General features: G+C 39.0%; 1 protein-coding gene across 1 annotated transcript; it reads left to right on the top strand.

Moving 5' to 3' along the window:
• The first annotated feature begins 22545 nt into the window (after positions 1–22545).
• On the top strand, positions 22546–50155 carry LOC133641712 (paired box protein Pax-6-like). The gene is made up of 5 exons (XM_062035655.1): positions 22546–22627; positions 26881–26934; positions 43277–43407; positions 43651–43866; positions 49982–50155. The coding sequence occupies exons 1-5, from the start codon at positions 22615–22617 to the stop codon at positions 50153–50155; spliced, it is 588 nt and encodes a 195-aa protein (XP_061891639.1). The 5' UTR covers positions 22546–22614.
• Positions 50156–67500: the final 17345 nt, after the last annotated feature.

Raw genomic sequence — 67500 nt, 5'->3', positions numbered from 1 at the left:
ATATATATATATACATACTTGCCAACCCTCCCGAATTTTCCGGGAGACTCCAGAATTTCAGTGCCTCTCCCGAAAATCTCCCGGGACAACCATTCTCCCGAATGTCTCCCGCTTTCCAGCCGGACAACTATATTGGGGCGTGCCTCGAAAGCACTGCCTTCAGCGTCATCTCTCACCTTTAAAGGAGACTATTATATATGTCTCTGTTATCCATACGTTTATCTATAACCCATAAAGTAGGCAGGCACGAAGCTATTTCTCAGCGTGTGTTTATTCCAGCCGGCCCTCTTTCTGGGGCAAACCAGGCTTGCTGATGAGAGACGGCCTTCACCCTAACCAGGAAGGCGCCATCATCCTGTCAAAGAACATAGACTACTGTTTAAGTCTCACTTGACTGACTACACTAGAGCAAGCCCGGTCACAGGCAATTACAGAGTCTGTTAGTCCGGGTGAGGAGTCAGTTAAACTAGAACTAGCCAGCGCCAGGCTGGATAATCCATGTACGCATAGCAATTCAGAATAATACACAATTCACATAATGTTTTTTCTGTTGTGACTGTGTCAGAGGTAGACATGCATTCTACTGAGGTGGCAAATTATGATATGTCCAGTCTATTGCAGCACCAAGCAAACAATCGGAAAATTCCCGTCATATCAATTCCTAGATATGGTCGAAACTATTTAAAGTGCACTACGCATAATAAACGCAACATTGTTAATATTGCTACTACGGATAATCTCAACAAAAACTCGTCAAAACAGCCCAATACCTATAATATGGGCTTTTTAAAAATAAGATCATTGTCTCCCAAAGCGTTATTAGTTAATGAGGTCATTAGAGACAACAATCTTAACGTCATTGGTCTTAGCAAAACCTGGCTCAAACCAGACGATTTTTTTGCGCTCAATGAGGCATCTCCTCCTAACTATACAAATGCGCATGTTGCCCGTCCTCTTAAAAGGTGAGGGGGTGTCGCACTAATATACAATGAAAACTTTAACCTTACCCCTAACCTAAATAATAAATATAAATCGTTTGAGGTGCTTGCTATGAGGTCTGTCACACCGCTACCTCTCGACCTGGCTGTTATCTACCGCCCCCCTGGGCCCTATTCGGACTTTATCAGTGAATTCTCAGAGTTCGTTGTTGATCTAGTGACGCACGCCGACAATATAATCATAATGGGGGACTTTAATATCTATATGAATACCCCATCGGATCCTCAGTGCGTGGCGCTCCAGACCATAATTGATAGCTTACACAAATAATACATGAACCCACGCATCGCAACGGTAATAGGATAGATCTAGTGCTTGTCAGGGGTGTCACCACCTCCAAAATTATGATACTTCCATATACTAAAGTAATGTCCGATCATTACCTTATAAAATTTGAAGTTTTGACTCATTGTCAACAAGCTAATAATAATAATAACTGCTATAGCGGTCGCATCATTAATGCTGCCACAACGATGACTCTTGCTGACCTACTGCCTTCGGTAATGGCACCATTCCCAAATTATGGCGGCTCTATTGATAACCTCACTAACAACTTTGTGTCATGTCTGTGTTGATCATGTGTTTGTTTGGCCATGTTTTGCTTGGTTTTTGGACACTTTTTAGTTCTTGTTTTCACTCCCTTGCTTTGTCACCATAGTAACCATAGTTGCACCTGGTTCACATCCTCATGTCACGCACCTGTCTCACGTTTTCACATTTTGAGTCACGCACCTGCTGTCACTAATCATGTCACTATTTAAGCTCCCAGTTGCCAGGCTGTCTTCCCGGCAACATCACCTTCTCTTCACTTGATAACTTTTACCCATGCTTCCATAGTCCATGCTGATCTTTCCATGCCAAGTAAGTTTTTGTTTCTTAATACCCCAGTTAGTGTTTTTGTTTTATTGTTCATAGTTTCTGCCTTTGTGCAAGTTTTGTGTTTATAGCCAAGTTTTGTACTTCCGCCTGCGCGCCTTTTGTTTTCATAGTCAAGTTTTTACCTCCGCTGTGAGCGCTTTTTGTTTATACCTTTTTTTGAGCTTTTTTGAGTTTAAATATTAAACATGTCCTCACGTGCACGCCATGTCCGGTCCAATTCATTTGCACCACGGGAGAACAAACCACGCCAGAGACCAAGTCATGACAGATGTTGCCAGCTAAAAAGTTCTCCCGCAAGATTGGACGAAGGAACGTGGGAGGTCCTGCTCGCCATGGAAGCCGAGACGCTTCGCTATTCCCCCATGGAGCGCAAGGATCTCATGTGGGGTCCGACCGGCAAACTGGTGCCGATCAGCTCCGTTTGGCCCGGGGACGTTGGCGCGTCATCCCTGTTCCGGAACAACTGCTCCGTTTCCCGCACATTGTTTTGCTTTTTTGCCTTAAAAATGGAGGATTTGATTTCTAAAATAAGGAATTTTTCAAGACGGGACTTTCTATCTAAGCTAGAAGTCATTAATACTGGGAGACCAACACCAGAGCTGCCAGATTTGATTCAAACGTGTTTGGTCCGAGGACAGAAAATAACGCGTTCATTTCAAAAGGATTGGAATACTGGAAAGAATGGCTTTGTGGCTGTGCTACAAAAAACTTTTTGCTTTGCCTGACTTTTATTCTCAACAAGTGACCGTGTTTGGACCCAAATGGGATATACTGAGGTGGCGACTTGTCCAGGGGATACCATGCCTTCCGCCCGAATGTAGCTGAGATAGGGTCCAGCACCCCCCGCAATCCCGAGAGGGACAAGCGGTAGAAAATGGATGGGATTGGATGGATCTGAAAAACTTGCCAAGAAGCCTCGAAAAACATGAAAGCTCATCTGCCTACATTCATGGTCAGATTTATTTAAAAACATTTGGAATATCACGGAGACTAAATATCAGCATCCACAATGCCAATGTAAAGGAACATTGTGAGATATTAAAAGACCTGATAAATGGCACTTGCTTTTTAGGGAAACAGGAGCTTGCATTTCATGGCAATTATCTCAATTGAGAAAGAGAGACTTTTAAAACTCAGAAAAAGCAGGACTTCTACAACAAAGTCATAGAGAACTTCGTCTAGAAGGAAAGGCGAATGGACTTCATTTACAAGTAAAGGTAAGATATACTGTCTAGTGCAGGGGTCCTCAAACTACGACCTACTGTATGCAGCCCGCCAGCGTCAAAAATCCGGCGTGCGGGAAATTCCAAGTTAAAAAAACAAAAAATTAAAAATTAAAGAATAAAATATATATATATATATATATATATATATATATATATATATATATATATATATATATATATATATATATATATATATATATATATATTGATAACGTGACATCATTGCGCTCGCGCCGCAGTGTCGGGCGAGCACGCAGCAAGTGCGCGTTCTTTCAGTCAATTAGTACGCGAGGAATATATATATATATATATATATATATATATATATATATATATATATATATATATATATATATATATATATATATATAAATATATATATATATATATATATATGACATAGCATCATACTGTATGCTTGTAAATCTGACTAGTGGGTCAGTGCCTCCCCAACCTCAAACCTCACTGCACGTCACTGTTCTTTCTTGTTTGTTGAATGTATTAAGAATATATGTAAGACCAGTGTTAAAGTTCACTTTAGAATTCAACAGTGAGGTGCACTTCCTCCTTTAGACAGCGGGAGGCAGCATTACCTAGTTTACAGCATAGCCCAAGTTAGCAGTGCACAACAAGCAGTTCCTTTTAGTTTAAGCTAGTTCGGTGACGATATCAAACGTTTTCATCTGCTCAATTCTCATGCCAAACAAAGTATCATCGGTGTGTATCGTTGAGTAGCATGGTAATATTTGATTGTGGTGTAATGTGGGACGTTTTATGGCCAAAAGTCAGTCGTGCCATTTTTTTGGTTGAGTCAAGGAGAAATTGTCCTCCAGTCAATGTCTTTGGAGGGTCACTGTGGTCAACTGACCAACAACTGTTTTTATCACCTCAGAAATATTTATAAAGTGAGAAATTTGCTGTCAAAATTGGATCTCGAAATGATCATTCACACGTTAATTTCTTCTTGTATTGACTATTGCAATTCACGTTTCACTCTTTTCAACATGTCCACGTTAAAGAGACTTCAGACTGACTCTTCTGTTTTTTCTTTTTCTGCTACGCAGGTCCCGATGCGCCTAGTACCGACGACGCCGCGCAGGTTGCGCGCGCCACAGACCACGGCAGGCCCGCGGGTTCCGCAATACAACGTCAACCGTTGGCCAACTAAAAAGTAACCAAAGAACACTATACGGTATAGTGTTCTGTGGTTACTTTTTGGTTGGCCAAGCGGGCGTGACGACAGGCTGTCCTCACTCAGGTCCGCACGGACCTGGAGGGGGAGTGCCTCAAGTCCGGCTGGAAATCGGGAGAAATTTGGGAGAATGGTCGTCCCTGGGAGAGGCACTGAAATTCGGGAGGGTTGGCAGGTATGAGATATTCTCTTCTTTTGTCGAGCGCAAAGAAAATAACATTTTAGTTAAATGTAAGTTGTGTCTTGGATCAAAGATCGTATGAAGCCAGGTTTACAGCTATGTTGTTATTATGCTGTTTGTTACTTATGTATGTTTTGTTGCAGCTATTTAAAAATAGTTTTGTCAATTTGTTCTGGCCTGAAATATATTGGCCCTTTAAAACATATATTTGTCTTTGTGTGTTGTATGTAGACCACATTGCTTAGCAGAGTTCAGTGATACAAATCCATGTCATGTTGATCAACACATTGTATTATTCTCAAGTGCAATAACAGTACTGAAATGAAGGCTAAAAGGGCATAAATAGGAGCTTTAAAAAAAAAAGAAAGTAGAAGAAGTAACTAAAGAGTTACTTTTCACAGTAACGCATTACTTTTTGGTGTAAAAAACTGAGTTAGTAACTGAGTTACTTTCGAAATAAAGTAACTAGTAACTGTAACTAGTTACTGGTTTTCAGTAACTAACCCAACACTGTGTATATCTATATGTATGTATATATATATATATATATATATATATATATATATATATATATATATATATATATATATATATATATATATATATATATATATATATATATATATATATATATATATATATATATATATATATATATTTATTTATATACATATTTATGTATATATATATCTGTATATCTATATGTATGTGTATATGTATATATATATATATATATATATATATATATATATATATATATATATATATATATATATATATATATATATATATGTATATATATATGTATATACATATATATGTATATATATATATATATACATATGTGTATATACGTATATATACATATATATAAATACATATATATATATATATATATATATATATATATATATATATATATATATATATATATATATATATATATATATATATATATATATACACATACATATAGATATACACAGTGTTGGGTTAGTTACTGAAAACCAGTAACTAGTTACAGTTACTAGTGACAATGAGAAACCGATGTGACTGACAGGTAGCATCTCTAACTGTTCCCGGGAGGGCATTACAGAGTACTGGAGCCTGAATAGAAAACGCTCTATAGCCCGCAGACTTTTTTTGGGCTCTGGGAATCACTAATAAGCCCGAGTTCTTTGAATGCAGATTTCTTGCCGGGACATATGGTTCAAAACAATCGGCAAGATAGGATGGAGCTATACCGTGTAGTATTTTATACCTAAGTAGTAAAACCTTGAAGTCACATCTTAAATACACAGGAAGGTGTGCAGGTGAGCCAGTATAGGCGTAAAATGATCAAACTTTCTTGTACTTGTCAAAAGTCTAGCAGCCGCATTTTGTACCAACTGTAATCTTTTAATGCTAGACATAGGGAGACCCGAAAATAATACATAACAGTAATCAAGACGAGACGTAACGAACGCATGAATGACAAAATGGAACGAATTTTAGCGATATTACGGAGATGAAAGAAGGCCGTTTTAGTAACACTCTTGATGTGTGACTCAAACGAGAGAGTTGGGTCGAAGATATTACCCAGATTCTTTACCGAGTCGCCTTTTGTAATTGTTTGGTTGTCAAATGTTAAGGTGGTATTAATAAATAGGTGTCGGTGTCTAGCAGGACCGATAATCAGCATTTCCGTTTTCTTAGCGTTGAGTTGCAAAAAGTTAGCGGACATCCATTGTTTAATTTCATTAAGACACGCCTCCAGCTGACTACAATCCGGCGTGATCAGCTTTTGGGGCATGTAGAGTTGGGTGTCATCAGCACAACAGTGAAAGCTAACACCGTATTTGCGTATGATGTCACCTAGCGGCAGCATGTATGAGTGCAGGGCCAAGAACCGAACCCTGGGGAACTCCACACGTTCCCTAAACATAGTCCGAGGTCACGTTGTTATGGGAGACGCACTGCATCCTGTCAGTAAGATAAGAGTTAAACCAAGACAAGGCTAAGTCTGACATACCAATATGTGTTTTGATAAGCTCTAATAAAATATTATGAGCGACGGTATCGAAAGCGGCGCTAAGATCAAGAAGCAGCAACATAGATGACGCATCAGAATCCATCGTTAGCAATAGATCATTAGTCATTTTTGCGAGGGCTGTCTCCGTAGAGTGATTTGCCCTGAAACCGGATTGATTGAAAGGGTTCACAATGATTGTTATATATGTTATATACACATACAGTATATATATATATATATATATATATATATATATATATATATATATATATATACATATATATGAGTATATATATATACATATATATGTGTATATATATATATATATATATATATATAAATATATATATATATATATATATATATATATATTATATATATATATATATATATATATATATATATATATATATATATATATATATATATATATATATATATGCTGAAAAAGTGTGAGCACCCCTGTTTCTGACAATCTCTCAATGATTTAGTCACTTTACACTCTGTTTATGTTCAATATCTCAAATAACTAAAGTATCAAAAGTATCGATATGTCTATTTAAAAATCAATATCTGTTATCGGCGGTATCGATTTCAGTATCACTACTTCTTAGCATTGGTTCCCCATATATAAACACCACATTCCATTTTTGTATAATGTAATACGTACAAGCGGTAGATGGATGGATGGATGGTGTATTACTGTCCTCTTATATTCTGCGCCAGGGTTAGCATTTTAAAAATTCTACCTATTTCAAGAAAGGTCTTCTAAAAGGTCAACACAACAATTTTTTTTAAAATTATTAATATTCAATTCAAAGGTGTGGTGGTGATCGTTCTGGTTTACTACTACACCTTTTTTTGAAAGTTAAAGCAAAAGTTGCCATGTTTGATGCTTATTTTTTTCAGGGACACTGAAACAACTTGTGATTTTATGAATTTGTTATCAATGTTTTAAGTTTTCTTTGTAATTTTAACCAAAAAAAGCAAAGGATTTCATAATATGTATTGAAGTTTTAATAATTGTTTACCACATAGATGTAAATTAGACACTAGGTGGCCTTAAAAGCACATCTGCTCATTGGGTCTGTGGTTTTCAGACAATTATGTGTATGTTTTACCCTTGAAAAGTGTTTGTCCATCTTAAACATTTATTTATGTTCCAACACATTTACCCCCACATGTTAAGAACATTTATGAACTGTTGAGAGCGATTTATAGCATGTCAATTTGACCCTAAAAAAGCACAGGATTTCATATTATGTGTTTTAATCATTTTATACCACACAGACTTATAGACATAAGATGGCCTTAAAAGCACATCTGCTCCTTGGGTCCAAGGTTTTCAGACATTTTCTGTGTACCGTATTTTACGGACTTTAAGGCACACTTAAAATCTTTTTTTTTCCCTCAAAACTCGACAGTGCGCCTTATAACCCGGTGCGCCTAATGTATGGAATAACTCTGGTTTTGCTTACCGACCTGGAAGCTATTTTATTTTGTACATGGTGAAATGATAAGTGTGACCAGTAGATGGCAGTCAAACATAAGAGATACGTCTGGACTGCACTATGATGGCAGTCACACATAAGAGATACATTTAGACTGCAATATAACTCAAGTAAACAACACCAACATTTTATATGTTCCATTGAAAATATAGAACATTACACACGGCGCTCAAAAATCTATCAAAATGTTTTAGTACGACTTTGGTAAGCTATGAAGCCGCACCGCTTGATGGATTGTACTGTGCTTCAACATACAAGTATTATTATGGTGTGTGTATAAGGTAAGACATGAGGCGTTTAGTTTCGCAATATTATGCAAAAGCAACTTTTCTTACCTTCTGGTACCTGCTGATCTGTATTTAAGGATATGCATAAATCCTGAAAAATTGCGCGCATCCGCCTTTGTAGTCTGACACCATAGTGAGCTTCTTTTTTTCTCTCTATCTTCTTGTTCTGGGACATTCATCCTCCGCTGTTGCCATTTCTATTATAAAATAGTGTAAAGTTCTTACTTATGCCACTAATAAACTCATGTACAAATTCCAATCCGGCTTCAGAACTAACCACTCCACTGACACATACCTTCTCTATCTGACCGACCACATCAAACATGAGGTGGACGCGGGCAAATACTGCGGCATGGTCATGCTGGACCTTCACAAGGCCTTTGACACCGCTAACCACGCTATACTGTTGGATAAGCTCAGCGCAATCGGATTTAACAAAACCTCATCGAGCTGGATGCAATCTTACTTGGAGGGGAGGGAACAGGTGGTAGAGGTGAACGGCACCGTGTGTGTCCCCCCCCCCTCTCAGTGAGCTGTGGAGTCCCCCAAGGCAGTATATTGGGGCCTTTACTGTTCCTGGTATACATAAACGACTTGTCATCGGCATGCAACTGTGAATTGTTCTTGTTTGCGGATGACTCGGCCTTGCTGGTATCAGACAAGGACAAGTCACAGGTGGAGAAAATCCTCAGTGCTGAACTCTGTAGAACTTGCACCTGGCTCGCTGACAACAAACTATCCATACACTTGGGTAAAACAGAATCCATCCTGTTTGGGTCCCACATCAACCTTAAGAAAGTCAATAACTTCACTATAAAAGTGGTGACATTGTTATCACCAGGAAAGATGAGGTCACCTACCTAGGTTCCATTCTAGATGCTAATCTTTCCTGTGATAAAATGGCAACCAAGGTAATCAAAAAGGTCAACCAACGAACGATATTTCTCTATAGAATCTCCTCTCTGGTCAACAAAAGCACCATGAGGATTCTGGCGGGAACTCTCGTTCAACCCTTTTTCGATTACGCATGCACCTCCTGGTACCCTAGCACCTCCAAAACCCTGAAATCTAAACTCCCAAACATCCCAGAACAAGCTAGTCAGATTACTTCTAGACCTCCACCCCAGATCCCACCTCACTCCTACCCACTTCTCCAAAGTGGGCTGGCTCAGGGTGGAGGACAGAGTAAAACAACTTGCACTGAGCCTAGTCTATAAAATCCCTGATACTGAAGTACATGTCAAACTACTTCCTTAACGTAAATGACCGCCATAACCACAACACCAGGGGGAGCTCCACTAACCACGTTAAACCCAGATTCCGATCTAACAAAGGTCTTAACTCATTCTCTTTCTATGCCACATCAATGTGGAATGCACTCCCAACAGGTATAAAAGAAAGGGCATCTCTATCCTCCTTCAAAACCGCAATAAAAGTACACCTCCAGGCAGCTACAACCCTAAACTAACACCCTTTCCGGATTGTTAATAATCAAATGTAAACAATCAAATGCATATACTTTTTCTTATGCCTTCTGATCTCTCTCTCTCTCTCTCTCTCTCTCATCTCTCTCTCTCTCTCTCTCCTTCTCTCTCTCTCTCTCTCTCTATGTCCACTACTTGCTGTACATATCCTACCAAGTCAGACATACACTGTTCCAATATCCATGTCTCTGTTCTCATTTGTTGATGACTGATGATAACAACCAAACCTCACCCCCCCCCCCCCCCTCCACACCTGGATTGTAAATAATGTAAATAATTCAATGTGATAATCTTGTATGATGACTGTATTATGATGATAGTATATATGATAGTATATATCTGTATCATGAATTTAAGTGGACCCCGACTTAAACAAGTTGAAAAACTTATTCGGGTGTTACCATTTAGTGGTCAATTGTACGGAATATGTACTTCACTGTGCAACCTACTAATAAAAGTCTCAATCAATCAATCAATCAATCTGTCAGTAAACTCACCATGAAAGTGCTAAAACATACCGATGTAGTGAGTTTACATTATTTAGCCAAGGAACTTTAGTTATTAGAGAATTCCGGTCAGACGGTTTTTCATGGACACATTTCCAGCGTTGTTGTTGCACTAGTGAGCCACGGAAAAATAATATGATTACTTTAATGGGCCGTATAATCCGGTGCGCTTTATATATGAAAAAAGATCTAAAATAGACCATTCATCAGCAGTGTGCCCTATGGTCCGGAAAATGCGGTATGTTTTACCCTTGAAAAGTGTTTGTCCATCTTAAACATTTATTTATGTTCCAAAACATTTACCCACACGTTAAGAACATGTATGAACTGTTGAGAGTGATCTATAGTGGACCCACATCATATTAAACCCTATGGGTTAGGAATGGGATAGCACTTCAAGTTCATATGTGAGTCAAGGCAGGCGGCCAAATGGCAATATAGTGTATATATATATATATATAAGTTGTATACTGTATACATATTTACTAGAGCGCGAGGGCTGTGAAACGATTAAAATATTAATCGCGATTAATCAAAGTTTGTTTATAGTTAACTTAAATTTACTATAAATTATTAAATTAATTAATTAATTGCCGATAGATATAATCTTTCATCATGAAAACGTATACCGGAGACAGATCATTTTCAAGTTTTTATTACCATAACTGGACAATTACTTTGGTTTTAATTAAATGTTTTTTGAACATGACATAAAGATGCTTTTGATGAAAATTGATTTAAAAAAAATACCTGAGCTGTGTTGGTATCTTAAAATGTTTTGTATTTTGTGTATGAATGTGTATCCCTGCTGTAGAAGCACTTGCATTCAGAGGAGGAGCTCAACTATGTTTAGATTCTAGTTTCATTCATTAATAACAGGAAATGTGAATTGTTACAATCATGGTTTGATTGTCAAAGATGTTTGGTAATGTGATTTATAATATTTCTACCTGAATAAATGTTTCTGATAATCTGTACATTACAAGTTGTACAAGTTAATGGTATTCATATTGCTGCATGTTTTAACCTTATCTGGTAGTAAAATTTAATATAACATTTCTTAATTAAGGACTCTAAACCAGGTCATTTCATACACTTGATTTCACTCTGCCAGAAAATGTCCTATTCCTATTACTCAACTAATGTACTAACATTTATTTAGGTATAAATATCACATTCAATCAATCAATCAATCAAGTTTATTTATATAGGCCTTACTCACAAGTGTCTCAAAGGGCTGCACAAGCCACAACGACATCAGATCCCACATCAGGGCAAGAAAAAACTGAACCCAATGGGCACAATGAGATACCGTGGAGGAGACCGCAGATGTGGGGACTCCTCTGGGCGACCGGTGCAATGGATGTCGAGTGGATATATAATAATTAGCCCGGGCTTAAAGATTATAGTGAAACCGTAAGTGTGTGATTGGTTTGAAAAAGTGTTTTGACGACGTGAATGTCTCCGATAAAAAAGTGACTCCGGACTTCCTGCCGAACGTCTTTCATTTCTGTTGAGCTTTTATGCCATCTTACTTAAACAGTTACAGTAACAATCTGCATTTTATGATATTAATATGTTTGACTAATCCAAACACGGAAGTGAAGGTGTCTAGGTGTCTGGGTTCTCTGTGGCTTGGATAGTGGGATGAACCGGCATTTTCAGGGCTCAACAGTCTCTTTATTTTGCTTTTGGCTTTTCTGTTCCAGTGCTCTCTCGCTCGCACGCGCTCGCCTCTCCGCTGTCTGCCTTCCCCTCATGGCCTTGGACGCTGCTAATAAAGGAGACAGGTGATTAGATAACCCTCTTCAGCTGGGAAATCCACTCACCTGTCAGCTGCTTCGTAGCCGGCTCCTGCACATGCCCTTCCCGGAGGAGACGCGCCGACCACGCCCCCTCCACATACCTCCACCGCCAGACTCAGGCCGGGAAGCTGTCCGGCAGCGCCCAATCCCCCCACCCCTCCTTAGAAGAGTGGGAGAGGAAGTCGGCCACGGCCATCTGCGCCCCCGGTCTGTGGACCACTCGGAAGTTGTAGGGTTGTAAAGCGAGATACCAACGGGTGATCCGCATGTTGGCATTCTTCATGCGGTGGAGCCACTGGAGGGGTTTGTGGTCCGAGCAGAGGTCGGAGGGCCCCGACCACCCACCGGATGGCGAGGCACTCCTTCTCCACCGTGCTGTACCTCGCCTCCCAGTCCGAGAGCTTCCGGCTGATGTATAGTACGGGTCGGTCGACGCCCCCCACCTGCTGGGACAGCACCGCTCCCAGCCCCCTGCCCGACGCATCCGCCTGCAGACAGAAGAGAGCTTCCTTTCGGATGAGGTCAGTCAGTGGGCTGGTCAGGTCCGCAAACCGGAGAATGAACCTAAGGTAGTAACCCGCCAGTCCCAAAAACTGCCTCACCTCTTTTTTCGTCTTGGGAGGTGGACAGGCCGCGATCGCCGCTGTTTTGTCTACTTGCGGGCGCACCTGCCCTCCTCCCAAGTGGTACCCCAAATACTGTACTTCCCTTCGGCCAACCGCTCACTTCGCCGGGTTGGCGGTGAGCCCCGCCGGCCTCAGGGACTCGAGTACCGCCCCCACCCGCCGCATGTGTTCTTCCCAGCTGCCACTCTGGATGATGACGTCATCCAGATAAGCAGCCGCATATGCAGCGTGAGGGCGCAGCACCCGGTCCATGAGGCGCTGGAACGTAGCGGGCACACCAAACAAGCCGAACAGAAGCGTCGCAAATTGGTATAATCCTTCCGGAGTGGAAAATACAGTTTTTTCCTTGGACTCTGGCGACAAGGGAATCTGCCAGCAGCCATTGGTCAAATCCAGTGTCGTAAAAAAACGAGCAGTGCCCGGCTGATCCAGGAGCTCGTCGACCCGGGGCATTGGGTAAGCGTCAAAACGTGATACCTCATTTACCTTGCGGTAATCCACACAGAACCGCACAGACCCATCCTTCTTCCCTACCAGAACGATGGGGCTGCACCACTCACTGTGGGATTCTTCTATTATCCCCAACTCCAGCATGGATTTTAATTCCTCCCGAACCACTTTGCGCTTGTGTTCGGGGAGCCTGTAGGGCCGAGACTGCACCGTAACACCCTGGCTGGTCTCAATGTGATGTTGGATGAGGTTTGTGCGGCCGGGCCGAGGGGAGAACACATCAGAAAAGCGGTGCTGCAGCTTGGCAACATCCGCTTTCTGCGCTAACGTGAGTTGATTATCACAGAGGAGGGGGAGGGCAGGGCACAGCGCGGGATCTCTGGCCCGAACACCTCCTCCTCCTCGACCACCGTCACCATGGAAAAAGGCTCCCCCTCCTTTCATGCCTTCAGGAGGTTAATATGGTAAATTTGAGTGTCTCCGCCCCGGTCCGAGCGTCGGACCTCATAATCCACATCACCCACTTGCCGTGTGACCACAAAGGGTCCTTGCCACCTGGCGAGTAATTTCGAGCTGGACGTTGGAAGTAACAGAAACACTTTTTCTCCCGGTGAAAATTTCCTTAGCTAAGACCCCCTGTTATACAAGCGCTGTTGCCCAGAGAAAATTCTCGCGTGACCAGTGCCCCACCGTGTGGAGTTTTGCTCGCAGGTCCATGACGTATTGAATTTCGTTTTGCTGGAGCTTGGACCCTCCTCCCAGCTTTCTTTAATTATGTCCAAAACCTCGCGCGGCTTCCTGCCGTATAATAATTCGAAAGGGGAAAACCCTGTGGAGGCCTGGGGTACCTCCCGCATTGCAAACAGTGGGGGTTCTAACCATTTATCCCAATTTGGTTTGTCCTTGTGCGTAAACTTACGGATCATGGTTTTCAGCGTCTTATTTAGCCGCTCCACAAGCCCGTCAGTTAGCGGGGTGGTATACGCTGGTTCAGATCGCTTTAATTCCCAATAATCCGTATAGTTCCTGTATCGTGCGTGACATAAAGGACATGCCCTGGTCAATCAGAATCTCTTTCGGGATTCCGACTCGGGAGATGACCTGAAAGAGTGCTTGCGCTACACTCTTTGCGGAGATGGAGCGCAGCGGCACTGCTTCGGGATAACGAGTTGCGTAATCCACCAGGACTAGCACAAAACAATATCCCGTGTGCTCGGGTGGAATGGTCCGATGAGGTCCATACCAATTCTTTCAAAGGGGATCTCCATGAGTGGTAATGGGCGCAAGGGCGCCTTGGGGGTGTCCGCCGGATTGACCAGCTGGCAGTCCGAGCAGGCAGCACGCCAGCGGCGCACGTCTGCCTGGATGCCCGGCCAATAGAATCGGACCATTACCCGATTGAGTGTCTTATCATACCCCATGTGGCCAGCCATGGGGTTGAAGTGCGCCGCCTAGAAAATCATTTCCAGACGGCGTTTCGGCACCAATAACTGGGTAATTTCCTCTCCTGTCTGAGTGTCACGGCTCACTCGGTATAATCGATCCCTAATGATTGAAAAATGAGGAAATACTCGCGCTGTTTCTGGGCGCAATCAGCTGACCGTCGATGGAAGCCACCTGGTCCAAGGCCGCACGCAGAGTGTCATCCCGGGACTGCTCGAGGGGGAAATCCTCCGTAGGGTGCCAATGGGGGGCGAAGCCCCCGCCGGTTCCCCCTCGGCAGTGTCGGATGACCCCGCGTCACCGCTGAGACTCGCGCGGGGTTGAACGCACCCCTACACATTGTGTCACTAAATGGTTTAACCCCGGCCAATTTGTACCCAAAATTACGGGGTGCGTAAGGTGCGCACTTACAGCAACCTTGACACTATGCTTTTGCCCATTATACAAAATTTCCACTGGTACCACAGGGTACTCGTGCACAGCCCCATGAACACATTTGATTTTCACTAGTGCTGCCTGCCTCAAAGCCAGGGTCGAACCAGGTTTTGGTGGATCATGGACTGCCCACAGCCCGAATCCACCATTGCCCGGATTTGTACTCCCTTGTGCTTTTACCGGGACGCAGTACGTCATCAGGGAGGGCGCTGGAGGGCCGACAACCCGCATCACCTGTCCCACCTCCATCAGCGGGCACTCCCGCCGCACGTGACTTGGCTGTCCGCACCTCCAGCACACCTGCCTTGGTGCTCGAGGTGCCGTCTGCGGGGGAAGCCCCATCCCAGCAGCGGCCGGACCCTGGAAGACAGGAAGAGCAGAGGAGAAATTAGAGCGCCCCCCCCCCATTGGTGAAACTTTATGCCGCTGGTTGCGCGGCCTGCGCAGCGCTGTCATGGGGCGCGTCGGGACCTGGGCAAGGGCAGAGGGCAAGTCCACCGGGTGGTGTCGCGGAACCGGTGGCGCCGCCTCCTCCTGCTGAGCGTGCGGTCCTGGTTGGGGCTGCTTCGGGGCGCTCGGCCGTCCTCGAGATACCGGTGCACCGCCAGATGGTCCTCGGCCAGAGTCACCGCCGCTGTCAGGTTGCGTGGGCGGTGGTACCCGAACTAGCCGGTGTTCGCGCTGGGATGGCCTACAGGAACTGCTCCAACTAGCTCCACCACCGGGTTGTCGCTCTCCCTCGGCTGCAGCCATCGGTTCGCTGCGTCTCGGAGCTGCTGCCCGAGCACAAATGGGCGGTCCCCTGGCCTCCGCCGCAGCGCCCGGAACCGGCGTCGGTGGTCCTCCGCTGTGCAGCCGGTCCGGTCCAGTACCGCCCTCCTCTGGTCCGGGAAGTGCACCCGAGAGGCCGCCGGTAGGCTAAACGCTGTCCGCTGCGCCTCCCCCGCCAGCAGTGGCAGCAGGCACACCTCCCATTCCTCTTCAGGCCACCCGAATGCTGCCGCCGTGGCCTCGAAAATGTAGAGGAACGCCTGGGGGTCTTCGGTCTCCACCATGCGCTGCATGGAGGTTGGTGTTGGTGGTGGTGCCGCTCCCACCCGGCCAGTCAGCACCTGCAAATCTTGCTCTGCTGCACAACTTGCTGGCGGACCGCCTCCAGCTGATGTTGGCTCGCCGCTGCCACGTCCACCAGCACTTGTCCCAGCGCGGTCAGGAGGTTCTGTTCCGTCATCTTTTAGCCACAGGCCAGTTGGGTGCCAGTTGTGACAGGTGTCTAGGTGTCTGGGTTCTCTGTGGCTTGGATAGAGGGATGAACCGGCATTTTCAGGGCTCAACAGTCTCTTTATTTTGCTTTTGGCTTTTCTGTTCCAGTGCTCTCTGTGTGGAGCACGCGCTCGCCTCTCCGCTGTAAGCCTTCCCCTCATGGCCTCGGACGCTGCTAATAAAGGAAACAGGTGATTAGATAACCCGCTTCAGCTGGGAAATCCACTCACCTGTCAGCTGCTTCGTAGCTGGCTCCTGCACATGCCCTTACCGCAGGAGACGTGCCGACCACGCCCCCTCCACAACCTCTTTGAATGCGAGCGCAACAGCAAGCTATTGCTGCAATGTGACTTCTCACAACAATCGTGGATTTAAAAAGAAATGCTTTTGTCTTGTCGGAGAACAATTTGTCATGGCTTTGGCCCTGGTATTTCAACCATGTACCTTTTTATTTGTCCATTTCTGATCGCTATTGTCCCGCTTGTTGCACATCAGTAAATAGTGAAAGCAGCCACATTTCCCACGCGACGAGATGGCCTGAGCGTCAAAAAGAAGTAGGGCGCATGAGTGCCATTGAAGGAAATTACAGTTAACTTTGACAGCCCTAATAAATATATATATATATATATATATATATATATATATATATATATATATATATATATATATACAGTATATATATATATATATATATATATATATATATATATATATATATATATATATATATATATATATATATATATATATATATATATATATATATAAAAATATATATATATTTATATATATATATACTATATATATATATATATATGTATATATATATCTATATATATATTTATATATATATATATATATCTATATATATATATATATATATATATATATACATGTGTATATATATATATACAGTATATATATATATATATATATATATATATATATATATATATATATATATATATATATATCTATATATATATAGATATATATATATATATATATAGATATATATATATATATATATATATATATATATATATATATATATATATATATATATATATATAGATATATAGATATATATATATGGTGTGTTGCTAAATGTTTATACACTACATTACCCAGAAAGCTTATTGCCGTAGATGTGACCTGGGCGTACTCTATATTTACTTGACTAACTGCTTCTTTGCTTTCACTTTTACTATCGTATTTGTACATATCGTATTTGCTGATGCTGTTCTGTTGTAGTTATTGTTATTGTTATTGTTGTGTTTGTCGTTGTTGTCTCTCTGTCTTATTCCCCTCTTGTCTCCACAATTTCCCCCTCTGTCTTCCTTTTTTTCTCTTTCTCTTTCCTCTCCTGCTCCGGCCCGGCTGCGCCAAATAATAATATAAATCCATTTAATAAAGTCAAATACAATCAGGACAACACGAGAAGTATCCCACACTTCTCTTTTCTAAAGTAAATCGCTGCAGCAAATGTGGGCATCTACATAAACAATGTGGTTTGCCTGAGTAGCTGGACAGGACAAAACAAATAGTTAATTTAAAAAAATAAGATACGCAGGGGGTAGCACAGTAGGACAGGGGTTAGTGCATGTGCCTCACAATACGAAGGTCCTGGGTTCGATCCTTGGCTCTGGATCTTTCTGTGTGGAGTTTGCATGTTCTCCTCGTGACTGCGTGGGTTCCCTTCGGGTACTCTGGCTTCCTCCCACCTCCAAAAACATGCACCTGGGGATAGGTTGATTGGCAACACTAAATTGGCCCGAGTGTTGAAGTGAGTTTGTAATAAATATCAAAATTACATTTTTAAGCAGAACATATGTGATGAATGTGAGTGTGACTGTTGTCTGTCTACCTGTGTTGGCCCTGCGATGAGGTGGTGACTTGTCCAGGGTGTACCCTGCCTTTCGCCCGAATGCAGCTGAGATAGGCTCCAGCACCAACCCCCCCCCCCCCCCCCCCCCCCCCCCCCCGACCCCAAAACGGACAAGCGGTAGAAAATGGACAGGAAGGCGACAATTGTGTAGTTAGATCAATAAAGGGCTGATATAGTGGCGAAAATCGTGCTGATTGGCCAAAATGTGTGGGGAAGCTAGATCGATTCTTAAGGATTGGTTGAGTTTGCATGGATTGGTGCGATCAAAAATTCCTGGAGGTACTGAGTAGGTACTTTCTACTGGAAAAATATGCAAAACTACAATTTAAAGGCCTATTGAAACCCACTACTACCGACCACGCAGTCTGATAGTTTATATATCAATGATGAAATCTTAACATTGCAACACATGCCAATACTGCCGGGTTAGATTAGTAAAGTGCAATTTTAAATTTCCCACAAAATATTCTGCTGTAAACGTCTCGGTATGATGACGTTCGCGCGTGACGTCACGGATTGTGCGGACATATTGGGACACCTTTGTGGCCAGCTATTAAGTCGTCTGTTTTCATCGCAAAATTCCACAGTATTCTGGACATCTGTGTTGGTGAATCTTTTGCAATGTGTTTAATGAACAATGAAGACAGCAAAGAAGAAAGCTGTAGGTGGGAGCGGTGTATTAGCGGGTGGCTGCAGCAACACAACCAGGAGGACTTTTAGTTGGATAGCAGACGCGCTACCGGGAGTATGCAGCTTTGGCTTCCAAACATTTGATCGCTTGCCCGTACGTGCGTGCCGCTATGTGCATGTCACGTACGTAACTTTGGGGAAATATATGTGCTGTATGAACTTTACGGAGGTGAACGGTACTTTGGGCTGTGGGATTGAGTGTGTTGTGCGGGTGTTTGAGTTGTATTGGTGGGTTATATGGACGGGAGGGGGGAGGTGTTTGTTATGCGGATTAATTTGTGGCATATTAAATATAAGCCTGGTTGTGTTGTGGCTGATAGAGTATATATATGTCTTGTGTTTATTTACTGTTTTAGTCATTCCCAGCTGAATATCAGGTCCCACCCACCTCTCACAGCATCTTCCCTATCTGAATCGCTTCCACTGCCCTCTAATCCTTCACTCTCACTTTCCTCATCCACAAATCTTTCATCCTCGCTCAAATTAATGGGGTAATCGTCGCTTTCTCGGTCCGAATCGCTCTCGCTGCTGGTGGCCATAATTGTAAACAATGTGCAAATGTGAGGCGCTCCACAACCTGTGACGTCACGCTACTTCCGCTACAGGCAAGGCTTTTTTTATCAGCGACCAAAAGTTGCAAACTTTATCGTCGATGTTCTCTACTAAATCCTTCCAGCAAAAATATGGCAATATCGCGAAATGATCAAGTATGACACATAGAATGGACCTGCTATCCCCACTTAAATAAGAAAAATTCATTTCAGTAGGCCTTTAAATCTTCTGACTTGATTTATACAGTTGAATAAAGCCTAGTGTATACTCTCATGTCACGTAACTTGCGTAGGCGACGTCGTCTTGCCCTTCCCCCTGCGTACACTCCCGCAGACCTTGCGTGCACCTCCCAAAAATGCTAGCTTCACGTCAGCGTTGACGCAGCTGTGATTGGTCAGCTTTTGCTGACGAGGGTCCCTGAGCACAGGAGAGCAGACGTGCTTGAAATGCACCATTTTTTGTATGAGATAAAGCAACTGTGATTGAACATTTGCATGCAAACTGATATTGTGTACTTTATATCTCAGTGTACTCTAAAAATAATTACTGAATCAGAAGAGTTTATTGCCATTGTTTGAGAACGGGTTCACAAACTACGAATTTTATGTATATAAACGAATGTGTCGTTTTTCAGCTTATTGTCTTCTTGTTGTGTCCAGAAGAGGTCACTAAGTACGACCCCCCTTTTAACTTGTATTGCCAATCTTGTGCTAGCAAGAAGTTCAATTTCAACCCGTATTCTCTCTTGTGCACACGTCTTTTTCTCTCACACACACTTCCTCATTCTCAGCCAATTATCTTTCTAGCATGGTGTGTGTGAACATGAGAACTCTGAACATCAATAACACATGACCATACACATTAACTCTAGCATGTCATTGACTTACACAATGGTTATTTAACAGTTTTGTTTATTTTGAATTGCATTATAGCACTCTCTGCGATTTGTTCACAAGTTGCACAGTCCATCTTCACAAACACATTTTCCTATGGTTTATGAGTAAAACGTCCATTGAAAGTAAACTGACGATTCTGAAAGATTAGTTCCAGTGTAGACAAAGATGTTATTGTTGTGGTTGTCATCACTCATCACAAGAAGGTAAATATCTAGTCATGACAGCTGCAGTTGCTCCTTCTGGAGACACTGCCCCTTAGTGTTTAGGAAAAGAATTACAAGTGTGGCGCCGAATAACTATAAATGAAACAAGACACCGTCAGAGGGGACACAAGCTAGGTGACGAGACAATATATTCCAGCTTTAACTCCCCACTACCATTTTGTATACTTGACTTTTTACAGAGGAAAGTCCTGTTGAGATTACAAAAGTACAAACCCCGTTTCCATATGAGTTGGGAAATTGTGTTAGATGTAAATATAAACGTAATAAAATGATTTGCAAATCCTTTTCAACCCATATTCAAGTGAATGCACTACAAAGACAACTATTTGATGATCAAACTCATAAACTTTTTTTTTTTTTTTGCAAATAATAATTAACTTAGAATTTCATGGCTGCAACACGTGCCAAAGTAGTTGGGAAAGGGCATGTTCACCACTGTGTTACATGGCCTTTCCTTTTATCAACACTCAGTAAACATTTGGGAACTGAGGAGACACATTTTTCAAGCTTCTCAGGTGGAATTATTTCCCATTCTTGCTTGATGTACAGCTTAAGTTGTTCAACAGTCCGGGGGTCTCCGTTGTGGTATTTTAGGCTTCATAATGCGCCACACATTTTCAATGAGAGGCAAGCCAGTCTAGTACCCACACTCTTTTACTATGAAGCCACGTTGATGTAACACGTGGCTTGGCCTTGTCTTGCTGAAATAAGCAGGGGCGTCCATGGTAATGTTGCTTGGATGGCAACATATGTTGCTCCAAAACCTGTATGTACCTTTCAGCATTAATGGCGCCTTCACAGATGTGTAAGTTACCCATGTCTTGGGCACTAATACACCCCCATACCATCACAGATGCTGGCTTTTCAACTTTGCGCCTATAACAATCCGGATGGTTCTTTTCCTCTTTGGTCCGGAGGACACGACGTCCACAGTTTCCAAAAACAATTCGAAATGTGGACTTGTCAGACCACAGAACACTTTTCCACTTTGTATCAGTCCATCTTAGATGAGCTCAGGCCCAGCGAAGCCGACGGCGTTTCTGGGTGTTGTTGATAAACGGTTGTCGCCTTGCATAGGAGAGTTTTAACTTGCACTTACAGATGTAGTGACCAACTGTAGTTACTGATAGTGGGTTTCTGAAGTGTTCCTGAGCCCATGTGGTGATATCCTTTACACACGGATATCGCTTGTTGATGCAGTACAGCCTGAGGGATCGAAGGTCACGGGCTTAGCTGCTTACGTGCAGTGATTTGTCCAGATTCTCTGAACCCTTTGATGATATTACGGACCGTAGATTGTGAGATCCCTAAATTCCTTGCAATAGCTGCTTGAGAAAGGTTTTTCTTAAACTGTTCAACAATTTGCTCACGCTTTTGTTGACAAAGTGGTGACCCTCGCCCCATCCTTGTTTGTGAATGACTGAGCATTTCATGGAATCTACTTTTATACCCAATCATGGCACCCACCTGTTCCCAATTAGCCTGTTCACCTGTGGGATGTTCCAAATAAGTGTTTGATGAGCATTCCTCAACTTTATCAGTATTTATTGCCACCTTTCCCAACTTCTTTGTCACGTGTTGCTGGCATCAAATTCTAAAGTTAATGATTATTTGCAAAAAAAAAAAATGTATCAGATTGAACATCACATATATTGTCTTTGTAGCATATTCAACTGAATATGGGTTGAAAATGATTTGCAAATCATTGTATTCCGTTTATATTTACATCTAACACAATTTCCCAACTCATATGGAAACGGGGCTTGTATTTTCCAAGGGAGTCCTGCAACAAACATTCATACAGTGTGGTGGGTGAAGTTTCTTGTCCAAAGACACGATTGCAGTGACTACCATCAAGCCACACCAGCCCTCTCTGTACCAGCAGAGTGCTTTCCCTCCATCGCCCTCCTCCTGTTCCCTCCCACTGCACCTCCTGTCTCCTCCCTCCATCAGCTCTGTGTGTCTCTGCACTTGTCTCTTCAGTCAAGGAGAAAGTAATTGGAGGAAAGAATAGAAGAAAGAAGCAGTTGGAAAACTAAACGAAGCATAAGTTCTCTTCTTACAGAATGCCACAAAAAGGTAGGCCCACTTTATTTTCATTCTGTCCCTTTCACCTCTCTTAAAAGTTGTGTTTGAAAGTCATTTTAACACCACACAATGTTTCTGTTTCAATCTTCAAACAATAGATGTTTATGAACACGGTCTCCTCTCTATTTCATTTCATCACTTTTTACTTGGATATTTTTGCTGTGTATAAAAGGTGTCCATCAAGGGGATATATATTTTAAAACTTAATGGCTTTGGATATTCAGAAGACCAAAAGTTAATGAATTTTTATTTTTTTTACTGCAAGTGGCAAAATATTAACACTTTGTTGGTACAGCATCCAACCAAATACTTCTAAAGTCTAGTTATCTTACTTTGCTGAATGTTGTACTGCACAATATCAGAATATTGACTTTGTATATTTCTATGTTTCTCGACAACAAATCTGATAATCCTCAATTAATATTGTTATTATTATTATCATTACTGATTTTGGATGTTTATCAACTGTTACTGATGAACCGTTAATCATAAGCGATAGAACATGCTTTTTTCCAATTTATTCTCAAATTATGTGTTTTTATACATTGTATCCACAATGCCATATATATATATGGGTGAATATACATTATTATTACACTGTAAACAATACCAATATTTAACAGTATTTTTACACTAAAATGCTCTAATCAAAATATACTGTAACATTAAAAAAATGACTGTAAAAGTTACAATACTCTTTCACAATTCAATTAGCTGTTATTTCAAAGTATAATACTGTAATCACAGTCTTCTGTAACTTCACAGCAAATTGCAGTGAAGATATTTCACAGTAAATTACTGTAGATGCTACTGTGAAAGTGATGCAATCATTAGCCAACACTTTGCTATGAATTTACAGGGAATTTACAGTGTACATTACCATATATCATTCTTTTATGTGTTGACGAATCGGCTATATCCAATTATTTTTTTGAGTCTATATAGGTTAAAAGAGACATATAAGCAACATAAGTGCAAACTTTGCAGCCAACAAGAGTTTTTTTTTGTTTGTTTTTTTAAATAACACCCTAATTTTCTACAAATACAAGTTCAATCTGATTGGTTGTAAGTTGAAATGTAAAAATGCCAACACATTCTTTGATCGGTATAAACCCTACTTGAAAATATTTGGACACTCCTGCCTTATTGGTCAAATGTAAGGGCATCACATCATTCAATTAAACACACGGTAATATGATTTATAGAATTATGGCAAAGTGATATAATCCAGGCTCTTTTGTTTATCTAACAACATGGGTTTAACGTAATTGATCGTCCAATTAAGTTGGGTTAAATAACGACATAATTAAGCAAATTAACCGCAGAGGGCAAAATTGATTTATACCAAATGTAAACGTGTGAATTTAGAAGTATCCGTAGCAGTAGAAATATGTTCTAATGAAGCACAAACGGCCGCATATATTCAGGTGCATCTAAATCAAATAGAATATGGACAACATGTGATTGATTTCAGGAGTTCAATTCAGCCCTAAGAGTCCCTTGAAAGGCTCAGGAAGTCTTTATAGTGTAAACTAATACAATAATTCACTTTTGGACTTTTTTTCACATGTTAAAGGATAGTGAATTTGGTGGTTTTGTTAGTGATGAAATATAATCATATACATTAAGAATACATGAATGGAATACTTCACGAGAGTAAGTGTTTAAGTTTTTTAATTGAACTACTAAAATAAACTTTTTTTTCAGACATAAGTGTCGCATCTTTCATTAACACTCTATTTCTTTTGCAGTCAGTACATTAAAATATACTTCATTATGTTGCCAGACACCGGGGTACTGGATAACATTTCAACAATTTCATGCCATAAAATGATTATATATCTTTATTTGTTATGAACCCATGAAGCTTGATACATTGTTTGCATTATACAGGGGGTTTCTAAAGTGCCTCTTTTGGCACAAACGTGCAGGTCAATGCTGTTTTACTCATTTATAAGTTCATGTTATTTAGAATATAAGTCAACATTTTCTTCTTTTAATGTATTTATTTTAATGTACTTTAATATGTGTGTTATTTTTTGTTGAATGTATTTTTTCCACGATATAGCCCATTGTTATGCATTACTTCATTAGATCATTTTTAGAACGTATATATGTGCCGATATTAGGGACATATTTATGTTTTATTGTAAAAAGTGTACAATGGTATACTCTTAATTAGCCTTCTCGCTTCTTCAACATAAATATAAAAATCATGTGTGAACCGCAACGAAAGCTTTTTTTTTTTTTTTTTTGTTTAAACACTAACCGTTATTATTATTTGTCAATAATTATAGTGTCATTTATGGGCATTATTTAGGTAAGGATTAAAAAAAATGGTTTTCGTTTGTTTTTGTCATTAGTAATTTTCTTTAAGTCAGTTTTGGGCTCGGCGCGGCTTTGTGCGGCTTTTTTTTTTTTTGTGGGTTTTTTATGAGCCGCAACTAACGAGGCACCGACACCGAAATACTGCGAAAGTACAAAGACAAAAGCCAGCGGGTGGATGCGATCTTTGTGTTCGTCCACAGGCTGAAGGTGTTGTAGTCGTAGCGGGGTTAAGGTGCCTCATAGACGGCCTCGCTCTTTGGACGTGCAGACCCTGAAGGTGTTGTAGTCGTAGCGGGGTTAAGGTGCCTCATAGACGGCCTAGCTTTGGACGTGCAGACCCTGAAGGTGTTGTAGTCGTAGCGGGGTTAAGGTGCTTCATAGACGGCCTCGCTCTTTGGACGTGCAGACCTCCTCCCTCGTCATTATTATGCACTTTTCCTTCAAGACAAGAAAATTAGAAGCTTTCAAGTCTTTCAAAGTTATTCTTAAGCCAAGCAGGACTATTTGGTATTCATCAATACCTTCTCTAATAATCAGTCTATCTGTTGAAATAGTCAGTATTACTTTCACTTTCATTCTTCATGTTTGTCGTATTCCGCTTCAACACGCATTAACGTCTTTTTATTTTTTATTTTTGATGCAGTCAGAAATTAAGAACATGTTTAAATAAATAACTGTAAATGAATAGCCATTTTCTAGGTATTCTGTCATTTATTATTCCTATTAATCAATGATCTTTAGACACCTGATATTTTTAAATGTTTTATTTGAATGGATGGATGGATAAACTTTATTATGTTTTGTTTTTATTTATTCCTATTTTGTGTACAACAAAACACAGACGTGGAAAACCTAGCACACGAATTCCCTTCCCTTACCATGAATTGATTAACGTGGACCCCGACTTAAACAAGTTGAAAAACTTATTGGGGTGTTATCATGTAGTGGTCAATTGTACGGAATATGTACTGTACTGTGCAATCTACTAATACAAGTTTCAATCAATCAATCCAATGAAAATGCCATTCCTCTATACCCCAAAACTCACTCAGTTAATTAATAGTAAAAACAACTGTAATAATATTAGCCATATCGCTCTGCTGCACTACTTACAAAGTGTGAGTTAAGGTTAAAGGTATTTTTATGGTTGTTGTTCATATATTGCATAAACAAAATTACACGAGTAATAAAAAATAATAATAATTTTCAAAAGTAAGAAAAAGTAACAAAGTAAAATTTACAGTGGTTTTTACACCGAATTACTGAAAATATAATATTATTATTTTACTGTAAAAATCTGACGATTGAGCTGCCAGTAATACTTCTTTTACAGTGTATATGATTTGATTATTATGATGATTATCATTATTCTAAAAATGTACAATCATTGTATTATTAATATTATTATTGTTATTATTATATTGGGGTGAAAAGATGCGACTACTCATTTTCTTAAAATATGGTTTGTTCATTAATACTGATTTTACCTAAAGTATTTTTTACGACAGAACCCGCAAAATGGATGTCATTGTGAGTAGGCCGGGGTTAAAGTTCAAATTTGAGATTGTTAGTTATCATCTTCCACTCCACATGACCAACACATGGTGTTCTAAAGCAGGGGGGTCTCAACTTTTTCCACAAAAGGCCACATACGCTTTACATGTTTTGTAAATATAAAGTGCCAAAAAAAAGTCAATCCAATAATTGCTGACGGATACTAAGTCTATGTTACAGTCCAAAATCTAATGTGTGTAATGTAGCATAATGTCTTAATTATGCCAAAGGCCAAAATGCCCCCGTGGGGGACATATTTTTGAAAGCCCTGTTTGACATCTTTTTACAAGCCTCGGTATCCACGTGGGGGTTGTATTTGTGTTCACATAACATAACCAAAGATGATTGCTGTTTTTGTGCAGATTACAGAAGTCAAACAAGCTGGGAGAGCGGCGTGGCCTCCATGATGCAAAACAGTGAGTTTATTCATATTTTATTATTGCTAATATTTTCTATGTGATTTCAACTGATGTGGTTTCTGATATGGAAACCTTCAATTCTCAATTCACAGTTTAAAACAGAAGTCTTCAACCTCTAGGGAGTCTGCAGAGGTACTTTTGATTAGACTATTTTTTTTTTATATTCCTCCTGCAATTTATCCACAAAATATAAATGCATTTAAATACCTTTAAAATTAAAATGTACTATAAAAACATATTATTACAATTGCGTTAGCATTTTAGCTAGCAATTAGCACTCTCGTTGCCAGCTAACAATTAGTGGCGCGAGCTGCCAGCTAAATCGTTAGAGCTCTTGTAGACAGCTAACATTTTGCTCTGTAGTTGCCAACTAGCAATTAGCCCTCTAGTTGTCAGCTAGCAATTAACACCTTAGTTGTTATCTAGCAATTAACAGTGCTAGCTGCCAGCTAGCAATTAGCACTCTTGTTGCTAGTTAGTAATTAGCGCTCTACTTGCCAGCTAACATTTAGCGCTCTACTTGCCAGCTAATAATTAGCGCTCTAGTTGCCAGCTAGCAATTTGCACTCTTGTTGGCAGCCCGCAATTAGTGCTCTAGTTGCCAGCTATCTACTAGGGTTTTTGTTACCAGCTAGCAATTAGCGCTCTTATTGCCTATATAAGAACTTCAAATGTAGAAGTTGGGGAGGAATTTCATTTTGTTTGACTGTTCAACAGTCAGGAAAATATGTTTACTGTTAGGAATAGGTGAGGTGGATCCCAAGGATGCAGAGACGAATTGTGTATACAATTGTTCTTCCTTTTATTAGGCGGAAGCACAAGGTAGCAAGACAAAGGCGATGGTGGAAAACACAAAAAACACACCATGTAAAAAACTACTAAGAGAAAAACACACAAAACTAAAAGCGATAGACAAGGCTAGGAAAAAATACTTCACGAAAGAAGTTAAATAGAAAAAACAAAGTACCAAAATAAAAACGCTAGACAAGGCTAGGAAAACATACTTCATGAAAGAAGTAAATAGATTAGGTACAAAAATAAAAAGGCTAGGAATGATACAGGCCAACCTGGTACACGATGAACTAGTGAGTTCTCTTGGCACCACCAACAGGTTGCAAGCAATGACAAAGTTCCGGCGCTCACAGGCCGTCAGCAGCCAGTTCAAATAGGCGGCTACTAATCAATGTCAGGTGTGTGCTGTCAGCTGCACTCCATACTGTGGACAAGAGAGAGAGAGTGAACATGGTGCAGACAATAGAAATTTCAGATTACCACATTTACTTGAAATATGTTCACTTTTATTGATTTCCATTCATGTAAAGATCGAGTTTGTTAAAGGGGAAGTGCACTTTTTTGGGAATTTTACCTATCGTTAATGATCATTATGAAAGACATGACGACGGAAATATTTTTTTTAATGTTATCTAAATATTAGATAAATGCGATGAAAAAGTCCGCTTACACAATGGAGCGTAAGGGAGCCACTCTATTCTGCCTATAAAGTCCTTAAAACATTTAAACACATCCAGTAAGGTTTTATATACATGCTGTAAGTATATATGTAATATAGTAACAGGCACATGTATAATAATATGTCATATTGACATATTTTGAACATATTAAGCATAAGCAGCGCATTAATTTCTAGAACGCCTCACGACATTTGCTTTTTTTCCCCAACTGCTCATGAAAGCCAACAAACATAATAAAACATCATTTACTGTACAAGGTCTGCTGTCATTAGGAATGTCGACTGATAGAAACGTGTTATATTCCTGTTCAGATGAAGAATGACTCATAATCCTTGCGAAGAAAAGGGAGGTGGAGCCAAGCGTCTTTTCGTGTCGTTTTCGCCATTACTGTGTTTAAATTGACTGTCAAAATCTACTAACTTGTTGGAATTTGCTCAGCCTTCTTCTATACAGGTGAGATGCATGATTTATGATCTACGATAAATTTCCAAGGAGCAGGGAAGCGAGGAAACAGCTGACCACTCGATGATGATGTTGCTTGCAGCTATCAGCATAGCAACATAAACTGGTGATCACCTTGTCGCTATAAATATTTTGTCTGCGTTAGTGCTTATAATAACAATATGACTAATACTTGGTTAATATTCAAGTCACCAAATGTAAATATAGTATTGTTGGCACTTTTTGGATGGTTATATGATTGTAATATAAGTCAACTTTGATTGATTGATTGATTGATTGATTGATTCATAAGCTGACTTTTATTTACGTTTATTTACAAGTTAGAATGCATTAAAAAAAATCCATCCGTCATCATGTCTTTCATAATGACTGTGAACAATTCCAAAAAAGTGCAGTTTCCCTTTAATGTCTCTTTTGTGAGACAAATATTTTGTTCATTTGGCCAGGTATTGTCATTTTTTGGTTTCTGTGAAAAGTCTCCATTAGAGTATATATTATGGTCTTTATTTATCCTTTTATTTCATTTGTTTCCTATGTTTCTTCCCTCATTTTGTACATGGTACGCAATTTAAAAGAAACGTTAAAAAGCCAGACAGAGGGCATATTTCTAGCCAGTGTTCATTTTAATACACAATCGTGTAGCTTGAAGTGTAGCTTGCTACAATTCTCCGGGGATAGCTTTCCGTGGAGCTTAGCTACATTTAATCAAGCAAAACTTGTAGCTTAGCTTACTACATTTTCCAAGTAGTTTCCCCATAGTGTTTGGTGGAGACACAGGGAGAACTTTATTTACCGGGTAAATGTGTAAGTTCCTGCAGTGGAAACACAACAAATAAACCCAAGGCATAGCGTTATTGCCCTCTACTGGTCAAATTTAACACTACATGTATTAAGGATTAGCTCGCCAGAGAGTCAACAAATAATAAATAAAATAACACAACCACAAATACTAAAGACATCAAGAAGTCAGCAATGTCAATACAAAACAAACAAAATATTGTTATGCACAATATCTACTTACAAAGATTTGACCAAGTTTTATGATGAAGCTGTTGATTTGTACCGTTGTTGATGGTCTGGAACAGTGTGTCCGCCGCTTAAATTGTCCGAAAGAAAACAATGAATCGAGCAGCAGCTCAGAGCAGAACATTCATCATTTATTGAATAATCGCTGTTAAAAGTCCCATTTTTACAATTTATTTAGATTTTTTTCAGTGTCAATAGTGCCATTTTTTTTTAAAGTAGTCTTCTTCTAATCATCCCACTGCTGCTTCATTGTGACACATTTGCCTCACTGTTTCCCCTGCGGGGTGGCGGGAGTGCTGCATATATTTACATACTTGCCAACCTTGAGACCTCCGGGGTGGACGGGGGCGGGGGGAGGAGTATATTTAGAGCTAGAATTCACTGAAATTCAAGTATTTATTATATATATATATATATATATATATATATATATATATATATATATATATATATATATATATATATAATATATATATATATATATATATATATATATATATATATATAGTACAGTACACAGTAATAAAAACACAGTTGTTCTACTGTTCTACTAACTGTATTGTACCTGCTGCTTACTTAAAAAAAATAACACTTACCTTTCACTATTTGAGTAGCCTTTGTTCTGCCATTTGAGGCGAGCGATCTTTGAATCCGGGAACATATCCTTCACGGATTTGTTGAAAACATCCGCAAATGAGAACGGCATGTTGCTTGCAGCTATCAGCATAGTCATCTTTGTCTCAGGCCATGACTGTCTCTTGGGCGTGGTTGGGGGCGTGGTTAAGAGGGGAGGAGTATATTTACAGCTAGAATTCACCAGTCAGTATTTCATATATATATATAAGAAATACATGACTTTCAGTGAATTCTAGCTATATATATGTATTTATTTTATTATATATATATATATATATATATATATATATATATATATATATATATATATATATATATATATATATATATATATATATATATATATATATATATATATATATATATATATATAAGAAATACTTGAATTTCAGTGTTCATTTATTTACACATATACACACACATAACACTCATCTACTCATTGTTGAGTTAAGAGTTGAATTGTCCATCCTTGTTCTATTCTCTGCCACTATTTTTCTAAGCATGCTGAACACCATCTCTGATGATGCATTGCTGTGTGGCACGCACAAAAGTGCCTTCATCAAATGCACCAGAGTCTGGAATCTTCCATCTCTCCCTAGTATGGCCCAAAACTGGTCAATCTTTGCTTCCTGAGGAAGATCTTCACTGAACTTGAACGCATCATAATTAAATGATCCCCTCAACTCCCCCCAAAATGGATTAACTCGCTGGAATAAAAAAGACAATATAACATACATCCATAAACGTGGACGCATGTGACAAAGTGTATTTATCTGTACAGTAATCTATTTATTTATTGATATATATTTATTTATTTAATATATATATTTATATATTATTTATATACATTTATTTATATATGCACCTTATTGCTTTTTTATCCTGCACTACCACGAGCTTATGTAACGAAATTTCGTTCTTATCTGTACTGTAAAGTTCAAATTTGAATGACAATAAAAAGGAAGTCTAAGTCTAAGTCTAAGTCTAAGATCTTCACTGCCAAGCACTTGTTACTCCACTACTTCTTCCCGGAGGCTATCCAGGTCCAATCGCAGCTGCGGCTTGGAACTTACAAGCTATTTCTTCATCTTACTCGTCGTCGGCGTCGCCACGGCTGTATCTTCCTCGTTCTTCTGCTTCGTCTCCTTGTTGTGTGCACAGTTGTACACTGCACTCTCCAAAAGCCGTACATGTTATTGTCACATATGCACAGTAGATGGCAGTATTGTCCGGTTTAAGAGTGTCACAACATTGCTGTTTACGGCAAACGAACTGCTTTACGGTAGACGAAAACGTGACGTGTGTTGTTGTGTGTTGTTACTGCTCTGGGAGGACGTTAATGAAACTGCCTAACAATAAACCCACATAAGAAACCAAGAACTCGCCCTCGATCATTCTGCAGTTAAAACGTGATTGGGCAGTTTATATTGTGGGAAAGCGGACGTGAAAACTGATGTCCTCACTCAGGTCCACATGGAGCTGGAGGGGGCGTGGCCTCCAGCTCCGCCTGAATTTCGGGAGATTTTCGGGAGAAAATTTGTCCGGGGAGGTTTTCAGGAGAAGCGCTGAATTTTGGGAGTCTCCCGGAAAATCCGGGAGGGTTGGCAAGTATGCCCGCACCCGAGTAGGTAGATTGTCATAAAACATACAAATTAAGTAGGAAAATCATTTTTTTTTAAATGAGAATGCAAGTGTGTATAGCAACCTGTGCTAGTTAATACAAACAATAACAGAGAGTTTACAGCCATTGGGACATACACTATATTGTATTTGACTCACATATGAACTTGAAGTGCCATCCCATTCCTTACCCATAGGGTTCAATATGATGTCGGTCCACCTTTTGCAGCTATTACAGCTTCAACTCTTCTGGGAAGGCTGTCCACAAGGTTGCGGAGTGTGTTTATAGGAATTGTCCACCTTTCTTCCAAAAGCGCATTGGTGAGGTCACACATTGATTTTGGTGGAGAAGACCTGGCTTTCAGTTTCCGTTCTAATTCATCCCAAAGGTGTTCTATCGGGACTCTGTGCAGGCCAGTCAAGTTCATCTACACCAGACTCTGTCATCCATGTCCTTATGGACCTTGCTTTGTGTCCTGGTGCACAGTCATGTTGGAAGAGGAAGGGGCCCGCTCCAAACTTTTCCCACAAGGTTGGAAGCATGGAATTGTCCAAAATAGTTTTGGTATCCTGGAGCATTCAAAGTTCCTTTCACTGGAACTAAGGGGCCAAGCCCAACTCCTGAAAAACAACCCCACACCATAATTCCTCCTCCGTCAAATTTCACACTCGACACAATGCATTCCGAAATGCACCGTTCTCCTGGCAACCTACAGACCCAGACTTGTCCATCAGATTGCCAGATGGAAACGCGTGATTCATCACTCCAGAGAAGGCGTCTCCACTGCTCTATGGTCCAGTGGTGATGTCCTTTACACCACTGCATCCCACGCTTTGCATTGGACTTGGTGATGTATGGCTTCGATGCAGCTGCTCGGCCATGGAAACCCATTCCATGAAGCTCTCTGCGTACTGTACGTGGGCTAATTGGAAGGTCACATAAAGTTTGGAGCTCTATAGCAACTGACTGTGCAGAAAGTCAGCGACCTCTTTGCACTATGTGCTTCAGCATCCACTGATCTCTGTCAGTTTACGTGGCCTACCACTTTGTGGCTGAGTTGCTGTTGTTCCCAAACTCTTCCATTTTCTTATAATAAAGCCGACAGTTGACTTTGGAATATTTAGGAGAGAGGAAATTTCATGACTGGATTTATGCACAGGCGGCATTAGGGATGATGTTTGATAAGAAATGATCGAGTTCGAGCCTATTATCGAATCCTCTTATTGAACCGATTCCTTATGGATTCTCTTATGGAGTCCAGATAGGTTGTTGTACATGGAAAAAAACACAATATTTGGTTTAACAAATCACTTCACATTCTCTACTGCTCGCTACTATAGTATTACCATATCTGAGTTATTGTGCAGAAATGTGGGGAAATAACTACAAATGTGCACTACATTCGTTAACCGTGTTACAAAAAAATGTAATTAGACTGATACATAATGTTGGTTATAGAGAACATACAGACACTTTTTTTATTGAGTCAAAAATATAAAAGTTCGATGATTTGGTAAAATTGCAAACAGCTCAAATGATGTGTAATGAAATGATGGAATGGATGAAGTAAAGAAGTGAAACATTGTACTGATATGATCCACTTGAAGAGCTTGTTCAAATGAATAGTGCTTACAAAGTACAAAGAAGAAGAATTATGAGAAATACTTTCAACCTTATCGAAAATAAGATATTATTCATCTCAGTATATTAATAATGACTGAATTAATTAATGACATATTACAAAACTGTTGTATATACTAATTGACAGATATTTTATTATAAAAAGGTCAGTAAATGATGTATATATTTGTATGAAGTGGGAAAGGGGTAGAATTAAATAAGCTTGACTTCTTCCTACTCCTGTAAAGTGAAATGATATGAAAGTGTGATGTATTATGATGTGGTCGGATCATATTTTGTTTAGTTATGTTCTGTTAATTTTGGACTTCCTTAGTTGTTTTGTGCACTTCGGGGGTTTGTTTTAGTCACCATGGTTACTTATGATTTTCACCTGCCTTGTACGCGCACCTGTTGCTCATCAGAGACTCTATTTAAGCCTGCCTTTTCCGCTCACTCGTCGTGGCTTCATTGTTTGCATTTGCAACAGTTACGTTGGCATTCTGCTTTTCCAGCTCATCATTCCTGTGCTAAAGTTACCTTAGCTTCTAGTATTCCTGTGCTAAAGTTACCTTAGCTTCTAGTATTCCTGTGCTAAAGTTACCTTAGCTTCTAGTATTCCTGTGCTAAGTTACCTTAGCTTCTAGTATTCCTGTGCTAAAGTTACCTTAGCTTCTAGTATTCCTGTGCTAAGTTACCTTAGCTTCTAGTATTCCTGTGCTAAGTTACCTTAGCTTCTAGTATTCCTGTGCTAAGTTACCTTAGCTTCTAGTATTCCTGTGCTAAAGTTACCTTAGCTTCTAGTATTCCTGTGCTAAGTTACCTTAGCTTCTAGTATTCCTGTGCTAAGTTACCTTAGCTTCTAGTATTCCTGTGCTAAAGTTACCTTAGCTTCTAGTATTCCTGTGCTAAAGTTACCTTAGCTTCTAGTATTCCTGTGCTAAAGTTACCTTAGCTTCTAGTATTCCTGTGCTAAGTAAGTTTTTGCTTCAGCTTCTCGTGCGAACGGCACACTTTCCTTTTGTTTGGTTCCTGTCTGTTGTAACGTGTATGATTTATGAGAAATAAATCATCTCCTACCTGCACGCTTTCGTCCGGAGCCGTCAGTTTTGCGTCCCGGGAACGAACCACAGCACGCTGCTCCCCACCGTGACAAATGACTGAACTACGTGACGTCACTTCTTGTGATGTCACACGGGGCATTTCTTGTCGGGACTGGATTCGTTCCAAGTGATTCGAATAAAGAACCAACTCTTTTTCTTTACTATAGTGGTCTCAATAACGGGTACCGGTTCTCAAAAAGGGATTCGAGTCCGAGGACTCGGTTCTTTTCTTATCGAACAACCGGGAAAAGCGGTTTGGAGTATCATCCCTAGGCGGCATCCTATGAAAGTTCCATGCTGGAAATCACTGAGCTCCTGAGAGCGGCCCATTCTTTCACAAATGTTTGTAGAAACAGTCTCCATGCCTAGTGCTTGATTTTATACACTTGGGGCCGGACCAAATGATTAGGACACCTGATTCCGATCATTTGGATGGTTGGCCAAATACTTTTGACAATATTGTGTATTTTTGTTTGGACTACAACAAATTGCGCTCTTGCACTTGCACAGAAGTCAGCATTTTCACACTGGTAAGTTTGAATCAAAACATGTTTTCTTCTGTTGCACACGTCACATTTAGCATTTAGCATTAGCTAAGCTAAGCTCGGCTATGGGGTACAAACAAGGTACAGTATTTGGGAATAAAGCAATACCCCTATTCATAGATCAATGATCAACATACTTTAAATATTTCCCACATTAATGCACAGTGTATTTTAGATTGGAAATATTTAGTTTGAAACAAATTTCTCCAGGAGACACCACACAGTGCCAAGTCCTATTGACATACCTCTAAAACAGTCGATCGATCGCGACCTACCGGTTGATCTGGACAGTGTGTCAGTCGATCGCGAGGCATAAAAAAAAAAATAGATCTAAAAATTACCAATCATCAATTTTCACTTTGACGTCACTTTTGTCACTTGATTGACATTCACGGCACCCGAGAATCTTGTGAGATGACGCTGGCTGCTGTGAGCGCAGTATGAAGAAGAACAAACCAACAGAGGTGGGTAGAGTAGCCACAAATTGTACTCAAGTAAGAGTACTGTTACTTTAGAGATTTATTAATCAAGTAAAAGTAAGGAGTAGTCACCCAAATATTTACTTGAGTAAAAGTAAAAAGTATGTTGTGAAAAAACTACTCAAGTACTGAGTAACTGATGAGTAACCTGTTCGTTTAAAGATGACGGCAACAAATAGTGCACAAAAACATAAAAATAGCAATGAGCAAATTCAGAGCCAGGAATATCTCTTAAGCAACTAAAACAATAATATATATTAAATAATAATACATTAAAATAAAACAAAATAAGGCAAATTGAGCCACAATAACTTAACAGCACCATAGACTCAGTAGGCATTCACTGATTGATTGATTGAAACTTGTATTAGTAGATTGCACAGTACAGTACATATTCCGTACAATTGAACACTAAATGGTAACACCCCAATAAGTTTTTCAACGTTGACCAATTACTTAATAAATGACCAAGTGGAGGTGATCTACCTCATATATACATATACATATACACACACATATCATATATATATACTGTATATATATATATATATATATATATATATATATATATATATATATATATATATATATATATATATATATATATATATATATATATATATATATATATATATATAAATATATATATATATATATATATATATATATATATATATATATATATATATATATATATATATATATATATATATATATATATATATATATAATATATACATACATTTATATATACAGTTTATAATTTATATTTATTTATTTTGCCGTTTTTGTTCACATGTTAAAGGTGTTTTAATGAATATACATGCATGTTTAACATATAGATTCCTTTCTTTCATGAAGACAAGAATATAAGTTGGTGTATTACCTGATTCTGATGACTTGCATTGATTAGAATCAGACAGTAGTGCTGATAACGTCCACATTTTCAAATGGAGGATAAAAAAAGTTCCTCCTTTCTGTCTAATACTACATGAAAGTGGTTGGTTTTTGGCATCTTATTTGTCCAGCTTCCATATTCGTTTTTATACACTTTACAAGAAATACATTGGCGGCAAACTCCGTAGCTTGCTAGCTTGTTTGCGCTGGCTTTCAGAGACTCTTATTTTGTTAGCGCAGGCGCGATGGAGCGGCACTTTTATTGTGAAGACAAGAACTGTGCGGGCAGTCTTTAGGCTTTTGATGGGAGGTACGGTTGAAATAAAAAAGTGTCTTTTTTCCTTCACACTTTTGATTGATTGATTGAAACTTGTATTAGTAGATTGCACAGTACAGTACATATTTCGCACAATTGACCACTAAATGGTAACACCCGAATAAGTTTTTCAACTTGTTTAAGTCGGGGTCCACGTGTGATGGTCATGTGACCGCCTGGCTCTGTTTGATTGGTGAAACGGAGTCCAACGTCACCAGTGACTGCATCTGATTGGTGAAACGGAGTCAAACGTCACCAATGACTGCATTTGATTGGTGAAACGCAGGCATGCGCTAGCTAATACTTTGAAGGTCTGTCTGACAATCCAAAACAAACAAAGCGTGCATTAACAGATCGATAAAAATCAGTAGCGAGTAGCGAGCTGAATGTAGATAAATGGAGCCGAGTAAAAGTAGCATTTCTTCTCTATAAATATACTCAAGTAAAAGTAAAAGTATGTTGCATTAAAACTACTCTTAGAAGTACAATTTATCCCAAAAGTTACTCAAGTAGATGTAACGGAGTAAATGTAGCGCGTTACTACCCACCTTTGCAAACGAATGGCAGGAACGCGAGAAACACTTTTTATTTATAAACTGTAAAGACCGACTGCACGATTCCTGTCTTCACAATAAAAGTGCTGCTCCATCCTGCCTACGCTAACAATTAGTATGGACGATGGACAAATAACAAGCTAAAAGCCAACAACTTTCATGTAGTATTGGAAAGAGAGGGGGACTTTTTTTTCCATCCACAACGTAAATTCGAAGTTGTCATATTATTGTCTTCATAAAAGAAGGGAATCTTTATGCGTTAAAAATGCTTATATTTTATTAAACACCTTTAAAATGGTAACAAAAAACATCTATTATATAGATTGTCTCATCCCATTCAACACCATTCAAACCATTACAACAGGGATGTCAAAACTTTTTGACTTAGGGGCCGCATTGGGGTAAAAAAATTTGGTCGAGGCCCGAAATGTACATATATACCTATCTATCCATCCATTTCCTACCGCTTGTCCCTTTCGGGGTGGTGGGGGGTGCTGGAGCCTATCTCAGCTACATTCGTATATACAGTATATATGTCAACTGGCGGTCTTGGGGCCCTGTTTTGAAGAGGAACTTGGAACACTGTAAACACATTGGCACATCCTTGCATTGACATTTTAACCTTGCTAGCAAACGTAGAACACTGGGATCCAAACTTGTGACTTACATAACTGATGAGTTCCTCAAGGCACCCCTTTAAGTCCTCTCATTTTTTGCAGTTCAATTTGTTTTCAAAATGTAATTTTTATATCTAACGTGTTGTTGTAGCTTTTTTCCTTCAGATGCAGTGAGTAGTTATGTTTTCAACTTCTTTAGTTATAGTAGTGTTCCTCAATGTTCCATTTTAGGTCCTCTCTTTTTCATCACTTGGGCTATTCAACTGGTGGCCCGCGAGTTCAGTTCCAAAAAGCCTGTGAGAGACTCACATTTTTGCAGCACATTCTTAAAAACACTAGAGTGCTGTCTTAGAGATGATCTTTACTCGCTTTTTTGCAGAAATTCCTTAAAAACAAAGCACTCCTGTAACTCTGACAAAATGAATAGACCAAAATCAAATGTCTATTGTAGAGGACGCTGGTTGCCAGGTATATACAAAATAAGACTAATAGTGAAGGGAGAATTACGGATTTCCAAAAATGTGGCCTCCAAAACGCTTTAGATATTATTTTTCTTTCTGTCAGTTTATTTGTTTAATTAGATTGATCAAACTTTTAAGTTGTGATAATCGTGATTAATCACAGTAAATTACGTTCTTGTGTCACTTATAGTCAGTGGTGGGACTAACGTGTTACTGTAACGCCGTTAGTTCCGGCGGTAACTAGTAATCTAATGCGTTATTTTTTTTATATTCAGTAACTCAGTTACCGGTACTACATGATGCGTTACTGCGTTATTTTACGTTATTTTTTATGTAGTATCGGCTAGAAACAGAAGATCTGAGTGTGTTTTATTGGAGCGCTGCAGTGTCGTCCTTCTGAATCTTCTTGTGTCACAAGCCGGAGAAGAGAGACGCGCGCTCTGTGTGTGAGTGTGGGGAGGGAAGGGGGGGGGCGTGTCTGATCATGGCGGAGCTGCGTCGAGTTTGTCGAATACATAGATATTCTCACTACTTTTCTTTTGTCGAGCACAAAGAAAATAACATTTTAGTTAAATGTAAGTTGTGTCTTGGATCAAAGATCCCACTTACTGCCCAAAGCAGCAATTCAAATCTGCTGAAACACCTACAAAAGCAACATGCTTCGACGAAGCTAGTAAAGAGAGACACAGACTCCGATGCCGCTTTCCCTCCACCACCACCACTTAAGGATGAACTCTGCCTCTGCTCATCATTCATCACTGAAGGTACACACTCTGTTAATTCTCTTATATACTCTTTCTTTCTAGACTTTTAGAGTGTTTGATTATCACATCACTCTAAATGTATAGACTATAAAGTTCACAAACATAAAGAGGGATGCTAGTGGGCCAGGCCAATCTTTCCTTTTCTCTAAACTAAAACTGGGGAAATGTGTAGAGTGTTCTGGGCTTCAGACATGATTTTGTTTCAGAATTCCTTGAGAAAAAAACGCCTGGTTAGGCTTTGTGTATGTAGTGTGTGTCTTTGTGTATGTAGTGTGTGTCTTTGTGTATGTAGTGTGTGCCTTTGTGTATGTAGTGTGTGTCTTTGTGTATGTAGTGTGTGCCTTTGTGTATGTAGTGTGTGCCTTTGTGTATGTAGTGTGTGTCTTTGTGTATGTAGTGTGTGTCTTTGTGTATGTAGTGTGTGTCTTTGTGTATGTAGTGTGTGTCTTTGTGTATGTAGTGTGTGCCTTCCTTGCTTTACAGCTATGTTGTTACTATGCTGTTTGTTACTTATGTATGTTATGTTGCAGCTATTTAAAATCGTTTTGTCAATTTGTTCTGGCCTGAAACAAATTGGCCCTTTGAAACATATATTTGTGTTTGTGTGTTGTATGTAGAGCACATTGTTTGTGTGTTGTATGTAGAGCACATTGTTTGTGTGTTGTATGTAGAGCACATTGTTTGTGTGTTGTATGTAGAGCACATTGTTTGTGTGTTGTATGTAGACCACATTGTTTGTGTGTTGTATGTAGAGCACATTGTTTGTGTGTTGTATGTAGAGCACATTGTTTGTGTGTTGTATGTAGAGCACATTGCTTGGCAGAGTTCAGTAATGCAAATGCATGTCAAGTTGATGAACAGATTATATTATTCTCCAGTGCAATAACAGGACTGAAATGAAGGCTAAAAGGGCATTAATGGGAGCTTTAAAAAAAAAAAGAAGATAAAAAGAAGTAACTAGTTACTTTTCACAGTAACACATTACTTTTTGGTGTAAGTAACTGAGTTAGTAACTGAGTTACTTTTGAAATGAAGTAACTAGTAACTGTAACTAGTTACTGGTTTTCAGTAACCAACCCAACACTGCTTATAGTAGATTTAAAAAAGACAGCAATGTTTAGACCCAAATACAATTTTATTGTCACAATGTCATATACAGACATTTTGAAAAATATTTGACTTAAATGTACGTGACTTATTCAACAGTTTTATCTAAAGTCACAACAGGGTTTATTTTGAAGTGAAATGTGTCACAGAGTGCACCAGTCAGTCTCTTTACTCATCTTTGCAATGACGTGATCACCGACTGTATAACAACACCCGCCGCCTTTCAGGTAACCATCTGTGGTTAAAGTAAAGGCGCTTGTACGAAATAAATAAAATCAATAAATTGGATGATTAATATGCATATGTACATAATGAATGCAATATATTTTTGTGATTAATCACATGAATTAACAAATACATTTTGACAGCCCTAATTATTTTGTACATCCATTATAATAAAACCTTTTCAAAAGAGGTTAAAAGTTACAAAAGCTCCTCTTAGCTGCTGACGTTTGGTGTGTACATGCAATGAGTAATCACAGACGTTTTTACATGTATTTTTAAAGTGGTTCTTGAAAATGTTAAATTGCACATTTTGAACAGTGGAGCCTTACTATAATTTCAAGCGCTTTCAATCAGGAATACTTGCTTAGTTGCCGTAGAAAATTGCAACATTAAACAAAGGCAGTCCGACGAGTCCGAGTGCTTGTTTGCCTGCCAAGTGCCTGAGCCGGTGCTGAGTCTGCAACCGGACATTACCATTATCCAAATATGGTACCGTTTGGTTTTTCATGAATCTCTACCCGGTAGTATTTACAGGATTTGATCGTACCTATTACCTACAAAAGTATCAAATTCAGTAAGACTGATTGAAAGTTTGGACAATTCTGTTTCAGAGGAATTAACAATGTTCAGCAAATTGTGATCTGTTGGATGCAATTAACTGTACCTTTAAATACATGATTGAGATGATTGAGTGTGTATGTTGTTGTGTGTTCTGGTTGATTTTGTGACATATTAAGTAATGGCCTTTTTGGAGCTCTCTAAATCTGCAATATGTTTCCCTCCACTGAGCCATTAATAGACAATAGACAATTGCATGGCAAATCCCTTCTTAACCTGCCCTGTGTCACATGTTCACACTGTGTTGCAGAGCAGCAGACAAAACATTAGGTTGTAAATTCACTTAATAAAGTCAACAATACTGGCCTGGGTGTGGAAAGGCAAGGTCTTTTTACGACGTAGAATAAGGTTAGAGTTACTATTGTAGTTTGACAAAATACAATCAAGCCCATGTATATATCAAATATTATATTATATATACCTTGGCTTACGAGTTTAATTTGTTCTGTACGCAGCTCATAACTCAAAATACTTGTATAAACTGAAATCAATTTAATCTGTGCTGGGCTCCCGAAACAAATGCAATGTAACACACTTTAAAATAGAATAAAAAGAGCTTCATGATAAGAAATATTGTATGAAAAACAATACAATAGAGTGTACTGCAAACAACCAAATTAGTTGTACAAAGTAATGTAATAATAATGTACAGTATTTACATTACACAGTATATGGAAAGCAAACTTCGACGGTATATTCTTCAAGCGACTTCTCTGTCAAACACACCATCAGCAGCTTATCCATATTTTTTATGGATAAACTATATCTGCTTCAATATGGTACAGTAGCAGTACTATCCTTGGTCATTGTTTTATGATTTATTTATTTTATTCAAAGGATATCAAACACAGCAGCGTCCTTCACACTCACTTTCTTTCTTCCAATGGTTGAAAAATAAATGTACAGTATTCACAACGTTTCACTTCTTTCCACATGTTTTAATGTTATAGCCTTATTCCAAAATGTAATTAGTTCATTTTTGTCTTCAAAATTCTACAGACAATACCCCACAATGACAGTCTGAAAAAAAATGATATACAAAAAAAAAAAAATGGTATTCACAGCCTTTGCTCAATACTTTGTTGATGCACCATTGGTAGCAATTACAGCCACAAGTATTTTTGAATATGATACCACAAGCTTATCTTTGGGCAATTTGGTCCATTCTTCTTGCAGCAACTCTCAAGCTCCATCAGGTTGGATGAGAACATTTTAAACATAGATGATGTATAAAGGCATGATTGTTCATTGGTTAGTTCAAGTCAAAGGCAATAACTGCCCTTTTTGTCAGATTGGAGCTTTGTACAGGTGTCTCACATTTTGTAAATGTCTGTATTATTTAATAACTTTGTACGGATGGCGTGGCCAAGTTGGTAGAGTGGCCGTGCCAGCAATCGTAGGGTTGCTGGTTACTGGGGTTCAATCCCCACCTTCTACCATCCTAGTCACGTCCGTTGTGTCCTTGGGCAAGACACTTCACCCTTGCTCCTGATGGGTGCTGGTTAGCGCCTTGCATGGCAGCTCCCGCCGTGAATGTGGAAATAGTGTCAAAGCGCTTTGAGTACCTTGAAGGTAGAAGAGCGCTATACAAGTATAACCCATTTATTATTTATTTATTTATCATTTTTGATTAAAAAAAAATGGAATCTAACTTTTCTTTTTTTTAAATATATATTTTTTAGATTAAAAAACGTTTCACATTTTGTTCATTTGTTTTAGTATGAGTGCTTTATTTGACAGTTTTGCTCCTGTATAATTCAGTAATTCTAATATTTGTATTTGCTCGTTAACAGCTTATTTTTTTGTTTTGTGAGTGTAGGTCACAGTGGGGTAAACCAGCTTGGAGGTGTGTTTGTGAATGGGAGACCATTGCCTGATTCCACCAGGCAGAAGATAGTAGAACTGGCTCACAGTGGAGCTCGACCATGTGATATATCCAGAATTCTACAGGTACAGCCTGGGTACAGCACTAACAGCCATAAAAGCACAATCTGCTAAATAAACATTTTATTTTGGGTCACAGCTTGCATAGAAAACTTACAGTATTTGCTCTGTTTTTATTGAATTGCTCTACTGTCCACATTCTATTACCTACCAAGCGACAACCACTGTCACAGTCAAATTAGATTTATAGTTTAAAAAAAATCAAACTTACGTTTTTAATTTTTAAGTTTGTATTTCTATTGTTTTCAGGTGTCCAATGGCTGTGTGAGTAAGATTTTAGGCAGGTATTACGAGACAGGTTCGATTCGTCCTCGGGCAATCGGAGGAAGTAAACCTCGGGTTGCCACTCCAGAAGTTGTAAGCAAAATCGCTCTGTACAAGAGAGAGTGTCCATCGATCTTCGCCTGGGAGATCAGAGACAGACTGTTGGCGGAGGGAGCCTGCACTAATGACAATATTCCCAGTGTAAGCTTTCATTTTTGCATCTTGATTAAAAACAAAACAAAAGTCCAATGTCAAACCTTTGTCAATAATTACAGTAGAAAGTGAAAATATATTTTTAGATACATTTCCTGTGCATTACAATGCCTTCAAATATAAACGTGTTGTGGCATACATTTGTGTGGATCATTACACTGTGGCAGTCTTTTAAATCAGACGTACAGTGCCAAAAAAAGAAAATCCATACCAGGATACTGAATATTAGGGGTGTAACGGTACAACATAACCACAGTGTACCTCTGTTTTAAAAGTTTGGTGAGTTTTGCAAAACATAATACAGTGATACCTTGTGAAATATGTGAAATGCTTCTGTGACACAGTTTATACTTTGAAAAACGTTTATTGTGACATAGTGTCGCCAAATGAAATTAATTGAAATCAATTTATTGGGGCTTTATCCCCCAATACAGCACAATTTTAGCATGTAACATGCCTTTTAAAAAAGTAAAGCAAACTTTTAGATACAAATATTGTATTGAAAACAATACGATAGAATGTAGTACAAACCACTACAGTAGTTGTATAAAGTGATGTAATAATAATGTACAGTATTTACTAGGGGTTTGGGAAAAAATCGATTCGAATTCGAATCGCGATTCTCACGTTGTGCGATTCAGAATCGATTCTCATTTTTAAAAAATCGATTTTTTTTAAAAAATTACTCATAATTATTTTTATTTTTTTTTAAATGTATTATTTTTATTAATCAATCCAACAAAACAATACACAGCAGTACCATAACAATGCAATGCAATTCCAAAACCAAACCCGACCCAGCAACACTCAGAACTACAATAAACAGCAATTGAGAGGAGACACAAACACGACACAGAATAAACCAAAAGTAGTGAAACAAAAATGAATATTATCAACAACAGTATCAATATTAGTTACCATTTCAACATAGCAGTGATTAAAAATCCCTCATTGACATTATCATTAGACATTTATAAAAACAATTTAAAAAAGAACAATAGTGTCACAGTGGCTTACACTTGCATCGCATCTCATAAGCTTGACAACACACTGTGTCCAATATTTTCACAAAGATAAAAATAAGTCATATTTTTGGTTCATTTAATAGTTAAAACAAATTTACATTATTGCAATCAGTTGATAAAACATTGTCCTTTACAATTATAAAAGCAAAAAAATCTACTACTCTGCTTGCATGTCAGCAGACTGGGGTAGATCCTGCTGAAATCTATGTATTCCATGAATAGAGAATCCTTTTGAATCGGGAAAAAATCTTAGCCACACGATTATCAATTGTCATAGGAAAATGAATTCATACTGACCAAACTGGCTTCATGGAAGGTCGACAATCTTCAGACAATACAAGGAAATTGTTTAATGTTATTTACTATGCTAGAAGTCTCCCTTATCCCACAGCAGTATGTACTGTTGATGCGGAGAAGGCATTCCACCGCATAAACTGGTCATTTTTGTTTTGCACATTACGTAAATTTGGATTTGGAGATAATTTTATTCAATGGATTAAGATGCTTTATACTAGGCCCATGGCATCAGTCAAAACCAATAATCATATTTCAGAACCTTTTTCGTTAAAAAGAGGAGTAAAACAGGGATGTCCTGCATCTGGATTATTATTTAATTTGGTTATTGAACCCTTAGCTGCAAAAATAAGAAGTGAAAATAATATTCATGGTATAAAAACTGGCTCTCAGTATAATAAGCTATCGATGTATTGTGACGACATAATTCTCTACCTGTCACATGTTAACTCCTCTCTTCACTATATCAATAATGTCATCACTGAATATGGCTGTTTATCAGGGTATAAAGTCAATTGGGACAAATGTGAAATATTACCACTTAATAAACACTGCAAGAAATCACAAGTTCAGAACTCCAAAATTAAATGGAAAGAGGCAGAAATCATATATCTAGGACTACACATTACACCAAACCTTTATACAAGCAGAGATCTAAATCTCAAACATTTAAAAAATAAGATAGAATCCAAAATGGAACGCTGGTCACGTCTCCAAATATCACTTTGGGGTCGGGTGAACATAGTAACAATTAGTATACTGCCAGCAGTTAATTCTATACTGACCATGATGCCTGTCCTAATTAATAAAAGTTGGTTTAAGAAAATACATACAATGATATCACATTTTATATGGTGTGGAAAGAAGGCCAGTTGTTCATACTAAAGGTTGTCTTGTACACAAGATAGAGGAGGACTACAATTACCAAACTTCTTACATTATTATATCTCCTTCGGTTGTGAACAAGCAAGCCACTAATTTCATTCTTCTGCAGTTAAGGACTGGATCAACATAGAAAAACATATGTTAATGAATTTGGACACTGATGTGGGGAGTTTATATTATATTTAAAAAATACCTAATGAATTGAAGTAGAGCCCAATAGAAGCCACCTTTAACATTCTAAAACTGTGTCAGAAAATACTAGGAATCAAGTCAATGACATCTGTCAATCAACCACTTTGGTACAATCCTAATATCATAATTAATAAAAATGTGGTTAAATGGACAACATGGAAAGACAGAGGTATTACTAAACATCATCATATTATTAATAAAAACTCTTTTAAACCGTTCAATGATTTAGTTTTCAATATAATGTACCCAGAAATCATTTTTTAAATTTTATCTCTTTAAAACACGCTGTAAATAAATGCATATCCTCTGAAAGTATGTCCTTAAATAGCCATGAACTGGAAGATGCACGTTTTAATCAAGATACATTTAAGAAATTATTTAAACTATTTTATGGAATAATAAATGAACACCACACTAGAAATGCAAATGATGCATGTGTTCGGAAATGGATGATGGACTTAAACATTTTAGATGAAAGAGACATATCATGGAATTATATTTGGAAAAATGCCACTAAGCCCTTTAGAAGCATTAAAGATAAGCTGACTCAATTTAAGATATTGAATAGATTGTGTTTTACATCTTCTCCGCTGTTTAAAATTGGTGTAGTAGATAGCAAGTTATGTATGAACTCTTGTTCATTTATTGTGGGAATGTCAGAGAATAAAAGAGTTATGATTGAAAACAACAAAAGAAGCAATCACAGTCCTTAATATAAATATCCCAATGACACTGCAAACTTGTATTCTTGGGGATCTCCATCAATTTAGTAACATGTCATCAAAGAGTAAAAATGCATATCTTTCAATATGCATAATAACAAAAAGGGTAATATTTAAAAAATGGATAGATGTTGATAGTCCTACTCATACTGACTGGTACACACAAGCTATGGAGATAATATCAGTAGAAAAAACTGCATTTAGTTTAGATAATAATGAGTCATATATTGGAATATGGGATCCATTATTTAAATTTGTTTTAACTATTAAATGAACCAAAATATGACTTATTATATCATTGTGGAAAATATTGGACACACTGTGTTGTCAAGTTTATGAGATGCGATGCAAGTGTAAGCCACTGTGACACTATTGTTTTTATTAATATTTTTAATGATAATATCAATGAGGGATTTTTAATCACTGCTATGTTGAAATTGTAACTAATATTGATAATATTCATTTTTGTCTCACTACTTTTAGATTGTTCCGTGTCATGTTTGTGTGTCCTCAATTGCTCTCAATTGCTCTGTTTATTGCTATTCTGAATGTTGCTGGGCCGGGTTTGGTTTTGAAATTGTATTGCATTATTATGGTATTGTTGTACATTGTTTTCATAAAAAAAATAAAAATTAAAAAAAAAATCGTTTTTGAATCGAGAATCGTGTTGTATTGAAAAAAAAATTTGATTTTGAATCGAATCGTGACCCCAATAATCGATTTTGAATCGAATCGTGGGACACCCAAAGATTTACAGCCCTAGTATTTACCTTGGGGGCTGGAAAAAGTATTATGGTATCTGCTTTCAGCTGCTACTCCACATTTTCATGGATAAATGTCTGCTGTTTGGATGTTATTTTAACGTTTTTGGCTGGCGTTATCAACTCATTCTGCTTCAGTATGGTGCAGTTTAATTGTGCTATGCTCCAAATTACTACACCAAGATAGCTACATGTTTGGTCATTTTATTGATGATGTATTTCTTGAATTCCATTAATATCATCCACCTATTCTCAGCACTGTCCTTCAAATTCACATTTTTCCTTTCCATAATAGAAAAAACAAAGTTATGTCTTTCCCTAGCTATAATCTAATTTTAGTAAGTTAGACCACATGTTTCAACGAATCTTACGGTGTTCACTGTGAGAATTTACTGTGCCAACGAGTGGTGGGAAGGCTCATAACCCGGATTGTTGACCTTAAAAGAAAGCATAACAGTTAGTCAAAAGACAGGTAGTATTCCTAAGAACACGTAAGCTTGGGAACTCGTATCCCGAGGTACAATCCAGATGTGTGAACAGTTTTAAATGAATTTGAAAGACATGAAACATGAAATAACTACATACTGCTGGCAGGTAATAATCCAGTGTATACAATTATCAAATAAAAAAGGAAAAAAGTAATTGCAATTTTTTTTCAAGTGAACTACTGTATTATCTAATAGTTTACAACTAATGATGCAGTCATGTTCAACAGCAACACTTTAAATGGGAACAGTACTTTTTTGGGAATTGTGCCTATGGTTCACAATCATTACGAGAAACAAGAATACGGATGTTTTTATTTAAGTGCATTCTAATTGGTAAATAAGCATAAATAAAAGTGTGCTTACAATGGAGCCAATGAGAGGTTTTGTATTCCACCCATAAAGGCCTCGGAAAAAAACATCCAAAAACCGGAAACAATATACTCCATTTACATTTTCTGACTTAAATAGTAACCAAGTATTAGTGACATTGTTATTATAAGCGCTAACACAGACAGACTAACTATAGTGGCGCCGTGATCACAGAGAGGTAACTAGCTTATGCTGCTATGTTGACATCATCGGCTGGTGAGCTGCTTTCTTGCCTCTGAGCTCGTGAAAGTTTATTCTTGATCCTAAATAATACCTCTCACCTTGATGGTGGAAAGATGAGGACGTAATGCAACACATTGGTACACTTTGACAGCTAATTTAGACCCGAAAATGGCGAGGATTAGGAGTCATTCTTCATCTGAACGGGATTATATGAACATCCTAAAATCCCAGTTGACATTGTACAGTCAGTGATGTTTTATTATGTTTGTAGGCTGTAAGGATGTCTGCAGTGAGTAATAATCAGTGATGTTGTCAAAGGAAAAGCGAACGTTGTGATGCGTTTTTTAATTTAATGCACCGCGGAATGCTTAAAATCATCAAAATATGCAAATATGACATGTTATTATGAATGTGCCTCTTACTACATTACATATATTTACAGCATGTATATATATCCTTGATGGAGGTTTTTAATGTGTTTTTTAATGGCTTTATAGGCAGAATAGAGTGACCCATTTGATCGCATTTATTTACTAGAAAAAAAGCATTAAAAAAATTGTGGGGACAAGAGGAGGACAAGACAACAACAACACATATATATATATATATATATATATATATATATATATATATATATATATATATATATATATATATATATATATATATATATATATATATATATATTCTTCTACTCAATGTGGCCACTGTGTCAAAACATTTGGGGACTCCTGGATTGCAGAGTAGACATTAGCGTGAGGCCCACGAGTACTTTTAACCTCTCTCCACAGGCAAGCGGCTGCGGATTATAAGGAATAAAATCACCAGAGACAGCTTCTTACCTGAAGCTGTCAGACTGCTGAACGCTAACCGGGTTCCATAGTCCCCCTCAGTTTTTTTTCTGCCCCCAAATTGCCTATTTATTACTGCCTCTTGTAATACTTGCACCAAATTTCGTACTGTATATGTGCAAATGTGTATGAGTATGACAAATGAAGCTCCTTAAATCCGCATCTGTAAATAATACGAATATATAAACTTTTACTTACCAGCATTATAGAAACAAACACATCATAAAATGAACCTTTTATTATTAGTGCAAAATTACTAACATTTTGATGTAATGTAAATTTCATTTGATGTATTAATATGCAGCAAAATTGTGGTTGTTTTTTCCTTATCAGGTTTCCTCTATAAACCGAGTGCTAAGGAACTTGGCCAGTGACAAGACGCAAATAGGAACAGAAGGAAGCGAGGGGATGTTTGAAAAGCTCAAAATGCTTAATGGTCAAGCCACCTGGGCGGGGCGAACTGGGTGGTACCCGGGCTCCACACTCATTGCCACTGGTAAGAAATGAATGTAATAGCTTACACTTTGCTAATCTTCATGTCTGTGTTCTATGTCAATGGCACGGATAGAATGAATTTCTATTGAACTATGTTGACCAAGAATAGTGCAAATTTCTCAAGCTGCACATAGGGCAAAGACATAGCCAAGTAACAAACACCACTCAGAGCCAAGACGACTATGGACACAAATATGGTCAAAAGTGAATCCGGTATTTAAGGGTGCTACGAACAGACAGCAATGTCTTTCCTGCCATATCTGTCTTTTCATGTCGTACTTGCAATGTATCCTTGTTTTAATATCTGTGATGTCACTACCAATGGAAATGCAAGAATGACGCGAGTTCGATATAAATTGTCTGGTAACTCCCCCATATCATATTCTGGTTCCTCATTGTGTTAAGTGTCCTAGCTTTACCCACTATCAGGCACAAAATATATTAGCTATTAGTTTTGGGAATGGTTGGTGCTTGGGTTAGAACCCAGTGACAAGCAGAAAATGGCCACAAAAGGAAGTGCGGCAAGGTTCAAAAACCCATTTAGGCTCAATTCGAATAGCCCTCCTCCGCCTGTGTTTTTGCCTTCTCTACTTGGTTTTGCGCGTTCTTGTCAACCATGAGGTGCTGTATTGCTTTGATTTTACTGTCGTCACGTCACGTCAGCTCTGTTCTCAATGGGTACTAGGTGCCATTTTGCCTTTCTCGACAAAAAAATCCCCTATGCATGTGTTCTTTTCGGCTGTACGAATCGTTGAAATCACGAAAAGAATAAACATTTCTTCAGAGTTCCTCGAGAGGTAATCAAAAAGGGCAGAAGAGCGCAAGATTTTACGAAACGACGAAGAGAAAAGCATGCAGCTCACACTCCAGTCCAAGGGAGCAGAGTCAAAGAATGAATGAGTTAGCAGTGATCACTTTGTTAAAGGTTTGTTTGATATACTGTACAGGCCAAACGTTTGGACACACCTTCTCATTCAATGTTTTTTCTTTATTTTCCTGACTATTTACATTGTAGATTGTCACTGAAGGCATCAACACTATGAATGAACACATGTGGAGTTATGTACTTGAAAGGTGAAATAACTGAAAACATGTTTTATATTCTAGTTTCTTCAAAATAGCCACCCTTTGCTCTGATTACTGCTTTGCACACTCTTGGCATTCTCTCGATGAGCTTCAAGAGGTAGTCACTGTGAAGTGTGACTACAGTCACACTTCACAGGTGTGCCTTATCAGGGTTGATTAGTGGAATGTATTGCTTTATGGGGTTGGGACCATCAGTTGTGTTGTGAATGAGAAGGTGTGTCCAAACTTTTGGCCTGTGCTGTACTTTTAACGTTTATTATTTCCCATTTAAGTATTATCTTGATATTATTTGTATTTCTTAAACACGTGCTAACACGTGTTTATGAAATACACCAACTCGGTGTATACAAAAAGCACCAACTCGGCGAGTCTAAATAAAAGAAAGCAAATGTGAGCAAAACCTAAATGAATTAAGTTTTTACCAAAGACAACAATCATAAATGAAGCTCTCAGGACATACAAAATGGTGACATCGATAGTTATTAAAAAAAACGCGACTCGTAAACAAGCGCATGCAACAGCAACAAACATGGCAGTAGACGCAAAGTTCAATCATAAAATGCAACCTGACCGGAGCAAAAACGATGTATATTTATCCAGGGGAGTCTTGATCTGTTTTGTCATGTAGAATTTGTCTGGAGCACAATAGTTCGATATTACCGACATATAATGCTTGATATCTCCCGACAAATCTGTTTTTCATAAAGTATAGGGTTTTTTTGCATTGCATAGTTTGATTTTTTTGCTCATATCTGCTTTTTGCAGGAGGATTTAAGCCTCTTTTGTACTCAGATAGTTTGCATGCTTTGCTGTATAACAACCATCTATCTTGGCTGGCTTGCCACCACTGCTTTCCACTTTCGAGAAGAATACAAATATCAGAACACAAGCAATAATCCGTCAGGTAGGGAGGATGGACGAAGTACCTCCCTCGCTACTGTACATAAATACTGGCTTCAAACAAAAATAGACAATGGAACACATTTTACATACCGCAAGCTGATGCGGCAGCACTTGCATATTTCACCAAAAACCTTATCTTTCAAAACGTTCTTCTCCTTAATAAAGACAGACGAAAATACATCAAAAGTTTTGCGTGTGACTGCATCTTGAAAGTAAACAAATATTTGTCACATCTGCCTTATTCACTGCTGGCAAACGGCAAGGGTTGATGACTTAGCAAGACTCGATCGACCATTGGGGCTTATTTGCAATACTTGGCCATGACACTAGATGCTAGAATGGAGGTTCATTTGTGTCTGTATTACAAAGCTTTTTTTTTGGACACTGAATTTATGTAACTGATTTTTTTGCATTTGAATTTTGAGAACTGAATTTTTTTCCATCAAATTATGCTGACAATTTCATTGAAAATTAATTCAGTGTTCTAAAATTAACTGTACAAAAATTCAGTGTAAAAAAAAATTGCTGCTTCGAAATGCAAGACTCAATCCATCCATCCATCCATTTTCTACTGCTCATCCCTCTCGGGGTCCCGGCACTTCTGGTAAATCAAGTCAGAAGCATTCGATTCTGTCTCAAAATGTCACGACCCGAATTGGACTCTAAACACAACCGCAGGATTTCAGAAGCAGTTCTTTATTTATAACAAGGGAAGGGATCCAAAACGGGAGAAACAAAACAGGCTATTAATACTGATCTAACTTGACCACTAAATTTATAAAATTATTGACAAACTCAAAACGCTCCAGCTACGGAGGGAAAAACTTTCTAAGGAACAAAAATACAAAATACAACAAAAACTAGTGATGGGTCCGGCAACACCGATGCATCGGCGCATGCGTCGAGCTCATAGAGCGATACCCTGTGTCGGTGCGCGTACCGCTTTTAGAAAGTCACGTGACCGATCATGAGCTGTTTTGGTCACGTGGCCGATACGCGAACTGTGTCGCACTCCCGCCTCCTCTGTGCCCTGTGAGCAACGTTCCCTCTAAGGTGCGCGCCTGCGCAATTGCGCACTGCTCAAGCGTCCTCTGCACACAGCAAATATATGCCGCGCACCAAATCAATCCCATCTGAATTCTAAACAAAATAAACAAAATTATTCTGTGTAATTTTGTAATGCAACTCTGAGTGACAGTGACAACAAGCGGCCCTAACAGTGTTCGCCAACACCGTTCAATTATTGTAACGTCTATCGAGATGCTTCGAGGACAGGAATTATATCGATCACTTTATTGAGCGAAACTGTTTATATTCGGCCATAACCACACCAAAAACATGAATAAAAAACGTATATCTCAAAAAACTAGTCATTTTCTGCCGTACAAACCAGGCCAAAACCAACTTGTCATCTGTCACCAACACGCATACCACTAAGCTACTGGTGCGTTTACGGCCACACAAAAAGTAGGACAACTCAAACACCACACAAAGTTAATAATAATAATAATACCTGGGATTTATATAGCGCTTTTCTAAGTACCCAAAGTCGCTTTACATGTTAAAAACCCATCATTCATTCACACCTGGTGGTGGTAAGCTACTTTCGTAGCCACAGCTGCCCTGGGGTAGACTGACGGAAGCGTGGCAGCCAATTTTCGCCTACGGCCCCTCCGACCACCACCTATCATTCATTCACCGGTGTGAGTGGCACCGGGGGCAAGGGTGAAGTGTCCTGCCCAAGGGCACAACGGCATGGTAAGAGGCGGGGAGCGAACCTGCAACCCTCAGGTTTCTGACACGGGCGCTCTACCCACTACGCCATGCCGCCCCAAAGTTACACTATGACTCCTCAGTCATACGTGTGCTTATTCTACTGTCATTTATTATTAATGTTAATTTATTGATATTAATCATGGAATGCTGTTACTAGAGAAAGTTACAGGAATGCACACTTCATCCTATGCTTACATTTCATTGTGCAACATGAGGATGTTTAAGGGGAACTAAATGTGATCTCTAAAAGGGGTACAAATGATTTCCAAAGCAGGACCCCCACCCAGACATATTGTACAATACTAATGCATAGCTTATGAAAAACAAGATTTCTTTTATTTTCATTACAAGTGGGCCAAATCACTAATATTACAAAATAATCTCATGAAAAGGACTCCTCTCATTTGAGTGTTATTATAAAATATTGGTTTGAGACAGGTGTGCTGCTGGTATTGCCACGCTCACATGTGCTCCACTGAATGCTCAGGGAGTTTTTGTGTTTGCTCACACACATGAACAATTAGAGGGAACATTGCCTGTGAGCGGGTCTTTTCTACAGCCGGAGAAATAATAACTAAGAGAAATCGTCTAAAATGTAATACGTTGGAAAAACTGGGGTTTTTTTTAATAAAAATGTGTAAAAAAAAAAAAAAAAATCCCAGTCCACAAGCAGCCTCATTCACAACACGTTCTCTTAGTTTTCCATGTTATGATACATGTTCACATTATTTATTGACTGTATCTAAAAAAGATACAAATATATTTTTATTTAAATGAAGATATGAAATAATCCTAAATGAAATACAATGACTTGGTTTATATTATTGTATGTACTAGGTCATAAAATCAGTGTCAGTTGAGTCGGTCCATAGGTTGCCTGTAGGGATTTTTAATGTCCAGCAGATGTCAGTATTTAGTGACACGGTATTGACACAGTATCAATACAGTTTTGCAATGTGTCGAAACGCTTCATGACGCCTCATCAACCCATCACTAACAAAAACCACTCCAATGGAGGCGATACTATGAAGCTAAACTTTACCTGAAAAGGTTACAAACCAAAACTCTCCCGAGGATCCAAAAGGTAACACCAAACATGGCTATGGCTGTGGGCAAAGAAACGCTGGAGGTATGCACAAGAAGATACAAATCACTCTGGCACAGAACAGACAGAGGGCGATACATTTAAGCATGGGGGAACAGGTGGAATCAATGAGGACAAACGATGACACACGAGGAAGGGCAACTGATCTGAAACGAGAGGGAGAGTTAGCTTTTCAAAATAAAACAGGAAGTGACAAGACAACCTGAAACCAGACAAAACACAGACAGGACTTCACCCAGGTGTGACAAAACCAGCCAATGAGGTGTCAAGTTTGAAGTCACGTGACACAGGTCTTGCAAAACAGCATAAACAGCAACCTTGGCATAATACAACATAATTAACAATTCAATGCGGCCCGCTGGATATTGTCAAACTATAGAAATTATTCTAATGGTTAGAATCTGAACTTTTGAGTGACAGACGAGGCATGAACAGAGTAGGGCAGAGTGGGCGGGGCTTGTTTACAGAGCAAAAAACCCTGATAGTGAGTGTCAGACAGAGGCCTGCAGAACAGTGATTTTATATTGAATATGTGTATGTTTTTAACTCTTTGCGTTTGTTTCCCTGTGTTTGTTGCATCTTGTTGCTCTTGCTCAATTGTAAAAGATGTGAAGCAAGACACCTTCTTGCATGACATCTTTTCTGCAGGAGCATATTCTCAATATCCAGTGTTTTATTGTTCATAGATTATATTGTAAATCCCACATTCTATATTTTTATGTACTGTACATTCTGACTGTCAGATAATTTGATAAAATAACTAATGTTCATTCCGTTTGGAGATGGTCTTTTTTTTTTTTTACTTAAAAAGAATGTAGGATTTACAATATTAACTATGAATAATAAAAGACTGAATATTTAAAATACATGAACATTGCTCCTCTACTGCAGACCAGCTCCTTGATCGACATATTTTCAAAGATGCAAAAAACACGGCGAAAAATAAAGGCAAAAGGATTTTTTAAAAAATCCACTTGTTCGATATAATATCACTGTTTCTATGGTCACCGTGGTGTGTTGTTCATCTTTTAATGACCAAACTTTGTCTTGTGAACAATGAGCTTACATGTATTCTTCCTTCTATGAATGCATCCAAACATGTTTTCTTCATCACGTTTACCTAAACATCATTATCCAACACCACACTGAGTTTAGCTGCATATCATGACAACTAGAAACCGTATGTCACTCAAAAGTGCAGATTCTAACCATTGGAATCATTTCTAGAGTTTGAAAACATCTAGCGCTATGAAATGTTAGTTATGTTGTATTATGACAAGGTAGCCCAGTTAACTACCTTTTTTATGCGGTTTTGTGTCACGTGACTTCAAACTTGACACCTCATTGGCTGGTTCTGAGAAAGGATCGATTGCTTCAGTCTTAATTTACACTGAATTTTTTACACTGAATTTGAAAATACTGATTTTTAAAACACTGATTTTTTTCAATAAAATTGTCACAAAATTGAAGTTACTTAAATTCAGTTAGAAAAAAGAAAGCTGTTGTAATTAAGACACAAATTAACGAGGTGGGGACTTGTCCAGAGTGTACTCCGCCTTCCGTCCGAAGCAGCTGAGCTAGGCTCCAGAACCCCCGCGACCCCAAACGAGACAAGTGGTAGAAAATTGATGGATGGATGTATGCTCACGCCAAGGTGGAGGGTTGAGTAGAAGAGGGGAAGGAAGGAGAGAGAATTTGAATGGAGCCTCCCCTTAATCCTAAAAGGCTTTGTGATGACAAATTTGTATTTCAAAGAGGAGAAACTGAGTTTTTACTTTCCTGTATGTATTATGTTGGCAAGAGGCACACAGACAATATTCCGCCTAACAACTAGTTGCAATTCATTTCTGGATAGGAAAGAAAGTGTAAAAGCTGCAACTAACGATTAATTTGATAATCGATTAATCTGTCGATTATTACTTCGATTAATCGATTAATAATCGGATAAAAGAGACAAACTACATTTCTATCCTTTCCAGTATTTTATTGGGAAAAAAACAGCATACTGGCGCCATGTTCTTTTAACTTGCCAAATAAAACAAGGAAAATGTTACAAAAATGCACACTTTTGACACCCCTGCTCTAGATAATAAAAAATTAAATCTGATAAATCTATCGATAAAAAGCAGAGCCTGACTATGCAAGCGCGTTTATCACAACTCTCTCGCTCTCTCTGTCTCTACCCCTCCCTCACGAATACTGCTGTGCGCACAATTTGTTTTGTTTTTAACCTTCTTAACCCTGAATGTACATTGAAAATACACGCAACCCTAACTCAAAATGCCGGACATTTGAGGCATTTAAGAAACACCGCCCGGACAGTCCTGCAAAAGAGGACATGTCCGGTGAAAAGAGGACGTATGGTCAGGACATGTCCTCTTTTGCTAGCATGCTAGCAGCTAGCGGGCTACGATAGACTGACCATACGTCATCTTCTCACCGGACATGTCCTCTTTTGCAGGACTGTCCGGGCGGTGTTTCTTAAATGCCTCAAATGTCCGGCATTTTGAGTATTGTTTACACAACGTGCAGTACGCTACTTAATATGTCCGTGTGGAAACTCGTTTGGTACACCTCCGCACCGAACCGAAACCACCGTACCGAAACGGTTCGATACAAATACACGTACCGTTACACCCCTATTATTTTGATTATTGTTTCTCTGCTGTTTGTAAATGTTGCAGTTTATAAATAAAGGTTAAAAAAATAAAATAAAATAAAAAAAAACGTAGCCTCAGCACATGCGCATAGCATAGATCCAACGAATCGTTGACTAAATTAATCGCCAACTATTTTTATAATCGATTTAAATCGATTAGTTGTTGCAGCCCTAATATATATATATATATATATATATATATATATATATATATATATATATATATATATATATATATATATATATATATATATATAAACTGTATGTATATATATATATATATATATATATATATATATATATCCATCCATCCATTTTCTACAGCTTATCCCATATATATATAAACCCCTTAATCACAGTGCCTCAAAGAGCTTCACAAACCACAACGACTTCCTCAAATCTTAACATTATATCAACATTATTTTCATCCAACAGCCACTGGCTCTATTTTATTATTAGTTCTGAATAAAAAAACATTTAAATATTGACAGCTTGTAAAATATATACATTAAACATGATTATCTCAGCCAGGAGAATTTGGACTAAGTCATTTGGGGGCCAAAAAAACTTAGTCATTGTGGTCTGCCACAGAACAAAAAACAACCTGGTCATTTACCTTTTGTTGTGAAAAACTACCATGCGAGCTGTGTACACATATGGCCGTGCAATGGATATCACTGATCAATGTTTACTGTATTTGATATGGGCTTAGGTTGTCTTCAAATAGTCAAAGATTCAACAATTCAAATCAGAGGAGTCTGATTTGACTATCAGCCCTGTAGTCAAATCCTACAATAACCCTTTTGTGCCGCCCTCCATATGTAGGAATATCTTGGCTTTACCCTAACACCTTTCCTTGATCAAACACTCTGAAAAACGTCTTCTTGTCCACAGGTTTATTGACCATAAAAAGGGTAAAACTGAAAGCATACAAGCAGAAAGGATGCTTACATTACAGACATGCACACACAGCCAATTACACACACAAGCATACTACAATAAAACATGCATTTTGCTGTGTATTGAGCTTAAATGGATAAATAAACGCCACAAAATATGTAATTTAAGTGCTCTACAGCAAACCAGCTTACTATGCTAACATTCACTTCACTGTATGAATTACGTCCCAATTTACATCACAGCCAACAAATAATACAACTCAATCAAATATTAACATACTACTCAACCGATGATACTTTGTCTGGCATAAGATTCGAGCGGATGAAAACGTTTGCAAGCGTCACCGAACTAGCTTAAAGTAGACCTGAGAGGAACTCCTTACTGTAAACTAGGCAATACTGCCTCCCACTGTCTGAAGGAGGAAGTGCACCTCACTGTTGAATTCCAAAGTGAACTTACACACTGGTTTTACATATATTATCAATAAATTCAACAAACAAGACAGAACACTCCCCGCCTGGCGGATTAAGCCGCCACTACCAAACTGTCCCAAAGTTTACTATGGCTTCTCTGGTGCCATAAGCAGGATTGTCTCTGTGACTGGCCGCAGGAACCCGTTGGTCCCATCCTTTCTGGAGACTTTATCTCCACTTTGCGAACTCTGCCATCTTTGCTTGGGAAGACTTGTGTAATTAGTCCTAATGGCCAATGGTTTCTCTTCAGTTGGTCATCTTTGAGGAGCACTACACTTCCAGGCAGGAGGTTAGGGTGGGGTGAATGCCACTTCCTTTGTGGCTGAAGTGTGGATAGGTATTGCTTCTTCCATCTGTCCCAAAAGGTTTGAGCCAAATGCTGGACTTGACGCCACTGTTGCTTGTGGAGATCATTTACCCAGTCGCCTACGGGAGCAGTTGAGAGACTGACCTTTTGTGTGAGGAGTGATGCTGGCGAGAGTATTTGGGGGTCATCTGGGTCGGTGGACATTGGTACAACAGGTCTGGCATTGATGATATAAACAAGAACGACCTTTTGTTGCTGTAGAAAGTGATGTCAACCTCCATGTCCATCTCTGAGGTGATGAGCTCGGCAAGCTCCACCGCTAATAGTGCAGAACAAAGCTCAAGTCTAGGGACAATTTGTTCTGACAAGGGTGTAAGCTTGGCCATTCCCATGAGAAAGCCCGCATAGTTGGTTCCATTTTTCTCTGTTAGTTTTAAGTATGCAACTGCTGCAATTGCCTTTGTGGAAGCGTCACAAAAGATGACCATCTCTCTTTTTGACACCGCTGTAGGAGAAGCCTGTGTGTAAACTCTTGGGATCTGGAGATTGCTGAGATCTTTCAATGAGCATCGCCACGTTGACCATGTCTCTTCCATTTCTTGAGGAAGAGGTGCATCCCAATCTCCGTTGTTCTGCATGAGCTCACGCAGGATCAGCTTGCCTTGTATGGTGACAGGGGCAAGAAATCCTAGGGGATCATAGATGCTGTTGACAGTTGACAAGACACCTCTGCGGGTGAACGGCTTTTGCTCATCAGCTACTTGAAAGGTAAATGTGTCTGACATTAGATCCCAGTTAAGTCCCAGACTACGTTGCATGGGCAGGATATCTGAAGTGAAGTCCAGGTCCTTTAAGTTGATGGCATGGTCCTGAGATGGGAATGCATTCATAACTTCTCCTTTACTTGAGGCGATTTTGTGAAGCCTCAAGTTTAAGTCTAACAGAACCTCTTGCGTCCTCTTGAGCAGCTTTACTGCAGCTTTGACGGAGGGAAGTGACGTTAGCCCGTCATATACATAAAAGTCGCGGTTGACAAACTGCTTTACAACGGGCTCTGCATTTTTCACTGACTGTCTTAAACAGTAGATGGCCACTGCGGGAGAGGCACAATTTCCAAAGAATTTCCTTATTCTGTATTCCATGATGTCTTCAGATGAGTTGTTGTTTTTGAACCATAAAAACCTGAGATAATTGCAGTCCTCTTCTCTGACTAAGAAACAGTGGTACATCTGCTGAATGTCTGCTGTTATGGCTACAGCTTATTTGCGAAACCTGAGGAGTACCCCTATAAGGGTGTTGTTGAGGTCGGGTCCAGTTAACAGCACGTCGTTTAGTGACACACCATTGTATTGGGCGCTGGAGTCAAACACCACACGGATGTTCCCAGGTTTTTTCGGATGGATGGTATACACCAAAGGCCGGTAAATACCATCTTTCTTCATTAGATGTGAGTGGAGGAGCTATTTCAGCATGTTCATTTTGAAATATATTTTCCATGAAGCTAAAAGAGTGCTCTTTCATCACTGGTTTTCTTTCGAAGTTAAGTCTCAGAGAGGAAAAACGCTTCAAGGCTTGAACTTTGTTGTCAGGAAGCTTGGGCCTTGGAGCCTTAAATGGCAGCGGAGCTACCCAGCTGTTGGTTATGTCCTTTTTCAAACCCCTCTCCATGATTTGCAGGAAGGCGATGTCATCAATGGATGGACCGACTTTGTTGTCATCTTTGGTCTGCTGAAGCACTGTAGCGCCCACGTCATCTTGCTTACATTTCTTTGTGAAGGTTACCTTTGAGTACTCAAGGCTTTGAAACTGGCCATGTCTCTCCTTGACTTGAAATATGTTAGGACAAGGTTTAAAGACTGTGGGACGCCTTTGTTCAGTCGTAATGGTGTTGAAGTTATTCACTGTGAACTATGGCTTGTGAACATCTCCCAAGCATACATTTCCAACGATCACCCATCCCAGGTCAAATTTTTGAGCATAGGGACCATCGCGTGGCCCATCAACCTGTTTGCGCACTTTGTGGACAGAGATGATGTCTCTCCCAAGGAGAAGCATGATGGACGCGTTAGGATCCAGCTCTGGGATGAGGTTAGCAACTGATTTGAGGTGAGTATGGTTGGCTGCAGCATTAGGTGTTGGGATTTCTGATCTGTTGTTAGGTAGATCATCACATTCCAGGAGGCTTGGTAAGGAGAGGCACACTTTTCCATCCATAGATTCAATTTTGTAACCTGAAGCTACTAGCACCTTTTCTCCCCTCCGTGGGAAAGAGATGAGTTGAGTACCTGCTGAGGCCCTGCGTACAGCAGGTGTGTTGGCAGGATAGATTGATTGCGCTCATCATCCATCCATCCATCCATTTTCTACAGCTTATCCCAGCTGCACTCGAGCGGAAGGCAGGGTATACCCTGGACAATTCGCCACCTCATTACAGTGCCAACACAGACTAACAGCCATTCAACACTCACACATCTTCTGAAATATTGGATTTGTAAAATATTGTGGCCCGGAGGTGTAGCTCTCCTTTTGCCAAGGTAATGATCCTTCTGCTGATTGACATATAGAAACCTTGTTACGACTTTTCCTTCCTCTATTTAGTCAAGTTTGTATTCAATAAATGATATATTTGTCTTGTTGACTTTATTGAAAGGCTGTATTATTTTTATAAGTACGTTTATTAACTTTCGGATGGTCATCGTATACGTACTCGAGCACATCCATGTGACGTGACTGACACCTAGTGACCAGTCAGTATGACTTCTGTGTATGTCTCTTTAAAAAAAAACGCCATAGATGGGTGATGGATGGATTTGTTATTGTCATTGCACAAGTACAACAACATTTTATTTTCAGCACAATCCCGTTCAACATCAGACAAACAAACATTATACAGTGTTACAGAACATGAACGCTGATGGGTCGCCACTACCGTGCCCCGTAAAAGGTGGGAAAAAGGTAGCCTATGTTTGCCTTATGTTAGGTCTGCCCCTGGTACTTGCTAAGGTTTGTTTGTTTGTTAGTTAGCAATGTAGATTTAAAAGTTATGGGCGGATTTTGATGAAACTTTAAAAAAATGACACAAATGCAATAAGAAACTAGTGATTGAAAAATAAGTCTTTTCTATTGGGAGATAGGGCTTGGCGGAGGGCTGCGTTCTCTGAGTGTTTTTTTTAGTTATTATTTAGTGCTGTCAAAATTAATGCACAACTGTGGATTAATCTGCCATTGGTCTAAATCTGATTAAAAAATGTAATGTAACTAAACTACGGTATTTGCAGTGTAGAAAGACTCAAATCCCCTGAACATCTCGTGCAAAGCATTTCAAGCAGTTTGTCCAAGCAGTGTTTCAGTGATAGGTTGCTGAATCTTCAAAAGATATTGGAGTACAAAAAAACAATACAGTCCACCAACATAAAGTACTACTCACAATCTGCAGGAAGGCATTTGCTTTTCACCAAACTATCTTAAAATACTGAATGTACAACACAAAAGTAATAACAGGTCCATCTTATTGTGGATTAATGTTTTTTTTTTATTTAAAAAACATTCTTAGGTCTCTTTGCTCATGCATAACATCATTACCATATTTCCGGGTTATAAGGCGCAATTAAATTATTTTTTTTTTTTCTCAAAACTCGACAGTGCACCTTATAACCCGGTGCGCCTAATGTACGGAATAATTCTGGTTTTGCTTGCCGACCTCGAAGCTATTTCATTTTGTACATGGTGTAATGATAAGCGTGACCAGTAGATGGCAATCAAACATAAGAGATACGTGTAGACTGCAATATGACGGCAGTCACACACAAGAGGTACGTGTACACTGCAATATGATGGCAATATGACTCAAGTAAACAACACCGCAATGTTATATGTTCCATTGACAATATAGAACATTACACAAGGCCCTCGAAAATCTATCAAAATGTTTTAGTACGACTTTGGTAAACTATGAAGCCACACCGCTTGATGGATTGTAGTGTGCTTCAACATACGAGTATTATCATGGTGTGTGTATAAGGTAAGACACATTATCTGGTGTTTTGTTTCGCAATATTATGCAAAGTCAACTTTTCTTACCTTCCGTTACCTGCTGATCTGAAAAATAGTCGATAAGCTTCTACTTTTTCTCTATCTTCTTGTTATGGGACTGTTATCATCCAGTGTTGCCATTTCTAATATAAAGTAGTGTAAAGTTCTTACTTATATTTGTCAGTAAACTCGCCATGAAAGCGCTAAAACATACCGGTGTAGTGAGTTTACATTATTCACCCAAGGAACTTTAGTTATTAGAGAGTTCCGGTCGGACGGTTTTTCACAATTTTGTTATTGCACTAGTGAGCCACGGATGAGGAAATGCTGCTCCATTATTGATTTAGGTAAAGTCTGAATGTCATTGAAACAGTTAGCGCCATCTTTTGACACTTCTTCCACTCCCGTCCTTGCACGTTAATCCGGTACAACAAAGATGACGGGGTGAGCCACGTAAATAAGACCGCCCACAAAACGGCGCATCCTGGAGCGACTGTCAGAAAGTGGCTTGAAGATGAAAAAGATGTAAAACATAATCTATGCAACATTTTGACCAAAGAACCACCATTACATGTTATTTATTTTTTAAATTTAGAAAAAAAAAAATAATATGACTCCTTTAATGCGCCCTATAATCTGGTGCACCTTATATATGAAAAATATCGTAAATAGACCATTCATCGGCAGTGCACCTTATAATCCGGTGCGCCCTATCGTCGGGAAAATACGGTAATATAGATTTAAAATGATGTATTTTTTATCTTGATTAATAGAAAATAATCTACAGCATCCATGTGATTAATCTTAATAAAATAGTTTGACAGCACGATGACTATTACAGGTAACAAAAAGAACATGTACCATGGCAGTGGGCCCATATACTGCTGCCCCTCTTCCAGCAGTATTTTGTAATGACAACAGCCAAGTCCTGGTAAGCTACAACATGTTCCCCCCTCCATCTGTCTACAGTATGTTTGTGCATTTGTGTGCATATGTGTGACGGGGGAGGAAAGAGGTAGTGTCTGGTGACATTTGTGTCTCTTTACGCCCAATTGACTGTGACTCTGAGCAATTGCTTCATTCTCCTTCATAGGTTGTGTCCGCTGGGGATAATAAATAATTGGCTGGCAGCACTATGAGCATCACAAGGAGCTGGAGTCTGTTTTGATACAGTAAATTGAAAATATAGATATCATTTAAATGATTAACAGAACTGCTGCAATTATTGAGCAACTTTGCTTAATGTTTTTACCTAAATTAATCTAAATGACCGGAACTTGTTTTGTAAAATAAATATTGGGCATACAGGGGCAAGTGTGGTTACTTTTATGTTGGTATGGTAACTGCTGAACAAGTCACCACAATCCCTTAATAAATGGGCAAAAGTGGGAAACAAGACCAGCATATGTCATAAATCATCATCATTCATCCATTTTCTACCGCTTGTTCCCTTCGGGGTCGCGGGGGGCGCTGGAGCCTATCTCAGCTACAATCGGGCGGAAGGCGGGGTACACCCTGAATTCATGAAATAACAATTCTAAATAGTACAATTTCAATGTTCAACTGTACTCAGATTAAGCCAAAAGGTCAAAACATACAAGCGGACGTCCACCAGGCCAAAACACAGCTCGGCTCATATTTTTCTCATCGACCTGCATTAATGTATATGTGAAACCGATTTAAGACAATTTAATTGCCGTAAATAACATCTTTATTCTACTGCTTCCCAAAACAAGCAGTTAGTGTAGCTTCACTTTCTCGCAGTCAACGTATGGAGCCAAGGAAAATAAATGTCAACAACGTGTAAAGATTGTGGGATTCACCGGTAACTACAACGCAGTTGTATGCCGTGTGCATGTGTAGCGATGTAGTACTCCTTTGCGTTGTGTTTTCCCCAAAAGATGACACCCAGTCTTTCTTCTGGCTCAAACAGGGTTTATTCTGGTAAAAACAGTCATAAATAATCTTCAATCAGCCTTCTCTATACATTCTAAACCGTCACATGGAAGATAGCAGACTGACTACACATATTAATCACACGATAAAAAAACACACAATACCTGGTAAAAACAGTCATAAAGAGTCTTCAATCAGCCTTCTCTGTACATTCTAAACCTGCACAGAAATAAAACAAAACTTAACATAAATGTGTCTCCTTTAAGCCTTCAGCAACACAGCTAGCCTGCTAATAAGTTTGCTGAAAGCTAATTGACGGGGCGCCAGAGAGCACAACTTACCGTCACATGGAAGATAGCAGACTGACTACACATACGATGATACGTCACATGGAAGATAGCAGACTGACTACACATACGATGATACGTCACATGGAAGATAGCAGACTGACTACACATACGATGATACGTCACATGGAAGATAGCAGACTGACTACACATACGATGATACGTCACATGGAAGATAGCAGACTGACCACACATACGATGATACGTCACATGGAAGATAGCAGACTGACCACACATACGATGATACGTCACATGGAAGATAGCAGACTGACTACACATACGATGATACGTCACATGGAAGGTAGCAGACTGACTACACATACGATGATACGTCACATGGAAGATAGCAGACTGACTACACATACCATGATACGTCACATGGAAGATAGCAGACTGACTACACATACGATGATACGTCACATGGAAGATAGCAGACTGACTACACATACGATGATACGTCACATGGAAGATAGCAGACTGACTACACATACGATGATACGTCACATGGAAGATAGCAGACTGACTACACATACGATGATACGTCACATGGAAGATAGCAGACTGACTACACATACGATGATACGTCACATGGAAGATAGCAGACTGACTACACATACGATGATGCGTCACATGGAAGATAGCAGACTGACTACACATACGATGATACGTCACATGGAAGATAGCAGACTGACTACACATACCATGATACGTCACATGGAAGATAGCAGACTGACTACACATACGATGATACGTCACATGGAAGATAGCAGACTGACTACACATACGATGATACGTCACATGGAAGATAGCAGACTGACTACACATACGATGATACGTCACATGGAAGATAGCAGACTGACTACACATACGATGATACGTCACATGGAAGATAGCAGACTGACTACACATACGATGATACGTCACATGGAAGATAGCAGACTGACCACACATACGATGATACGTCACATGGAAGATAGCAGACTGACCACACATACGATGATACGTCACATGGAAGATAGCAGACTGACTACACATACGATGATACGTCACATGGAAGGTAGCAGACTGACTACACATACGATGATACGTCACATGGAAGATAGCAGACTGACTACACATACCATGATACGTCACATGGAAGATAGCAGACTGACTACACATACGATGATACGTCACATGGAAGATAGCAGACTGACTACACATACGATGATACGTCACATGGAAGATAGCAGACTGACTACACATACGATGATACGTCACATGGAAGATAGCAGACTGACTACACATACGATGATACGTCACATGGAAGATAGCAGACTGACTACACATACGATGATACGTCACATGGAAGATAGCAGACTGACTACACATACGATGATGCGTCACATGGAAGATAGCAGACTGACTACACATACGATGATACGTCACATGGAAGATAGCAGACTGACTACACATACCATGATACGTCACATGGAAGATAGCAGACTGACTACACATACGATGATACGTCACATGGAAGATAGCAGACTGACTACACATACGATGATACGTCACATGGAAGATAGCAGACTGACTACACATACGATGATACGTCACATGGAAGATAGCAGACTGACTACACATACGATGATACGTCACATGGAAGATAGCAGACTGACTACACATACGATGATACGTCACATGGAAGATAGCAGACTGACTACACATACGATGATACGTCACATGGAAGATAGCAGACTGACTACACATACGATGATGCGTCACATGGAAGATAGCAGACTGACTACACATACGATGATACGTCACATGGAAGATAGCAGACTGACTACACATACCATGATACGTCACATGGAAGATAGCAGACTGACTACAC

The sequence above is a fragment of the Entelurus aequoreus genome, linkage group LG24, assembly GCF_033978785.1.
Source record: "Entelurus aequoreus isolate RoL-2023_Sb linkage group LG24, RoL_Eaeq_v1.1, whole genome shotgun sequence".
NCBI lineage: Eukaryota > Metazoa > Chordata > Actinopteri > Syngnathiformes > Syngnathidae > Entelurus > Entelurus aequoreus.
This window is presented reverse-complemented; position numbering and strand designations above follow the sequence as displayed.

What these genes read in the sequence shown, in the direction of transcription:
- LOC133641712 (XM_062035655.1), top strand. An exon ending in GGCCTCCATGATGCAAAACA is followed by an intron (nt 26,935 to 43,276) that starts GTGAGTTTATTC and finishes TTGTGAGTGTAG; the next exon opens with GTCACAGTGGGGTAAACCAG. An exon ending in CTAATGACAATATTCCCAGT is followed by an intron (nt 43,867 to 49,981) that starts GTAAGCTTTCAT and finishes TTTCCTTATCAG; the next exon opens with GTTTCCTCTATAAACCGAGT.